Source organism: Hypanus sabinus, unplaced genomic scaffold (assembly GCF_030144855.1).
Source record: "Hypanus sabinus isolate sHypSab1 unplaced genomic scaffold, sHypSab1.hap1 scaffold_122, whole genome shotgun sequence".
In the NCBI taxonomy this organism is placed as follows: domain Eukaryota; kingdom Metazoa; phylum Chordata; class Chondrichthyes; order Myliobatiformes; family Dasyatidae; genus Hypanus; species Hypanus sabinus.
This window is the reverse complement of record NW_026779281.1, coordinates 10369-71316: the sequence shown is the minus strand read 5'-3', so window position 1 is coordinate 71316 and position 60948 is coordinate 10369. Positions and strand designations below refer to the sequence as shown.

The 60948-nt window shown below is 45.0% G+C and overlaps 1 protein-coding gene across 6 annotated transcripts; it reads left to right on the top strand.

Annotated features, from left to right (window-relative positions):
- Nucleotides 1-1400: 1400 nt before the first annotated feature.
- LOC132386592 (zinc finger protein 773-like) lies at nt 1401-34594 on the top strand. Of its 6 annotated transcripts, none has more exons than XM_059958890.1 (3): nt 1401-2283; nt 9703-9871; nt 19476-21308. In XM_059958890.1, the coding sequence occupies exon 3, from the start codon at nt 19883-19885 to the stop codon at nt 20432-20434; it is 552 nt and encodes a 183-aa protein (XP_059814873.1). In that variant the 5' UTR covers nt 1401-2283; nt 9703-9871; nt 19476-19882; the 3' UTR covers nt 20435-21308. The 6 variants fall into 6 exon arrangements, 3 of the variants coding, with proteins under 3 accessions (XP_059814873.1, XP_059814874.1, XP_059814872.1); XM_059958891.1 differs by lacking the exon at nt 1401-2283 and adding an exon at nt 6667-7269; XM_059958889.1 differs by lacking the exon at nt 1401-2283 and adding an exon at nt 7586-9616.
- Nucleotides 34595-60948: the final 26354 nt, after the last annotated feature.

Genomic DNA, 60948 nt, shown 5'->3' with positions numbered 1-60948 from the left:
GCCGAGGTCTCTGAGCTCCTTGTCGATACTTCATGCCTTTGTATGGCTACTGCTCTGCCCATGACTGCAAGGAACTGCAGAGAACATCAGAGAAACAAGCCTCCACTCCATGGACTCTCCCTACACTTCCCCTCCCTCGGAAAAGCAGGCCATGTACACAAAGAACCTCATAACCTGGACATTCTTGCTGCAAACCCGCTCCCACATTGGCGGAGAGATACAAAAGCCTTAAAGTGCGTAACACCAGGCTGAAGGATGGCTTCCTGTCTGCAGTTATAAGCCAAATGAATGATAAAATGGACTCGACCTCACAATGTAACTCGACGTGACCCTGCACTATATGTCTATCTGCACTGCACTTTCTCTGCAGCCATAATACTTTGTTACAGTTATTTTTTTGTTGTCTATGAGCTCAATGTACTGTTGTAATGTATCGATCTGTGTGGATGGTACATCAGGCAAGATTTTCACTGTAGCTCAGTACGTGATGATGATAAACAAATACACCACTTTAATTGTGTGGAAATATTAGACAGACTGAGCTTCTGCTCCGGAACCACAGAAGGAAACTGACCAGTTGTCATTTCTGTGGAAAGCAAATATATGGTAAATGCTTCAATCTCCCATTACGATCTGCAGTAACTGGGATCAGGTGACCGGCGGTGGGTCTCCCATATCAATATCAGAATCAAGTTTAATAGCACAAGCATATGCCATGAAATTCGTTGTCTCTGCGGTAGCAGTAGAACCTAATTAACAAAAGATCTTAACAATTGTGACTTAAAGTAAGTATATGTATAGAAAGTACAAAAATATAAAAAAAATGTAATAAGCTATTCTAATTGTGTAAATGTAATAATCTATTTTAATTGTGTGGAACTATTTGATCCGGATCTCACTGCGTTGTCTGAAGGGGACAAAGGTGAAGCTACATGTACACGTAGAGCAGTGACCCGCAAATGCTGCAGATCTGCAGAAAAACGTGAACAGGAAACGGGATCAGGTGACGGGTGGAGGGTCTCCCTCCTGAACTGGTGACTCTGCTCCTCGGCCCTCACACACTGCCCGACCCATCCGCCGCATTCCCCACATTATTTCATATTTACACCAGATACATGTCTACTTTTCCACACCATATCTACCCCGATCCCTTTCCCTCCACCCCCAGGTCACAGAGTCACGGGCTCGATTCCCATCCCCTTTTTCAGAGACTGGGATCACTGGTTCAACCGGTAATGATGTTCTGCATTTCAATGTGTTCACCTCTCAGTCCTCGATTCTCTAAATGACATTTAGAGTTACCACATTTGATCTTTCTTCAGGTTATGACCCCACCTCTCCAGGGATCGGTCAGGTGAATCTTCATTGCACTCTCTATAACGAATACTCTCTAACCTCATTGTTTATGGAATTAATTTCCATCTTCTGCAGCTCCGTGTTGCCCCAACCACTGAGCTCCCACCCCTGTCACTATTTTCACCTTCCACCTCCCCCCTCACCTGAATCCACCTCTCACTCCCCAGCTCATGCCCCATCCCTACCCCTCACCTCTTCTCTATTTCCCCTCCACTCTCAGTCCAGAGGGAGGGTCTCGGCCCGAAATGTTTACGGTCCATCTCCCTCCACAGATGCTGTCCGACCCACTGAGTTCCTCCGGCAGTTTGCTCTTTGGTCTGTATAACCCGTGTTAATATGGGGAGCGGGATTTTACACCATATTGCAGGGTTAGGGTTAATGGACTTTTCGGTGAGACGACAACATTAATCAGGGGTTTCATCACTGAATCCAGTGTTGTGGGATGTAAAGTCCCCTGTTATGTGTACGGCTGTGCCGTGTTGTTGGTGGAGTGGGCAGCGTGGTGTTTGTCTCGATTCGGGTCACAACACCAGAATTGCCAGCGGGGTCCACACACAGTGTATTAGTCAACAGAAAACCTCTCGTCCCTGCAGTCTTTGACTCCTGGTAAACTCAACACCCTGACAGTGTGGACCATAGATACTCCTTCCTCTCAGAGTCAGGGGATCATTCAGACAGCTGATCGCTGAGAGGAATTATATTTATTGGTCATTAAAGTTCGCCCAGATTCGTTTGGACGGATTTGATGTGGAGTTCGGGGTGTCACAGTGACAGGCCCGGACGGCCGAACTCTCTCCGTTGTCCAAACATCCTTCCAGGTGAGGCGACACTTCACCTGTGAATCTTCCGGGGTCGCCCGTTGTGTCCGCTGCTCCCGATGCGGCCGCCTCGACACTGGTGATACCGGCTCCTCCGCAGTTTTGTCGGGTAGGAGTGTTTTTTTAACGGGTTGTAGCGCCTCATTTCCTAGCGTATCCGAACCGACTCACAATTAGATAGCCTACGGGGGTTTGCGAGCACAGAGCTTTGGAGCCTCTTCGCCATGGGGGGCCGGTTGACAGAGGCTTAAAAGTGAGGCTGAAGTTTTCGAATAAAGTTTTTCCTTCGACTGCAGTTACCGACTCCGTGTCGTAATTTTAGCGCTGCTTGTAGCACACCGCTACAATTGGTGACCCCGACGGTCCAAACGATTTTTGGACCAGAAATGACCGACGCCGCCTCTGTTCATGCGGTTTCGTTGAAACTGCCGGGTTTCTGGACACAGCGCCCGGACCTATGGTTCCAGCAAGCCGAAGCCCAATTCCACGTTCGCCGGATCACCTCAGAAGACACCCGCTACTACTACGTGGTGGGCTCCCTCGACCAGGACACAGCTGCCCAGGTCGCGGAGTTCGTACAGTCGCCCCCGGCAGACGGCAAGTACACGGAATTCAAAGCTCTGCTCCTCAGGACTTTCGGACTCTCACGGCGCGAGCGGGCTGCCCGTTTACTGCACCTGGACGGCTTGGGCGACAGGCCTCCATCGGCTTTAATGAATGAGATGTTGTCTCTGGCCGAGGGACACACCGGCCTCATGTTTGAGCAGGCATTCCTGGAGCAGCTGCCCGAGGACATACGCCTGCTGCTGTCCGACGCGGATTTCAGTGACCCCCGGAAGGTGGCAGCCCGGGCGGACTTTCTGTGGAACGCCAAAAAGGTGAACGGGGCGTCCATCGCGCAGATCTCCCAGCCACGCTCCCGGCAGCAAACCAGTCCAGGCCCGGCCGCAGAGCCCACTAACCCCCGGCCCAATGACCACTGGTGCTTCTACCACCAGCGGTGGGGCGCAGAAGCCCGCCGTTGCCGCCCGCCCTGCAAGTTCCCGGGAAACGCCAGGGCCAGCCGCCGCTGATGGCTACGGCGGCTGGCCATCGGGATAGCCTCCTGTATGTGTGGGATAGCAGGTCGGGACGCCGGTTTTTGGTCGATACTGGGGCTGAGGTCAGCGTTTTACCTCCGACGAGTTACGACACCCGCAGCAGGGCACCGGGTCCCCCCCTGCGGGCCGTGAATGGCAGCACAGTAAGGACCTATGGCACCCGTCAGGTGCAGCTACAGTTCGGCCCCAGCCAGTTCACGTGGGACTTCACACTGGCCGCCGTAGCCCAACCGCTTCTGGGTGCGGATTTTTTGCGAGCTCACAGCCTGCTGGTTGACCTGCCCAGGAAGAGACTGGTACACGCCGAGACCTTTCAGACGTTCTCCCTGGGCGCGGCCCAGTTGCCAGCCCCTCACCTCGGCTCCATCACGCTGTCCGACAACGATTTCACCAGGGTCCTGGCGGAGTTCCCATCGGTTCTGGCACCGCAGTTCACAGCAGCCATGCCCAGGCACGGCGTACAGCACCACATCCCGACACAGGGACCACCCCTCCATGCCCGTGCTCGGCGGCTTCCCCCGGACAAGCTCCGACTGGCGAAGGAGGAGTTCCAGAGAATGGAGGAATTGGGGATCATCCGGCGGTCCGACAGCCCCTGGGCTTCCCCCCTGCACATGGTGCCCAAAGCGACGGGGGGCTGGAGACCGTGCGGCGACTACCGCAGGCTGAACGAGGCTACCACACCGGACCGCTACCCTGTGCCGCACATTCAGGACTTTGCGGCAAACCTGCACGGCGCCCGGATCTTCTCCAAGGTCGACCTTGTCCGAGGGTACCATCAAATCCCGATGCATCCTGACGACGTCCCCAAAACGGCTCTCATCACCCCGTTTGGCCTCTTCGAGTTCCTCCGCATGCCGTTCGGCCTGAAGAATGCCGCACAGACGTTCCAGCGGTTAATGGACGCGGTGGGACGAGACCTGGACTTCGCGTTCATCTATTTGGATGACATCCTCATAGCCAGCGGCAGTCGTCAGGAGCATCTGTCCCACCTCCGTCAACTCTGCGCCCGACTGAGTGAGTACGGTCTTACAATCAACCCTGCCAAATGCCAGTTCGGACTTGATACCATTGACTTCCTGGGCCACAGGATTACTAAAGACGGGGCAACCCCTCTGCCCGCTAAGGTAGATGCGGTCCGCCACTTCCCCCGACCCACCACGATCAAAGGCCTTCAGGAATTCGTAGGTATGGTGAATTTCTACCGCCGCTTCCTCCCTTCAGCTGCCCGGATCATGCGCCCCCTGTTCGCCCTGATGTCGGGTCCGAGCAAGAACATTACCTGGGACGAGGAGTCCGCCGCCGCTTTCGTTCAAACGAAGGAAGCTTTGGCTGACGCCGCAATGCTAGTACATCCCCGAATGGACACCCCTACCGCCCTCACAGTGGACGCATCAAACACGGCAGTCGGTGGGGTGCTGGAGCAGCTCATCGCAGGTCGCTGGCAACCCCTGGCGTTTTTCAGCAAACACCTGCGGCCACCCGAGCTCAAGTACAGTGCTTTTGACCGGGAACTGTTGGCGCTCTACCTGGCAATCCGGCATTTCAGGTACTTCCTAGAAGGCCGGCCCTTCACCGCGTTCACGGACCACAAACCGCTTACCTTTGCGTTTACGAAAGCATCCGACCCCTGGTCATCCCGCCAGCAACGCCACCTGTCCTACATCTCTGAATACACAACGGATGTCCGGCACGTCTCGGGTAAGGACAATGTCGTGGCGGATGCGCTCTCTCGCCCTACCGTTCATGCCCTTTCCCAAGGGGTAGACTTTGAGGCACTGGCAGAGGCACAGCAGGTAGATGAGGAGATTCCGAGTTACAGGACTGCAGTCTCTGGTTTGCGGCTCCAGGACTTCCCCGTGGGCCCAGGTGAGAGGACCCTACTCTGTGACGTCGCCACCGGCCGGCCCCGTCCGGTCGTCCCCGCAGCCTGGCGGCGACGTGTTTTCGACTCCATTCATAACTTGGCGCATCCCTCCATCCGGACAACTGTCCGGCTGGTTTCCAGCAGGTTCGTTTGGCACGGTCTCCGCAAACAGGTCAGTGAATGGGCCAGAACGTGCATGCACTGCCAGACGGCCAAGGTTCAGCGGCACACCAAAGCCCCACCGCAGCAGTTCCATCCCGCCCACCGGCGTTTCGACCACATTCATGTGGATATCGTGGGCCCCCTGCCAGTGTCGCGCGGAGCGCGTTACCTCCTGACTATCGTGGACCGGTTCACAAGATGGCCAGAGGCGGTCCTGCTCACCGACACCACCTCCGAATCTTGCGCCCGAGCCCTGCTCGCCACCTGGATATCCCGCTTTGGTGTACCAGCCCACATTACCTCCGACAGAGGCGCCCAGTTCACCTCCAGCCTGTGGTCAGCTATGGCCAGCCTTTTGGGGACTCAGCTGCACCACACCACTGCCTACCACCCACAGTCGAACGGGCTAGTGGAGCGTTTCCACCGTCACCTGAAGTCGGCCCTCATGGCCCGCCTGCGAGGAGCCAACTGGGCGGACGAGCTTCCCTGGGTCCTTCTCGGCATCCGCACAGCGCCCAAGGACGACCTGCACGCCTCGTCGGCCGAGTTGGTATACGGCGCGCCCCTGGCCGTCCCCGGGGAGTTCCTGCCAGCCCCGAGGGGGCAAGAGGAAGAACCCGCTGCAGTCCTGGGCAGACTTCGCGAGAAGCTCGGTAACCTGGCCCCCATACCCACGTCACAGCATGGGCGGCACCCGACCTGCGTACCCAAAGACCTACAGAACTGTAAGTTTGTGTTTGTACGAAGGGGCGGGCATCGGCCGCCGCTGCAGCGGCCATACGAGGGGCCGTTTACGGTGCTCCGGAACAACGGGTCCACGTTCGTGCTGGACGTTGGGGGGAAGGAGGAGGTTTTCACGGTGGACCGCCTCAAGCCGGCCCATGTGGACCTGGCGCAACCGGCCGAGTTTCCGGCGCCTCGGCGCAGAGGCCGACCTCCCAAGCAGGTTCTGGCCCAGGCTGTGGACATTGGGGGGTGTATCGCCGGTTCTGGGGGGGGGGGGGTTATGTAGCGCCTCATTTCCTAGCGTATCCGAACCGACTCACAATTAGATAGCCTACGGGGGTTTGCGAGCACAGAGCTTTGGAGCCTCTTCGCCATGGGGGGCCGGTTGACAGAGGCTTAAAAGTGAGGCTGAAGTTTTCGAATAAAGTTTTTCCTTCGACTGCAGTTACCGACTCCGTGTCGTAATTTTAGCGCTGCTTGTAGCACACCGCTACAGGGTGTCGATATTTTTCTTCCCTTTTGTGCGGGGGGGAGGGGTGGGTTTTGGGGGTTGATGATCGGGATGCCGTCCTTTTTGATGCGGGGGGTGGGGAGGGAGTTTCATTTTTTTCTCTCTCTGAACGACTTTCACGATTTCTTTGTTTCGTGGTTCTCTGGAGAAGGAAAAAAAAACTCAGCGTTATTTATGAATTCCTGCTTTGATAATAAATTAATCTTTCAACCATCCACTCCCAGCGGGACTTCCCGGTGTCCAAACATTTCAATTCCGATTCCCATTCCCGTTCCGACGTGTCATCCCATCCCTTGCCAAGATGAGGCCACCCTCAGGGTGCGGGATCAGCAACTTGTATTCCGTCTGGGTGCCCCCACCCACCCTGATGGCATGGATATCGATTTCCCCTTCCGGTGAACAAATTTACCTCACACCCCTCCGTCCCACTCCCTCTCATCCCCTCTGTCTTTGTACGTCCTCTCACCTGCTTATCACTTCACTCTGGGTCCACTGCTCCATCCCTTTCTCAATATATTGAAGTGTACCTGTGAGTGTCGATACTCAAAATATCCTCACACGTCTGGTGTTACATGGTTCGACCTTCATACATCCTGTTTAGTGTTTAAATATATAAAAAGTTAAAGAAGCTAGAATCTTTACATAAATTATTATCGCAACTAAACGAATAGAAAATATTGTATTTTGGAAGTGACAAATGTTAATGGGAGGAGAGCAACCATTTGGGAGGTTTGGAAATGCATTTCATCTCGTTCATTGTCTCACTAAGTTACTCTTTTTCCTATCAACACAAAGAGAAAAAGAGCCTCTTTTCAATCAACTACAGTTGGTGGAGCGAGGCCAAGGAGTTAATCAGCTACTAATGATATGAAATAACGTAAAACTAGCTTGTAGCCTAGAATTTTTTTTCCATTTGGCTTCCAAAACAAAACTAAATTTATCCAGGTGTAGAAGAGGATTTTGGATGATTAGCTTGTGTATTTTTCTTTCATTATTTTCGACTCTTAAACATGGGTTTCAATGTTCATTCCGTGCTTAATATAGCTCCTTCCTGGAATCCAATGGTATCCATTGGAAAGAGCGGAAAAATGCTTGCATTTGTGTACAGGTATTTCCCAACTTCATTGGACAACGGGACGAGCGAGAAGGAATTTCACAAATACCTAAATAAAAAACAGTCACAGCTCCAGGCTTTCACCAAAAACAATCAAATATCCTAATGTTATTAGTGGTATTTCTCCCCACCAGCCAACACCCCCGCTTCTGTAAAATTCGCTCTATTTAATATGCGGGGTTGTTAAATTCCGCACTTGTTTATATTGACTTTTTTACAGAGGTGTCAGAGCGGCGCTGCTGTGAGCTCTGGTAGCACTGCACCCCTGAATGTATGAGATAGTACAGTGTTAAATGCAAAACCCTGAGCAGTGTCGATGGTCAGAGGGATCTTAGACTCCAAGTTCATCGCTCCCTGAAAGAGACTGCACAGATTGATCGGGTGGTTAAGAAGGCAAATGGCATGGTTGTCTTTATTAGTTGAAGCACTGAGTTCAAAAGTCATGAAGTTGTGTTGCAGCTTTGTAAAACTTGTTAGCTCACATCTGGAGTGTTTCATACTGTTCTGGTCGCCCCCATTCTCGGAAGGATGTCCGGGCTTTGGAGAGGGCGCAGAAGAGGTTTACCAGGATACTCCCTGGATTAGAGGGCATGAGCTAATTCAAGAGGCTGGACAAACTTGTGTTGTTTTCTCCAGGCTGGGGTGAGACTGGATGGACGTTTACAAGATTACGAGAGGAATAGGTAGAGTGGACAGAGGGTATGTTTTTTCCTGGGGGTTTGAAATGTCTGACACATTTAAGGTGAGAGGAGATGTGAGGGGCAAGTTTGTTTATTTCCACAGAGTGCTAGGAAGCTGTAAACTATGCCTGGGATGTTAGACCCCACCAGTCACGTGATCCCATTTGCCCCTCCCATTTAACCATAGATGTAACAATCTCTTTGTGCATGTTCTCAATCTCCAGGTGGGTGGTCACGCATCCTCCATGTTGTGTTGGGGAAATCTGATGTTGGCCACTGAGTCCCGTTAACTTCCCCCCAACTGGCCTCGTTTCCTGAAGCTCCTCACATTTGACCTGGAGCTTTATGGGTGTTGTGTCTTCTCCCGGACTGGGGTGGGTGAGAAAGGAGAACGTCCCAGGTTGTGGGGATCTTTGATTTCACTGCCTGCTTTAGCGAGAGACTGGGAAGTCTCGGGGTGAGAATGTTTCCTGTGATGTGCTGATCTGGACACAAGGACACACATGCAACCTCTGCCAAGGCTCGAACTAGCAACCTTCAGATCTCTAGATGAACGCCTTAACCACTTGGCCACGCGCCAACACATGTGATAGTAGAACACAAAAGAAAGCACAATGTTTCCCTTTAAATTATCCTGGTACCAATTTGTTTGTTATTCCTGGAAATGTGTTCAGTACAGTTGTTGCTAACAAGGTGTACATAAGCAATCTCAGGAATGATCGGCTTTATGTATGAGGAGCATTTGATGGTTCTGGACCTGTGCTCAATGGAGTTCAGAGGGATGGTGGGGGTGGTGGAGGGATGTATGGTTAAGTAAACCTACTGAATGCTGAAAAGCCTGGATACAGTGGACATGGAGTGGATGTTTCCATTAGACAGCGAGTCTGTGATCTGACAGCACTGTCTCAGAGTAAAGATGCTTCTCTTTAAAACTGAGATGAGAAAAAAGAAATTGGCCTTAAGGTGTCTGATCTGTGGAATTTGTTGCCACAGAGGTTGGTTGAGGCTCCAATTTGGATATATTTGTGACAGATTAATATATTCATGATTGCTGAGTAGCTTCAGGTTTACAGGAGGAAGACAGGGATATGGTGTTGGAATAAAAATCAGCCGTGGTTGAATGATGGGCAGACCAGATGTATCGAATCACCTAATTCTGTCTTATGTCTTACCATGACTGAATGATGGCTCCTTCTTATCCCATATCGTTCTGTGAGATGTGAGGGACAATAAAAGATTGTTCACTGAGATCGTTAAATCTGCCTTCAGTGTTTAAATTTCAGTGAGTTTTGTTCTTAGTAACATTAAGCAGAAAAGTTTAGTTCTCCTTTTCATTATTAATGTGCTTCATTGTCTCTCTGGTTAAAGTTAGACCTGTGGTGAGAGATTTATTGGAAGAAAAACACCAACTGGAGGCAAACCACGACTGAAGACGAGGGAACAGCAACAAGTGTACCAGCCCGAGGACTGAGAGCACCGACTGGAGAGAAACCAATCTGACTCGGAGATTCCAGTGATTCAGTCAGGAGAATGTTTGGTGAGTCTCGTTTACTCAAACACTGGTCCTTTAGATATTACATACCTGTACAAAGGAAGGTAGGTAATAGTGGGGAGTGAGACTGAATGTGCCCAGAAGAACCAGTTATGCCTCTGTCAGACCCAGTTGCAATCAGTCCCGGTCTGGTAATGTGCTTCCAGCAGCCCAGCCCTTTGAAACCACTCCCATTCCCTCACAGTGGTCACTCAGTTCAAGATCTTACATCCTCTGATGCAGCTTTTGGTCAGTTCTGAGTGGGGAGAGGGAAAGAGAGGGGAGTGTTTATACTGACTGTCTTTCAAAAACATTAATTGTTTGAACTTGCTGCAGACTCTCTACCCATACCCAGTACTTTCTCAACCAAATTATTGACATAGATGACCAGTAGCAATGGGTGTAACCCCAGGGAACGTCACTAAGCATGGAACTCGAGTCCAAGAAACAGTCTCTCACCATCACCCTCTGATTCCTACCACCCAGCCATTCCCAGGCTCTGGGGCTCTGTAACAAACTCAATGTTAACAGGAAGATTAGTCAGTGATTAAGATGATGAGAGAATTGTGGCCTCCTGAAAGGACATGCGAGCTGAGCTGTCTGATTCATTGGACCAGTTCCACCCTCGTTGACAACGTAATTTACCCGTTGCCCATCCACCCATGTCATATCACCCACAGTACCCCAACCACTCTCTGTCCCGCCAGTGGCCCCACACCCTTCTGACCATTCATCCCACACCGACACATAGACAGGCCCCCTTCACCCACGTCCACCCTCCCAGCTTGGGGAACCACAACAAACTGATCCCGCGATCCTGACACAGTGCAAAACTAAAACCAGGGATGCAAGACTGGAGAGCCCGGAGCCTCCCGCTGTCCGGCTCGGTCCCACCCCTTTCCCACAGCAACCAGCCCTCGATTTACACAAACCCGAGATTAACCCCTTCCTCACCGCCACCTGAACAGGGGAAACACCCGCATCAGCTGGGGTTGAGCTGCAGTTGGTCCCCATATGAGTTAAAACTCCCCGCTGTCGGATATGGAGACCAGAATCGTACGCGGTAAAACCATATAACAATTACAGCACGGAAAAAGGCCATCTCGGCATTCCTAGTGCGTGCTGAACACTTACTCTCACCTAGTCCCCTGACCTGCACTCAGCCCATAACCCTCCATTCCTTTCCTGTCTATATACCTATACAATTTCTTTTTAAATGAAAAAATCGAACCTGCCTCTACCACTTCCACTGGAGGCTCGTTCCACACAGTTATCACTCTCTGAGTAAAGAAGTTACCCCTCATGTTACCCCTAACCTTTTGCCCCTTAACTCTCAACTCATGTCCTCTTGTTTGAATCTCCCCTACACTCAATGGAAAAAGCCTATCCACATCAACTCTATCAATCCCCGCATAATTTTAAATACCTCTATCAAGTCCCCCCTCAACCTTCTATGCTCCAAAGAATAAAGACCTAACTTGTTCAACCTTCCTCTGTAACTTAGGTGCTGAAACCCAGGTAACATTCTAGTAAATCTCTGTTCTCTGTTGACATCTTACGTATAATTTGGTGACCAGAACTGTATATAATGTTCCAAATCTGGCCTCACCAATGCCTTGTACAATTTTAACATTACATCCCAACTCCTATACTCAATGCTCTGATTTATAAAGGTCAGCATACCAAAAGCTTTCTTCACCACCACATGAGCTTCCACCTTCAGGGAAATATGCAACATTATTCCTAGATTTCCTCACAGTCTACAAGCTTTCTCTATTTGTGAACTAACCTCTTCTCTCCTAGACTCTTCAATTTGATTCCCACCACCCAACCATTCTAGTTTAAAGTCTCCCCAGTAGCCTTCACAGATCTCCCCACCAGGATATTGGTCCCCCTAGGTTTCAAGTGCAATCCGTCCTTTTTGTACAGGTCACTCCTGCCCCAAAAGAGGTCCGAATGATCCAGAATCTTGAATCCCTGCCCCCTGTTCCAATCCCTCAGCCACGCATTTATCCTCCACCTCATTCCATTACTACTGTCACTGTCGCGTGGCACAGGCAGTAATCCCGAGATTACTACCTTTGCAGACCTTCTTCTCAACTCTCTTCCAAGATCCCTATATTCTCCTTTCAGGACCTCTTCCCTTTTCCTACCTATGTCATTGCTACCTATATGTACCACGACCTACGGCTCCTCACCCTCCCACTTCAGGATATCATGGACGTGATCAGAAACATCCCGGACCCTGGCACCAGGGAGGCAAACTACCATCCGGGTCTCCTGACTGCTTACACAGAATAGCCTATCTGACCCCCCTAACTATTGAGTCCCCTATTGCTACTGCCTTCCTCTTCCTTTCCCTACCCTTCTCAGTTACAGGTCCGGACTCTGTGCCGGAGGCACAGCCCCTGTTGCTTCCCCCAGGTAGACTGTTCAACCCCCCCCCCCCCCCCCCCCAACAGTACTCAAACAGGAGTATTTATTGTCAAGGGGTACAGCCACTGGGGTACTCTCTAGTACCCGACTCTTCCCCTTCCCCATCCTAACCGTGACCCACCTGTTTGCCTCCCGTGGCCCCGGTGTGACCACCTGCCTGTAACTCCTCTCTATCAACTCATCACTCTCCCTGACCAGACGAAGGTCATCGAGCTGCAGCTCCAGTTCCCTGACACAGACCCTTAGGAACTGCAGCTTGGCGCAGATGTGAATGTCCGGGAGGCTAGGAGACTCCGGGACCTCCCACATCCGACACCGAGAACAGCAAGCTGCCCTCACACTCATAATTCCCAGCATGGAACCGTAATCCCACGGTGGATTTGTTCGGTGAGTTGTGAACATACGTGATTAATGACTCTGCAACTGGGGACTGGATAAATAGTTAATCTAACAATTCTAATCAGACACACAGTCTCCTTGCCTTTCTCCCTCACCCCTAGCTACTTACCCCACTTCCCTCACCACACCCTCCTCACAGTCTTCCTCATTGGGGCCCTCTACTCCAGCCCTCCCTTCTTGCTCCCTCTCTCCCACACTCTCAACTCTCCCTCACCCCTTCCTTATCATCGCCCCCTCAATCATCCTTGCTTCCTCACCGCCTCTCTCCCTCCCGCTTCTCTCTTCCCTATCCCTCTCAGTTGCACTGCTACTTGACCAGTCTCCCACTCTCTTTCACCCCTTTCCTCGCGCTTTCCTTTTTTGCTACTCTCTCTACCCCTCTAGTAATAAATCGTACTCCTCTCTCTTGTTTCTCTTCATCTCCTCACTCTGTCATGCCTCTCTTCATTTCTCTCTCCCTCTCTCCCCTTCTATCCATGTTTCTCTTACTCTTCCATTCTCTCTCCCATGCCACAATCCTTGTCCCTAACCCTATCACCCACCAACTCGATCTCAGTCACCCTCTGTCTTCCCCTCTCCATCTCCTCCTCTCTCATGCACCTCAATCAAACTCGTCTCTCTCACTCAGTCGCCTCCACCACTCTGTAACCTCTTCCATTTCCAGCTCTCTCCCTCTCTGTCTCTCTCCCTACATCCCACCCTCCCCCCTCTCTCAAACACTCTCCCTGCTGGCTCCCGTATCCCATAGTGTCTTCCCCTCTTTCTCACCCTCCAAATCTACCACTCACCCCACGCATTCTCCCTCTTCGCTCCTTGTCAGTCCTCCTTCTCCTCCCCCTCTCCCCCGTCACACCCCGCGCTCTCCACCCCAGTATGCAAATGCCTGGGCACCACTGATCAAACTTCCTGTTACTATGAATAGTTCAGTGAGTAGAAGGTGAACTGGTCTCCAAAAGTCATAAAATTCAAGATAAAACATTCAACATTTTAAGCAAGTTTAGTGTATTATTAAAAACACAAAAATGCTGGTAGAATTCAGCAGGCCAGACAGCAACTATGGGAGGAGGTAGTGACGACGTTTTGGGCTGAAATCCTTCTTCAGGAGTTTAGTGTATTATTTCTGTTTTGTACAATTTTAGAGTGGGGAAAAAAAGGAAAGGAGCATCATGGAAAAGTTTGGGCACCCCAAGAGATTTGAGCTCTCAGTTAAATTTTACCAAGGTCTCAGACCTGAATTAGCTTGTTAGGACAATGGCTTGTTCACAGTCATCGTTAGGACAGGCCAAGTTATGCAGATCACAAACCCAGACTCCTCAAACCTTGTCCCAACAATCAGCAGCCATGGGCTCCTCTAAGCAGCCGCCCAGCACTCTGAAAGTTAAAATAATTGATGCCCACAAAGCAGGAGAAGGCTATAAGAAGATAGCAAAGCGATTTCAGGTAGCCGTTTCCTCAGTTTGTAATGTAATTTAAGAAATGGCAGTTAACAGGAACGGTGGAGGTCAAGTTGATGTCTGGAAGACCAAGAAAACTTTCCGAAAGAACTACTCGTAGGATTGCTGGAAAGGCAAATCAAAGCCCCTGTTTGACTGTAAAAAGACCTTCAGGAAGATTTAGCAGACTCTGGAGTGGTGGTGCACTGTTCTACTGTGCAGTGACACCTGCACAAACATGACCTTCATGGAAGAGTCATCAGAAGAAAACCTTTCTTGCGTCCTCACCACAAAATTCAGCGTCAGAGGTTTTTCTGACATTGAGGGAGAGGTTGTTTTCTTGACACTAGACAGATGTTGTTCAGACCTCAGACAGAGTCAGCATCAAATGCTTGAGCCTGGTGCGATGGATGTGTTGAGCTGTGGAAATCACGATGCAAGAAGCATCGTAGGAAAGCTAGATGAGCCCAGGGAATGGAATTGTGATATCGTAGGCATTACTGGGAATTGGTTGCACCCAACAGTCTGATGGATCTAGAGGAACAAATTTGTAGACAGTTCACAGACTACACCAAGAAACAATAGTTGATATAGTAAGTGATTTTAACTTTCCATATATTGACTGGGACTCCCATACTGTAAAAGGACTAGATGGGGTAGAGTTTGTCAAATGAGCCTTAATCAGTACGTAACACATCCGGTGTAGAAGTGTGCAATAAGCTGTTGGGAAACGATCCAGGGCTGGTGACAGAAATTAGTGAATGGCAACACTTTGTGTATAGTGATCATAATGCCATGAGATTCCAAGTAAGTACAGAAAAAACAGAGGTCTGGACCTCTCGAGATTCTAAATTGGAGAAAGATCAATTTTTATGGTATTTGCAAGGATTTGACAAGTGTGGACTGGGACAGGCTGTTTTCTGGCAAAGGAGTTCTTGGTAAGTGGGGGTTCTTCAGAAGTGAAATTTTGAGGGTGTAGAGTTTGTATGTGTCTACCATAATAAAACTTGAAAGGTAACTGGTGCAGGGAACCTTTGTTTTTAAGAGATATCGAGGCCATGGATATTTTGTTCCTCTAAATTCCTCAGGCTGTTGGATGCTACCAAGACACATTAATGACTACAATATCATACTCCCACACCCTGAGCTCATCTGACTTGCTTTAGTTGACTTCCGTTGGTTTCTTAAAGCTTCCCAATGTTTTTTGCTCTATTATTTGCCCTCTCTTTGGCTTTTATGTTCGCTTAAGCTTCTCATTTCAGCCACAGTTGTGTCCTCCTGCCTTTCCAATGCTTCCACTTCTTTGGGATGTGTCTATCACTCAGCTCCCGAGTTGCTCCCAGAAACTCCAGCCATTGCTGCTCCATCGTCAATCCTACCAGATTCCCCTTCCAGTCAGGTTTGGCCAGCTTCTCTGTCACAGAAACATGGAGAAGGTCAGAACAGAAACAAGCCCACTCTGGACGATCGGAATGGTAATCTATACGGGAGAAAAAATAGATGGGGGAGGTTTTAAATAGTAGTTTTGCATCCGTATTTATTCAGGAGATGGACACAGAGTCGATAGAGGTGACACAAAGCAGCAACAACTTCAGAGACCCTGGACAGATTACAGAGGTGGAGGTTTTTGCTGCCTTAAGACAAATTAGCGTGGATTAATTCCCTGGGCTTGGCAAGTTCCCTGGGACCCTGCGGATGACAAGAGCAGAAATTGTCAGGGTTCAAGCAGAGATATTGAAATAATCCTTAGTGCCAGGTGAGGTACTGGAGGATTGGAGGACAGACAATGTTGTTCCACTGTTCGAGAGGGGCTCTAAGTAAAAACGAGAAAATGTTATGTTAGTGAACTTGACATCAGTTGTGGGAAAGTTATTAGAACATATGGGCAGGAACCCGATATATAAGTATTTGGATCGATGTGGACTGATTAAGGATAGACAGCATGGTAGATCATGTCTGACCAGTCTTATAGAGTCTCTCGAGGAAGTTATCAGGATAGTGGATGAAGACAAGGCAGTGGATGTTGTCTACATGGATGTTAGCAAGGCACTTGACAAAATCTCATATGGGAGGTTGGTCAAGAATGTTCAGTCATTCAGCATTCAAGATTAGACAGGAAATCGGATGAGACAATGTCTTTGGGAGAAGCCAGAGTGTGGTAGCAGATGGTTGCCTCTCTGTCTGGAGGCCTGTTACTAGTGGTTGCCACGGAGATCAGTGCTGGGTCTGTTGTTGTTTGTCATCTATATCAGTAATCTGGATGATAGTGTGGTTAACTGGATCAGCAGATTTGTGGATGACACCAAGACTGGTGGTGTAGTGGACAGCGAGGAAGACTATCAAGGCTTGCAGTGCGATCTGGACCCCCTGGGAAAATGGTTTGAGAAATGGAAAATAGGTGTTCCTCTTTGGTCTGACCTACCAAGGGAGGTCTTTCACAATGACTGATCGGGCACGGAGGAGTGTTGTGGAAGAAAGGGACCTGGGAATACAAGTCCTTATTTCACTGAAAGTGGTCTCACAGTCAGATAGAGACGGAAGGAAAGATTTTAGCCCACTGGCCTTCATGAACCAAATATTGACAATATATAGATGTTATGTTGACTTGTAGAAGACATAGGTGAGGCTTAATTTAGAGTATTGTGTGTAGTTTTGGTCACCTGCCTACAGGAAAGCTGTAAAAGAGGTTCAGAGATTTCAGAGAAAATTCACAATAAAGTTGCCATGTCTGGAGGACTTGGGTTATAAGGAAAGATTGAACAGGTCAGAACTTTATTCCTTCGAATGTAGCAGATTGAGGGGAGATTTGATTGTGATAGAGAGGAATAGATAGTGGAAATGCAAGCTGGCTTTCTCCACTGAGATTGGGTGGGACTACAACCAGAGGCCAGGGGTTAAGGGTGAAAGGTGAAATGTTAAGGAGAACATGAGGGGAAACTTCTTCGTACAGACGGTCATCCGGGTGTGGAATGAGCAGCCATCAGGAGTGGTGCATGCGAGCTCGATTTCAACATTTAAGAGTTTTGTGTTGGTACCTGGATGGTAGGGGTATGGGAGTGGGCAGTTTAAATAGTTCAGCACAAACTAGATGGCCCAAAGGACCTGTTTCTGTGTTCAACATGAGTGAATCTGCAGATGCTGGAAATAAATAAAAAAACACGAAATGCTGGCAAAACTCAGCAGGTCAGACAGCATCTATGGGAGGAGGTAATAATGACATTTTGGGCCGAAAAACTTCATCAGGAGTGGAGTAACATGGAATGGTCGATGGGGGATAAGAAGTGGGGGGAGGGTTAAAGTAGAGAGCTGGGAAGAGATAGGCTGGAGGGAAATGGGCTGGGGGAAGGTGGAGAATTATGGGAAATAAGGTAGGTCTTGGGGGAGAGATTATAGGGAGGGGGGACAAAGAGAGAGAAAGAGAACCAGACTAAAATAATCGATAGGGATGGGGGTAAGGGTGGGGGGCAGGGGTATCAATGGAGTTCAGTGAGTTGGATGTTCATGCCGGCAGGAAGGAGGCTACCTAGGCGGGAGATAAGGTATTGCTCCATCGACCTGTGTCTCCATCTTGATGGCAGAGGAGGCCAAGGACAGACATGTCGGAGTGGGAGTGGTCTGTGGAATTGAAGTGTGTGGCCACAGGGAGATCCCGCCACTGCTGGAGGAATGAGCGCCGGTGTTCGGTGAAACCGTCTCCCAGTATGAGGCGGGTCTCCCCAATGAATAAATGTCCACATCGGGAGCACCGGATACAGTATATCACCCCGGTTGACTCGCAGGTGAAGTGGTGCCTCACCTGAAAGGACTGCCTGGGGCCTAGGACTTCATTAACTTCGCCTCCAACTTTCATCTCAAATTCACCTGGTCTATTTCCAACACCTCCCTCCCCTTTCTAGATCTTTCTGTTTCTATCTCTGGAGACACCTGATCCACTGACATCTACTACAAACCTACTAACTCCCACAGCTACCTAGACTATTCCTCCTCCCACCCTGTCTCCTGCAAAAATGCTATCCCTTTCACTCAATTCCTCCGCCGCATCTGCTCTCAGCATGAGGCCTTTCATTCTCGGGCAAAAGAGATGTCTTCCTTTTTTAAAGAAAGTGGCTTCCGTTCGTCCACTATCAACTCTGCCCTCCATCGTTCCTCCCATATTTCGCGCACCTCTGCCCTCACCCATCCCCCGCCAGCCCACCAGGGATAGAGTCCCCCCTGGTCCTCACCTATCACCCTACCAGCGTACAGATCCAACGCATAATCCTCTGTAACTTCCGCCACCTCCTACATGATCCCACCACCAACCACATCTTCCTCTCCCCCCCCCTCGGCTTTCAGCAGGGAACACTCCCTAGGCGACTCCCTTGTCCATTCATTCCCCCCCAACCCTCCCCACCGACCTCCCTCCGGGCACTCTTCCCTGCAAACGGAATAAGTGCTACACATGCCCCCACACTTCTTCCGTCACCACTATCTCAGGCCCCAGTCAATCCTTTCAGGTGAGGCACCACTTCACCTGAAAGTCAACTGGGGTGATGTACTGTATCCGGTGCTCCCGATGTGGCCATTTATTCATTGGGGAGACCCGCCACAGACTGGAAGACCATTTCGCCGAACACCGGCGCTCAGTCCTCCAGCAGTGGCGGGATCTCCCTGTGGCCACACACTTCAATTCCACAGACCACTCCCACTCCGACATGTCTGTCCTTGGCCTCCTCTGCCATCAAGATGGAGACACAGGTCGATGGAGCCATACCTTATCTCCCGCCTAGGTAGCCTCCTTCCTGCCGGCCTACCCTTACCCCCATCCCTATCGATTATTTTAGTCTGTTTCTGTGTTGTACATTTCTAGAAGAACCTGAAATATTACAACAATTCACTCTGAGCCCTTTTAACAACTGTGCGAACCAACCATTCACCTCAGCAGGAATTTTTATATGGCGTTAAAACTGTGGCACTTTAAGTTAATAACACATAAAAGAAAATCCCAGCTGCACATCAAGAAAAACTATTTGTGTGAGAGTGTTTAAGTTACTGTGGGGCCAGGCACCCATGCAGCTCAGGAGGAACAGGGAATAATACCAATGGAGAGAGTCAGACTGAACCAAGTCACAAATATGAGACGGCAGAAATGCCCCATTCTTATAGAGACAGGAAGAGCATCAGGGAATTGATGCTCATTCCAGATACCAGCACTCTGCCCAGTCAGAAGATGATTTCTCTCTCCAACTTGGGATGTACCTCACTGTAACAGTGTGATACCAGATCAAACCTTGGCAACTCAAGTAATCTCAACTGAAATGTTGTCCTAAACCCACTGATGGATTTTGAAAATCTTTTTACAGGTTAAAAATGAGAAGGAATTTGTCTCCAGGAATCTCAAACTTGGCACACCAGTTTTGCTGTCTCTGTCTAGATACTTAAGAAGTGGAGCAAGAGATTCAATCGACCATCCTTCCAGCTCAGACTGTGGGGAGGGATTCACTCGTGCATTTGACGAACTTGCATGCCCGTCATTTTACACAGGAGAAAGGCCGTTCACCCGCTCAGACAGTGGGAATGGATTCACTTGCTTATCACAATTGAATGTACATCAGCAAGCTCACACTGGGCAAGGCCAATCACCTGTTCTGTGTGTGAGAAGGGATTCAGTCGGTCTTCCCACCAGTGGTCATACCAGTCAGTTCACACTGGGCAGAGGCTGGTCATCTGCTGAATTTGTGGGGAAAGGTTCACTCGGTCATCTGACCTAATGGCTCACCAGCGAGTTCACACGAGGGAGCAGCCGTTCACCTGCTCAGACTGTGAGAAGAGATTCACTCACTCTTCCACCTTGTGGAAACACCAGCGAGTTCACACTGGGGAGAAGCCGTACATCTGCTCAATCTGTGGGAAGAGATTCACTGAGTCATCCACCCTACTGGTACATCAGCGAGTTCACACTGGGGAGAAGCCATTCACCTGCTCAGTCTGTGGGAAGAGATTCACTCAGTTAACCCACCTACAGAGTCATCAGCGAGTTCACACTGGGGAGAAGCCGTTCACCTGCTCAGAATGTGGGAAGAGATTCACTCAGTCATCCACCCTACAGAATCACCAGCGAGTTCACACTGGGGAGAGGCCATTCACCTGCTCAGAATGTGGGAAAGGATTCACTGAGTTATCCAGCCTACAGAGTCACCAGCGAGTTCACACTGGGGAGAGGCCGTTCAACTGCTCAGAATGTGGGAAGAGATTCACTCGCTCTTCCAGCCTACAGAGACATCGGCAAGTTCACTCCGGGGAGAAGCCGTTCATCTGCTGAGAATGTGGGACAGGATTCAGTTAGTCATCCCAACTGCTGGTACACCAGTCGGATCACAATGAGGAGTGGCCATTGTTATGAATCTCTAGGTTTCATTTGCTGTGGACTATCATTTTAAGAGAGAGAAATGAAGAAGATGAATCAGTCTGACTTGCAGCTATTTTACATTGCTCGCAGCTTGTTTAGTTTAACCAAGGACATAGACACTCAGAGTCAGATGGGGATGAAGGAGGAAAAATGGAAGGATCGAACCCAGGGAACTAGTGGACAAGGGTCACTGTTTGGAATTTTTCTATGCCCACAATGGTGGGTTAATTATCAATTCAGCATACATCGAATGTGTGGTTGTTACCTTGTTTGATCCATAGGAGTGGATCTGTTTTGGGGTATCCTGTGAAGACCACTGATGTGTTAACCCTTGCCTAGATGTGGTGTGGTAATTCACTTGACGATACCTCTTGTGACAAGTCACTTTCGGTGATAATTCATATGTGGATTTGGAATGATGACAGATAAAATCTACAGCAACTATTCTCTCATTTTACAACCATGGAACCTGTGGAATTCAACATAATTGCCTTCTCTCGACATTTACCCTAGATTACAAATATCTCTCTCTCATCACCTATTCTGTGGATGAACTGAACATTCATACTTTACCATCTCAAGACTCCAAGCCTTGTTTCCCCCGAGAATAGTTTGGGAGCTATATTTACACACATGCCACTTAACTTTTGTTTATCTTCCTTAAGTTATTGTATAAGTAGATTCTATTAAAGATTGTTTTAACATCAAAAACAGACTCCAGGTGTAGTCCATTGCTGCTGGTTCATTTCTAAAGCATAACAATTCAGAGTAAAATTGGGGCCTGCAACCGGAATATGAACAGGTTTGGGGGTGTATTGATTAGTTATCGATTTCATTGGGGAAATTCCTTTTGATTTATTTGTGTGTGGAAAATCAGCAGCAATGGATGTTGATAGATGTCAGGAAGCACTAGCCTCTGAGGCATTAGAGGACGCCGGTAGGATTGAGTTGTTGAGTCTTGCTAGAAGGTTAAAACTTGCTAAGGTGAAATCGACAATGAGGAGGGCTCAGATGCAGAGGATAATAGCTGAACATTATGTATCTGAGGGAGTGTTTAAAGTGGAGGAGTTGGAGTTTTTTCCTGAAAGTAAACCTCGTGAGCTTGAGCTCCAGTAGAAGTGAGAAAAATTAAAGATGGAGGCTGCGGAAAGGCAGTGGGAGCTTGAGACTAGACAGACAGAGAAACAGGGAGGAAGCAGAAAGACCGGCTGTTTGAGTTGGAAAAGATGGAGAGATTGCAGCAAAGGGGTCTAGCGTTAGACTCTAGTGTTAAGTTGAGGCCAGTCAAGAAGTTAAATTGGTTCCTCCATTTGACGAGGTAGAGGCTGATAAATACTTTCGGCATTTTGAGAAGTTTGCTCAGAGTTTAAAATGGCCAAGAGAGGGTTGGCATATTCTCTTACAAAGTGCAATTCAGGAGAACGCTTAGCAAGCCGATTCTGCTTTGGCAGTTGATGAAGCAGCTGATTATAGAACATAGAATAGTACAGCACAATACAGGCCCTTCGGCCCACAATGTTGTGCCAACCCTTAAGCCCTGCCTCCCATATATCCCCCCACACCTTAAATTTCTCCATATACCTGTCTGGTAGCCTTTTGAATTTCACTATATCTGCTTCCACCACTGACTCAGGCAGTGCATTCCACACACCAACCACCCTCTGAGTGAAAAAAACCTTTCTCTAATATCCCCCTTGAACTTCCCACCCCTTACCTTAAAGCTACGTCCTCTTGTATTGAGCAGTGGTGCCCTGGGGAAGAGGTGCTGGCTGTCCACTTTATCTATGCCTCTTAATATCTTGTATACCTCTATTATGTCTCCTTTCATTCTCCTTCTTTCCAGAGAGTAAAGCCCTAGCTCCCTTAATTTCTGATCATAATGCATGCTGACTAAACCAGGCAGTATCCTGGTAAATCTCCTCTGTACCCTTTGCAATGCTTCCACATACTTCCTATAGTGAGGCGACCAGAACTGGACACAATACTCCAAATGTGGCCTAATCAGAGTTTTATAGAGCTGCATCATTACATCGCGTCTCTTAAACTCTATCCCTCGACATATGAAAGCTAACACCCTATAAGCTTTCTTAACTACCCTATCTACCTGTGAGGCAACTTTCAGATCTGTGGACATGTACTCCCAGACCCCTCTGCTCCTCCACACTACTAATTATCCTGCCATTTACTTTGTACTTTGCCTTGGAGATTTCAGCTTCCAAAGAGCACCACCTCACACTTCTGAAGGTAGAAGCAAAAAGTAGTAAGGTGAAAAGTAAAAGTGGCAGGCAGGCAAATCCGGGGCAAAAATCAAAAAGGGCCAGTTTTCAACATAATTGTATAAGGGCTAAGAGTGTTTAAAAACAAGGCTGAAGGCATTGTGGGTCAATGCATGGTGCATTTGTAACAAGGTGAATGATTGAATGTGCAGATAGTTATTAATGAATATGATATAGTTGGGATCCCAGAGTCATGGCTCCAGGGTGACCAAGGATGCGAGGTCAACATCCAGGGATATTCAATATTCAGGAGGGATAGACAAGAAAGAAAAGGAGGTGGGGTAGCGTTGCTGGTTAGAGAGGAGATTAATGCAATAGAAAGAAAGGAAATTGGCCTGGAGGATGTGGAATCAATATCAGTACAGCTGCATAACACTCAGGGGTAGAAAACGCTGGTGGGAGATGTGTACAGGCCACATAACAGTACTAGTGTGGTTTCGGATGGCATTAAACAGGAAATTAGAAATGCGTGCAATAAAGGTACAACAGTTGTAATGGGTGAGTTCATTCTACATATAGATTGGGTGGACCAAGTGGGTAAGGGTGCTGAGGAAGAAGATTTCTTGGAATGTATGCAAAATGGTTTTCTGAACCAAAATGTCGAGGAACCAACTAGACAGCAAGCCATTCTAGACTGGGTATTATTGTGTGATGAGAAAGGGTTAGTTAGCAATCTTGTCGTGCGAGGCCCTTTGGGTAAGAGTGACCATAATATGGTGGAATTCTTCATTAGGATGGAGAGTGACGTAGTTAATTCAGAAAAAAAAAGGTTCTGAACTTAAAGAAGGGTAACTTTGAAAGTATGAGATAGGAATTAGCTAAGATAGACTGGCAAATGATACTTAAAGGGATGATGGTGGATATGCAATGGCAAGCATTTAAAGATTGCGTGGATGAACTACAACAAGTGTTCATCCCAGTTTGGCAAAAGAATAAACCAGGGAAGGTAGTGCACCCATGGCTGACAAGAGAAATTAGGGATAGTATCAATTCCAAAGAAGAAACATACAAATTAGCCAGAAAAGGCAGCACACTTGAGGACTGGGAGAAATTCAGAGTCCAGCAGAGGAGGACAAAGGGATTAATTCAGAAAGGGACAAAAGATTATGAGAGAAAGCTGGCAGGGAACATAAAAACTGACTGTAAAATCTTTTATAGCCTTTTAAAGAAAACGATTGGTTGACAAATGTCAACCCTTGCAGTCAGAAACAGGTGAATTGATCATGGGGAATAAGGACATGGCAGACCATTTGAATAACAACTTTGGTTCTGTCTTCACTAAGGAGGACATAAATAATCTTCTGGAAATAGTAGGGGACCGAGGGTCTAGTTAGATGGAGGAACTGAGGGAAATGCATGTTCGTAGAGAAGTGGTGTTAGGTAAATTGAAGGGATTAAAAGCAGATAACTCCTCAGGGCCAGATGGCCTGCATCCCAGAGTGCTTAAGGAAGTAGCCTAAGAAACAGTGGATGCATTAGCGATAATTTTTCAAAACTCTTCAGATTCTGGATTAATTCCTGAGAATTGGAGGGTGGCTAATGTAACCCCACTTCTTACAAAAGGAGGGAGAGAGAAACTGGGGAATTGTAGATTGGTTAGCCTGACATCAGTGGTGGGGACAATGCTAGACAGTTATCGAAGATGTGAAAGATTTGGAAAGAGGTGAAATCATCGGAAAAAGTCAGCATGGATTTGTGAAAGGTAAATCATGTCTGACAAATCTTATAGAAGTTTTTGAGGATGTAACTAATAGAGTGGATGGGGAGATCCAGTGGATCTGGTATATTTGGATTTTCAAAAGGCTTTTGACAAGGTCCCACACAGTAGATTAGTGTGCAAACTTAAAGCACACGGTATTGGGGGTATGGTACAGATGTGGATAGAGAATTGTTTGCCAGACAGGAAGCAAAGAGTGGGAATAAATGGGACCATTTCATAATGGCAAGCAGTGACTAGTGGGGTATTGCAAGGCTCATTGCTGGGACCCCAGCTGTTTACAATATTTATTAATGATTTAGACCAGGGAATTAAATGCAGTATCTCCAAGTTTGTGGAAGACATGAAGCTGGGAGGCAGTGTTAGCTATGAGGAGGATGCAAAGTGGATGCAGGCTGACTTGGATAGGTTAGATGAGTGGGCAGATTCATGGCAGATGCAAATTAATGTGGATAAATGTGAGGTTCTCCACCTTGGTGGCAAGAGCAGGAAAACATGGTGGCCAATTAGGAAAAGGGGAGGTACAACAATACCTGGGTGTAATTGTACACCAGTCATTGAAAGTTGGTATGCAGGTACAGCAGGTGGTGAAAAAGGCAAATGGTATGTTGGCATTCATAGCACGAGGATTCCAGTATAGGAGCAGGAAGGTTCTACTGCAGTTGTACAAGGCCTTGGTGAGACCACACCTGGAGTATTGTGTTCAGTTTTGGTCCCCTAATCTGAGGACAGACACTCTTGCCGTTGAGGGAGTACAAAGAACGTTCATCAGATTGATTCCTGGGATGGCAGGACTTTCATATGAGGAAAGACTAGGCTTATACTCGCTGGAATTTAGAAGATTGAGGGGGATCTTATTGAAATGTATAAAATTCTAAAGGGATTGGACCGGCTAGATGCAGGAAGATTGTTCCCGATGTTGGAGAAGTCTGGAAAGAGGGGTCACAGTTTAAAGAGATAGGGGAAGCATTTTGGGACCGAGATGAGGAAAAAGTTCTTCACACAGAGAGTGGAGAATCTGTGGAATTCTCCGCCACAGGAAACAGTTGAGGCCAGTTCATTGGCTATATTTAAGAGGGAGTTAGATATGGCCCTTGTGGCTAAAGCGACCGGGAGTATGGAGAGAAAGTAGGTACAGGGTTCTGAGTTGGATGATTCGCCATGACCATGCTGAATAGCGGTGCAGGCTCAAAGGGCTGAATGACCTACCCCTGAACCTATTTTCTATGCTTCTATCATCCGAACATCAACTCCCTAATCATTCTGCATCACTTATTAATTCTTTTTTTAATTGATTATGGCTTAATTGAAATTTGGAGGCATATGCATCCTAGTGATAGAGAATACTCTTTTTTTTTCCCTCACATGTTCATAATAAATATTCGAGAATCGACTATTTTATAGTCAACCCTCGATTTATATTTAATGTTCAGAAATGTGAATATGATGCAATTGTTGTCTCTGATCATACTCCTTTAAACCTAATAATTGAACTGAAAGATGATGCTTCTACTGGACCACTTTGTTTTCCAGAACATTGTCAATGAAGTTCTGAATTTGTTGAGTTTATTGAAACTCAGAGTTTTTTTATCTTTAATAATACAGGAAACGTCTCAAAGTTAGTAATTTCGGATATATTAAAAGACTATTTAGGTGGTCAGATTATTTCATATATAGCTAAGCTGAAGAAACAGACAAGAATGGAATTAGATAAAATCTCTAAACAAAGAATTAGATAACATCAGTGCTACCTCTCCAAATGTTGCTTTGTTTAAAAGAAGAGTTAAATTACAATCACAGTATAATTTATTACTAACATATCCTATTGAAGGATATTTGCTTAAATTGTAAAGTCAGTTTTATATTTTTGGGGATAAAAATACTATGCACTTAGCTTCCCAATTAATGGCAGCTGTAGCTAAGACAAATTTTAAAGATTCGTAAAAATATTGGAGATATATCATGTAACGATAAAGACATCAATAATATTTTTCAGGATATTTATTCTTTTCTTTATAGATCTCAACTTTCTGCAGATTCCTCCAAAGTGAAGGCTTTTTTTTACATAAGATTAAATTTCCTCAAATTACTGTTGAAGATCAACAGATGCCTGATGCACCAGTTATTGAGCATTTAATTCAGAAAACTATGTTGTTAATGCAGTCAGGTCAAGCTCCTGGACTTGATGTGTATTTGGTAGGATTTTACATAAAAATTGAAAGGTTACTTTCTCGTTACCTGTTGGAAATATTTCATGAATCCTTTGAGAAGGGTAGTTTACCTTTTTATGAAGCTTCTATTTCTTTAATCCTTAAGAAAGATAAAAATCCTACTGAACGTTCATCATATAGACCTATTTCGTTATTAAATGTGGATTTGAAAACTCTCTCTAAGATAATGGCTAACCACTTGGAAAATATTTCAACTAAAATTATCTCGATGGAGCCAACAGGCTTTATTAAAGGTCGTTACTGTTTCTCCAGTGTTCGGAGATTGATGAACATTATATATTCATCACTATCTAAGGAACCCCAATGTGTTATCTCTTTCGATGCAGGACAGGCATTTGATAGAGTTGAGTGGTCATATTTGTTTAAAATTTTAGGAAAAAATTGGTTTTGGTAATAATTTCAACAGGTGGATTCAAATGATTTATGAGAATCCTATTGCCACAGTTATTACTAATAATTTCAGGTCCTTTTTTCCCCACTTTCAGTGGCACAAGACAGGGTTTTCCATTAAGCCCTTCATTATTTAATCTTGTACTGGAGCCTTTGGCCATAAAACTCCGTGAAGCTAAAAATATTCATGGTATTTCTATGAATTGAACCATACATAAGATTTCTCTTTACACAGATGATCTTTTGGTAAAAGATTTTGGTAAATTTTCAGGATATAAACTTAACTTCAATAAAAAGGGGATTGTTTCCATGAAATGCCACTGTGTTTAAATATAATGATATTCCATTTAGAATTGTTCATTCTTTTAAATCTTTAGGTATTATAATTACTAAATATATATCTTTATAAAGATAATGTAGTTCCTTTAATGGACTCCATGAAACAACTATTTTCTGGATGGAATCCACTTACTCTTGCTTTAATAGGTCGTATCCATGCCGTGAAAATGATGATTTTACTTAGATTTTTATATATTTTTCAAAATATTCCTATCTTTTTAAATAAAAAAATTGATCAAATTGACTCACTTATTTTGTACTTTATTTAGAACAATAATTTAGAACAATGGTTTTTTATATTGAAATTTTTTATTTAAACCTTCAATAACTCATCCGATTTTTCTCCTGTGGAGAAATAAGGGGATCCGGTCTTGTGCAGATTTACTTTGTGATGGCCGATTGATGACTTTTGAAGAGTTAATTAGCAAATATTCTCTCTCATACACACTTACTGCAATATTTTCAGGTTTGACATTTTTTTACAACAATACTTATCTAAGTTTCTATATATGGCAGAATCTGATTTGTTGGATACAATTTTGAATTTGAATCCATTAGTAAGAGGTTCCATTGGTAGAATTTATAATTTATGTTTACTATAAAAAGATATCCTCTCACTAAAGATTAAACAAGATTGTGAGAGAGAACTTAATATGACCTTTGTTAATGAAGATTGGTTGCGAGTTCTGAAAATAGTAAATTCTTCTTTGATATGTGCCAATCACGGTTTAATTAAGTTTAAAATTGTTCACCGTTATAATTTAACAAAGGTGAGATATTCAAGATATTTCCTGACATAGACAATTACTGTGATAGGTGTAAAACTAAAATAGCCACTTTGTCACATATATTCTGGTCATGTTCTTCTTTAAAATCTTTTTGGAAATCTTTGTTTTCTACAATTTCTAAAGCTCTGAAAATTAATTTACAACCTATTACATTGACTGTACTAATTGGAATAGTTCCACATCATATTCAGGGTATTGCATCTTCACATCAATGTGTAATTGCATTTGTTACATTGTTTGCAAGAAGGGCTATTTTATTAAAGTGGAAAGATACCTCTGTCCCTACATTAATTCAATGGTTTTCTCAAGTAATGTTATATGTCGGTTTTGGAAAAAAAAATGGAAGTAGAACTTTTGATCCTTGATTGGACTTTGAGAGAAGATGGGGCTGTTTTGCCAAATTATTTAATTTGTATTATTTTATATGGTTTCCTTCCAATTTTATTTTATACAAGGATGAATTAGCAGTTAATGATTCTTTTTCTTTTTTTGTGAGAGAGAGAGAGAGAGAAAATATGAATATATGATGGTAAGATGTATTGTTGTGGGAGTTGATTCCTAATGTTTGTTTTCCTTTTTTCCTTTTTTGGTAGTTAGTGGGGTTCCTTTTTTTTAGTTAGTTGGGGTACTCCTTTTTTCCTTCATATATTTTGATGAGCTTTTTTTCTTCAGCTTTATTAATTGTATATATATGAACTTGTTGAAGTTTTGTATCATTTTATAGCTGTAGAAGATTATGCATCAATAAAAAGTTTCTGAAAATGAAGATTCATTATTTTTGTTAAAGGATTTATGATTTAATCATGATGGCATGAAGTCGATCTGGTATTGAATTGAGAAGCGGCAAGACCTTTCCTGAAATGGAACAGCAGAACAAATAAATCGGAGAAATCTGTTACTTTCGCAAAAATACATGATATGAAACTTGAATTTGGTTCGCTTACAGATGACGGATGCTAACAGAAAGCTTGACATATCTATCTCTACTGTTCAAGAATCTCTGAAGAATTTGGACTTTCAATTTCATTATTTTTGTTAAAGGATTTAAGATTTAATCATGATGGCAGGAAGTCGATCTGGTTTTGAATTGAGAAGCGGCAAGACCTTTCCTGAAACACCTTTCAGATGCTCAAACAGACTACCCATCGAATTGAGAAGGAACAATAACAGTTAACAAACAAGAATTGAAGATGTCATCTATGGAAAAGAAACTTAATGAAGTCACATTGGAATTATCAAGAACAAAGAGAAATAAATGATTGATTTAGACAGCAAAGCGCGCCGGAAGAATTTTCGGGTTTGCCTGAAAATACTGAAACTGGTGACCTGTTAAATTTCTTCTGAGATATGCTGCATTCACTTTTTAGTGAGATCCTTGAAGTGAACCCTTTACTCGACAGAGCACATAGAATTCCAAGATTTCAGCGTTTATCTGAATTACGTCCACGACCACTCATACTTTTCTTGCATTGTTATACAAGCAAAAAAGCTATAATCCGAGAGGCTAGAAAAGAGGACAACTAATCTACAATTCAACTGAAATTGGTATAGTGGAAGATTTTGCTCCTGAGATTTTTGCCGAAAGAAGGAAATACTGGGAAATGATGCTTTTTTCTTTCTCAATAATAATAATAATGAATTGTTAAGAGGAGTCGTGGTTCCTTTTTTATATTAGCTGAGTGGTATACTCTACACGATTTTGACAGTGCATATTCCTTTCTTTGTACTTTTATTGAAATATACATTTGATAGATCTTCTCTGACTCTCAAGTGATCTCATCTGAAATGTTGTCCTTCACCCACTGATGGATTTTGTATATCTTTTTACAGTTTAAATCTGACCAGGAATTTTTCTGTGGGAATTAAAACACAACAAACCAATTGTGCTGCCTCTGTCTGGATATTTAAGAAGTGGAGCAAGGGATCCAATCAACCATCCTTCCTGCTCAGGCTATGGGGAGAGATTCACTAGGTCATCTGACTGACTGGCACGCACATCATTCTACATAGAGGAGAGGCCATTAACCTGCTCAGACAATAGGAATTAATTCACTCGGTCATCTCATCTGAAGGTACATCAGCGAGTTCACACTGGGGCAAACCCATTCACCTGTGCTGTGTGTGGGAAGGGATTCAGTCTGTCCTCCCACCTGTGGACACACCAGTCAGTTACACTGCACGGAGGCTGGTCATCTGCTGAACTTGTGGAGAAAGATTTATTCGGTCATCTAACGTAATGGCTCACCAGCAAGTTCAAACTGGGGAGCGGCCGTTCACCTGCTCGGTCTGTGAGAAGAGATTCACTCACTGTTCCACCCTATGGAGTCACCAGCCAGTTCACACTGGGGAGAAGCCGTTCACCTGCTCAGTCTGTGGGAAGGGATTCACTCTGTCATCCTCCCTATTACGCACCAGACAGTTCAAACTGGGGAGCGGCCGTTCACCTGCTCAGACTGTGGGAAGGAATTCAGTCAATCATCCAATCTACAGAGTCATCAGAGAGTTCACACTGGGGAGAAGCTGTTCACTTGCTCTGAATGTGAGGAGGCATTCACATGGTCATCTCACCTACTGAAACACCAGCGATTTCACACTGGTTCGAGGCCGATCACCTGCTCAGACTTTGGGAAGAGTTTCTCTCAGTCATCTCCACCAAATGTGCATCACTGAGTTCACACTGGGGAGTGATTGTTCACCTGCTGTGAGTGTGAAAGGGATTCTCTCAGTAATTAACCTTATGGCACCATTAACCTTGTGGTTCACAATAGGAAGAAGTTTCAGTAAGCTGTATACTGGATATTTGTCCATCCCCTTTGCTGAATGCAACTTTGAGACTGACTGTCGGTGCTGAACTCCGCAATTATTGCTGCTGCTCACCACACCCAGTTCTGCACCCTGGTCACTGGGCATGGGAGGAGTTTCTTCTGCTGCACATTCACCTTTAATGGAACTGGAGATTAATATTCTGGCTCTGAGACAAATAAATCAGTTCTATTTTGAACTCTATGTCTTCGGATTCTGTTGAATTTATAACACTGCTAATGTACAGTAGATGGTCAAGTCAGGCCAGCTGGACCCTGCCAGTGATTCTGTTCCAGGTGAGTCCTTTTAAATCCTCCCCTGTTGTTCACCTCTCGCTCTGCCTGTGGTGATGGTTTCCAAGCAGTCACCACTCTGTGGGTGAAGTGGTTTCCTTTGAAGTTCCTGCAGACTGAAGAAGTCGAGCTGACTGCAGTTCTGTCTGAGATGTTCTTCGCCCCTCAAATCTCTGGGTTGAGGAGGAATAACATTGGTAGTTAACCTCCTTATTCATGGCTCATTTCCACATTATGGGTCATTTTTCCTGCTTCTAAAGGGTTGTTGAAAGCGCACTTTCCTCTAAAGACTGAAAGCGGAATGGGGAACCATCTGTCGGATTTTCAACGGAGCAGGGTCAGAAACCAGAGGCAATTCTGCACAGGGAAGAGTTTGGGGCTCGGCGATAATCAGGGTAAAAACGTATGATGAGGAGAAGGGAATCAGCAGCAGGCGTGGCACCGAATGACAGATTAGTAACATTTGGAAGCTGATTGACAGAGAAAATAATTTGGTTGTCTGACTGATGACACAAACAGTACCTGTGGTGAGGTGCTCCAGTGGTCGAGTAACACGTGTGTGTTGGGAACGGTTTTATCTATTGGGGGAGTTGTTCCTGCTTGTTTATCCTGTAATGTTATATCTGGATGGTTATTATGGGTTGTCCTGTCTGAAATAATGTATTGATTATCATGTAATTTGTAAGATTTTGACTCTAAAACTGGTTCACGCTTGAATTTATGATGGCTTTTTGAAGTGATGGAGGTCATTCATCAGTACTTTAAAGCAATATTTTGGTGAATGATATTTGCCACTTGATTGTACTTTTGTAAGTAATCCGATTGAGTTACTGCTGCAGGATCCTGGTTTGTGTTGGATTGTGTCTGGTTTCTCTTGGCATTTTGTGCACTTACTGCCTTGTTTGTTTGTATTTCATGTATTTTTTTGATTTTTTTTTACATTTTAACCACCTTGTCCTGTATTTCTGCAAGGAATGTCTCTCTTTCTGGGAACAGTTTTCCAACTCTCAGTCAGGTGCACGATGCTTCCTTGTCACCATCCAGTCTGCTCAGATCGTTGGGATGTCTCCCATGGAGGGTCATACTCATTCCACTGGTTAATGTTTTCTTCGATAGTGATGATTCATTTTTCTGAGTTGGCTTCTTATGTACGTTTTCTGGTCTATATTTCTTATAACGATTGCATATACACACATGGAGTGCTGAATCCAGTTCATGTTTGTTGTCAGTTCACGTTGTTGGAAGTTTCATCTGACGGTTGTGTGATTGTTTTCATATGTATGATTTCTCTTCCTCCTTCTGTCCAAAGTCTAAGTGGGTTTGTGTGTAAATAGTCTTTTCTAAAGTTGCTATTTATCTTTTAACTTTGCTGATTGAAATGGGTCCAGGATATTTTTATTAAAGAAAAATCAATGTCGGTATTGATGAAGGTGTTTATTGCATTTGTTGTATTTGATAACTATTGTGCTCTGTTTGACAGGGTTTTTTTTAAGCCTTGAACTAAATTTTGCCAAAGTTTTCCCAGATACATGGGAATCAAGAGTCCCGATAAAGGGTCTTGGCCCGAAATGTTGATTCCCATCCTCAGATGCTGTCTGATATGCTGAGACCCTCCAGCACTTTGTGTGTAGTTCTCTAGCGTTTGCAGGTCCTCTTGTTTCCCAGATACTTATATATTTCTTGAAAGAATAAGCCAAAAACAAGCTGCTATCGGGGCTGTGTGGCTCTGTTGGTAAAATATTAAATAAATCATTGGAAGGAGTTGGCATGGGGTTGGAAGGTGTAGAATCTCCTTGGGTTGAATTAACGAGCAGCAAATATAAATAAACTCCCTGATGGGAATTCTACAGAGACCTCCAAACAACAGTAAGTATGTGGTCCACAAATTACATTGGGAGATAGAAAATGCGTGCCAAAAGGGCAATGTTACAATGGTCATGGAGGATTGTCATGCAGGTGACTAGGAAAATTAGGATGGTGTTCAAGATGTTTTTTTAGAGCAGCTCGTGGTTGAGCCCACTTGGGGATCAGCTGTTCTGGATTGTGTGTTGTAATGAACCTAAATTAATTCGGTCACTTAAGTTCAAGGAACTCTTAAAGACAAGTGATCTTAATATGATCATATTCATCCTGATATTAGAGAAGGAGAAACTAAAGTCAGATGTGGAATAAAGAGAATTAGAGATGCACGAGAGAAAAATTGGTCAAAATTGATTTGAAAAGAACACTTGCAGGGTAAAAACGGAACAGCAATGGCTGGAATTTCTGGAAGAAATTGGGAAGGCACAGGATGTATACATCCGAAGGAGGAAGTGGAATTCTGAAGGTAAGGTGACCAAACTCTGGCTGATAAGAGTAATCAAACACAACATGAAAACCAAAGAGAGGGCATAGAGCAATAATTACTCGGAAGTTAGATGATTGGGAAGCATTTAAAAACCAACAGAATGCAGCTAAAATAATTAAGAAGGAAATGATGGAATACATAGGTGAGCTAGCTAGTAATATTCAAGAGGATGCCATATTTTTCTTCAGGTACATATAGTGTTAAAGAGAGGCGGAAGTGGATATCAGACCACTGAAAAATGATGCTGGAGAGGTAGTAATGTGGTGGGGGTGCATGGGAATGGCAGATGAACTGAATAAGTATTGTACATCACTCTTATCACTCTGCCAGGAATACCGAAGTCCCAGATGTCAGTGGTCAGAATGTGTAAAGTAACGTTACTCAGGGGAAGGTTTTTGGGAAGCACAAAGGTCTGAAGTTAAATAGTTCATCTGGAACGGATAGCGTACACTCCAGAGATCTGAAAGAGGTGGCTGAGGAGATGTGGAGGTATTATCAATGAACTTTTGAGAATCGTTAAGGAAATTATATCCTGAGAAGATTCTTCCTTCATTACTCCCATTCTCCCAGTTTCACCTGTCATCTACCGCTTCTTTCATCCCTCTCAGCCCCACACTTCTTCCACTGACGGCTCATCTTTTTTTTTCCCAGTCCTGATGAAGGGTCTCGGCCTGAAACGTCGACCGTTTACTATTTCCCATATATGCTGCCTGGCCACCCAGGTTCCTCCAGCATTTTGTGTTTGTGTTGCTTGGATTTCCAGCATCCACAGATTTTCTCCTGTTTTTGATAAAATAAAGGCGGGATCACGTAATATAGCAAGAAAACAGTCGGAAGTGAGAGGATTGGAAATTACGTAACCAACAGGAGACAACGAAAAAAAGACACACATGAGAGACAAAATGAAAAATTAAAGTAAGTGAGCCAATAATATCAGTTATCAAGAGCTGTTCATACATATAAATAGTAAAAGAGGGCGAGTTGATATTGTACCGCTGGAAGATGATGCTGCCGATCGAGCAAAGAAATAGCAGCTGAACGTAACAAGTATTTTGTGTCATTCTTCACTGTATAAGACAATAAGACATAGGAGCAGAATTAGGCCATTCAGCCCATCAAGTCTGCTCTGTCGTTCTATCATGGATGATCCCGGTTCTCACTCAATCCTATGCACCTACCTCCTCGGCATATCCTGTAATGCCCTGACTGATCAGCAAGCTTCTGGATTCTGCCTTAAATGTACACACAGACATGGCCCTCACCGCCGTCAGAGAATTCCACAGATTCACTGCTCTCTGACTGAATAAGATTCTTTTTAACGAAACTGAAAGGTCGCTCCTCAGTGTTGAGGCTGTGTCCTCTGTTATCGCAACCCCCACCATAAGAAAAGTCCCGTCCTCATCCACCCTTTCTAGACTTTTCCCACATTCAGTGAGTTTCATTGCGATTTGCCACCCCACCACCCGCATTCATTAAACTTAGGTCAGTGCAGGAGTACAGGCCCAAGGATGGCAAACGGTCCTCATATATTAACCCCTTCATTCCCGGAATCATCATCTTGAACATCCTCTGGATTCTCTCCAACGACAGCACACGTTTTCAGAGATATGGGTCCCAAATGCTCTGTGCGGCCTACAAGGGTCTTAAAAATACTAGCATTATCTCCTTGCTTATATAGACAATAGACAATAGGTGCAGAAGTAGACTATTCGGCCCTTCGAGTCTGCACAGCCATTTTGAGATCATGGCTGATTATCTACTATCAATACCCTGTTCCTGCCTTGTCCCCATATCCCTTGATTCCCCTATCCATAAGATACCTATCTAGCTCCTTCTTGAAAGCCTCCACTATCTTCCGAGGCAGTGCATTCCAGACCCCTACAACGCTCTGGGAGAAGTTTTTCCTTAACTCTGTCCTAAATAGCCTACCCCTAATTCTCAAACCATGCCCTCTGGTACTGGACTCTCCCAGCATCTGGAACATATTTCCTGCCTCTATCTTGTCCAATCCCTTAATAATCTTATATGTTTCAATTAGATCCTCTCTCAATCTCCTTAATTCCAGCGTGTACAAGCCATCTTCCACTTTACTGTAAATAATTGCCAAATTTGCATTTGCCTTCTTTACACAGGCTCGTCCCGTAAATTAACCTTCTGTGAGTTTTGCCCGATGATTCATATTTCCTTCTGTACTTATGTTGTTTGAACCTTCTTCCCCATCAGATAATAGTTCAGAATTGTTCCTTTTGCTAAAAAGCACTGTCGTCCAATTACCAATATTGTATTCCATCTGCCACATTTTTGCTCATTCTTCAAATTTGCCTGTGTCCTGCTGCAATCACATTGCTTCCTCAGCCCTACCGACGCCTCCACCTATCTTTCACAAATCTGTCCCGTAGCCCGAGTTTCGGACGGGGTCCACGTCCGGATTACCTCGGTTGTGTCGATCATAATATTTCAACAGTGCAAACCAGGATCTAATTCTGACTTCGCTTGTTGTTTGTTTTTCCGATTCGTCTAACCACACAAGTTACTGGTAAAAGGAATCACATATCTAGCATATCCACTTTCCAAACAGACCTGATCATCCGGTGAGACTGACGGCACCAGCGGATCCCCCAAGAGTTTATTTACTCATTCAATCTTCTGATTTTTAATGGACAGATCTTCTGGAAAATTTTGAAGAAGTTACACGTAGGTTAGATTCAGGAGAATCGTTGGATGTTGTGTACTTGGATTTTCAGAAGGCCTTTGAGAAGGTGCTGCTCATGAGGCTGTTTAACCAGTTAATATTCAATGGCATAAGACCATGAGACCATAATATGTAGGAGTGGAATTAAACCATTTGTTACATCGAGTGTGCTTCGCCATTCCATCGTGGCTGATCCAATTTTCCTTTCAGCTCCAGTCTTCTGTCTTCCACCCACATCTACTCATGTCCTGAACAATCAGGAATCTGTCACACTGTGTATTAAATATACAGAAACATATTTGTCTGCACTGATGACTCCACTCTTTGGCTGAAGGAACTATTCCTCATCTCTATTTTAAAAGGATTGCCTTCCGTAAAATCCTCTGCACATCCACTCTATCAAGGCCTTTCACTATTGGTTAGTTTTCAATGAGGCCACTCCTAATTTTTCTGAATTCCAGTGAATACAGACCCAAAGTGATCAAACATTCTTCAGATGGCACGTCATCCAATCCTGGAATCACTTTCGTGAAACTGATTTGAGCCATCTCCAGTCAAACAAGGGGCCGGAAACAGCACATAACACTCCAGGTGTGGCCCCACCAGTTATATAACCATATAACAATCACAGCACGGAAACAGGCCATCTCGGCCCTCCTGGTCCGTGCCGAACCCTTAATCTCACCTAGTCCCACCTACCCGCACTCAGCCCATAACCCTCCTTTATAAAGTTCTTTATAAAGTGTCCGCATTATCTTCTTGCTTTTATATTCTGGTTCTCTGGAAATCCACGCTGACATTGCACGCCTTCTTCACCCAGACTCAACCTGTAAATTCCCCTTTATGGACTGTCACACAGGACCTCCCGGGTCTCTTTCCCCCTGAGATTTGTGTTTGCATTTTCCCTCCGTTTAGAAAAGAATCAATGATTTCATTTCCCCTACCAATGTGCATGACCAGAGACGGTGCTACCTTCCACCTGCCATTTCCTTACCCATTTTCCTAATCTATGTAGGTGCTTCTGTAGCCTCTCTACTTACACAAAGCTCCCTGCCCATCCACCTCTCTTCATATCGTCTGCAAACATTGCAAATAAAAGCGATAAATTCCATCATTGAAATCATTGGCACAAAACGTAAGAAGAATCGGTTCCAACATGGAGCCCTGTGGAACCCCACTCTTCACCGGCAATCATCGTTTCGATTATTTGACAGTTTACCCAGGTTCATGGAAACTTCGTCGGCTGTGTACGTTCACGTGCTCATTTAGTTCAGACAATAAAGGCACTTATCAATAAATACAAACTCCTTCTGTACCTAACTGATCATTATTGTTGATGGGAAATCCTCGTAACACATTGTCTCAATTGTTACAGCTACATCTGCATCATCCGAAAGTCAGCACACAGTAGCATTAAACAATTAGGCTTACACAACAATACTGATGTCAGTCTCCAGAACGCCATGATAGTTCACACGACCAGAGTGGCTGGAAAGTTCACACGAATTGAGAAGTAGGTGTGTGCGGTTTGCTCGTGCCTCAGGATTTAGCGGCTGGAGCTGAGAGCAAGAGGAAAAAAAAAACGTGCGGCTGCAATAATACCATTGATAATAATTTACCTGTTTACAAACGGTATAAAATTGTAGCATCATGCATCCCATAGCTATTCGACACTCACTTAGGTAATCACAATATAATTACAGAAGAGCAGAAAGTATGCCTTGAGGGTGTGAAAATATGTAAAGGTAACTGATAATAGATTCTGTAATTCTGAATCAAGCCCGAATGAATATCTGAAAGCTTTCATGTTGTTATGTTGACTACCAAAGGTTATTTAGTTCTGCCCCACCCTAGAGAAACATGTCATTTGGACTGGATAACCGCAGAACATTAAACATAATGAAAGGTGCAATAGAGCGAGTAGAGCAGCAAGTTCCGATACTCCCCATGGATGGATATGAAAGATATAAACACCTGGGATATCAAAATGCAAGCAAATTAGATCATGGCGTAATAAATGGAAATAAACCACTTCAGGTCTTAAGAAAATGCACCAGAAAGAGCTCAATAGTGAAAATATTACAAAGGCAACACACAGCTTTGCTGCAAATACATTATATTTGTTTATCAAAGCCTATCTGGAAAAATAATAACTGAAATGAAAATTAATAACTGAAATGAAAATTTTAGAAAACACTACATGCACTTGAAAGCAGGTACCTCGGACAGAGGCGGAAGAGAAATAACAGACGCAATAAGTTTACACACTACCCAGATGAAACTTAGAAAGTTAACTTTTCAGCAAGGAAGACAAGCTTTAGTAATCAACGCGAACATGTGGAATTCTGATATGGAGGCAACACCATTAAACTTAAATGAAAGTACAATATAGAAAACATTGTCACTTCAGAACAGAAAGTTATCCGATGGAAGAACATGACCCTCTGTGGAGAACATCCCGATGATCTGAACAGTTGATGTCGACAAGGAAACGTTGAAAGTTTGGCTCAGAGTTGGAGTCCTTTTCCCAGGAACGGTGCAACTCAAGGTGGTGAACTCTGAACCAATATAAAATACAGAAGAACAACAAATTCAAGCCGACAATGTCACGAGAAAGCAGAAACAATCGACCGCAGCACAGGATCCTGCAGCAGATTAACTCAGTTTCATTACTGATACAGGTAAAATCAGGTGGCAAGTGTCATTCACCAAGTTCTTGCTTTAAAATGCTAACCCATAAAAGGCAGTAACGTTACTATAGATAGAACCTGATCCAGTTTTCAGCGTCGGAGTCCTACAATTACATTAAGGCCGGTTCATTATTACAAATAGGGCCAATACATGGCGCCCGTCCGTCAATCACCCCTCGTACCTCATCCTCAGCACGAACGACCCGGGTCCCACCCACGGCAAATTAGTTTAAACCCTCCCGAACAGCTCTAGCATACATTGTCTAGTATACATTGTCCCAATAGGAATATTCACAACTGGTCTTATCCCAAACACACTATACAGTATTTTGAAACAGTTAGGCCTTCACAGTAATATTTATGTAAGTCTCCAGAAAACCACAATAATAAACAACTCTAGAATGCTCCTAAAACTCCCCGCAATTAAGAAAATAAGTGCCCTCGGCTGTGCACATGCCGCAAGTTTGACCAGCTTGAGCTGAGAAAAAAAAAACTTAAATAGTAATCAGAATGAAAAGCTTCATTAGGCGTGTGATAGACGGGGTTGGTAATGCTGATTAACTCCCACTACACAAAACATCTCTCAATGGCGTGTTTTTCACACAACCTCTGGGTTGTCTACCCCGTCTGAACAAGCCCAGCTCCTGACCTTCACATGAGGTTTAACTACTAAGCCCGGCGGAACCATTTCTATTGACAGGATGAGGAGCAAAGGCGACTCACCATGGCTTCGGACAGATGGGGCTTGTCAGCCGGGGTTGGCACTCATCACGTGATGGAAAATTCTATTCTCAAACCTACGACAATACCCAGTCCTGGGGAAAGCCGCGGTAGCAAACCACGAGGAAGTGTTGTGAACAACAACTACGTGGCAACAACGTGCTCTGTGTATACTGTTGCAATAGCTTTACATATTGGCTTGTGTACCAGGGAGACAATCCGGTCGCACCGTCCATGGTCAACACTGGCCAACGGAGGGAGTGAATAATAATGCAAAAGAGTAAATAAATAAATAAACAAACAGATAGATAGATAGATAGATAGATAGATAAATAGGTAAATAGATAGGTAAATAGAGGTCGATAGGACAGAAAAATAGATAACTTGATCAATGAATACATCACATCAATATTAGGAGAACATGACTTTCGGAGCCATTCAAACTGTGTCCATGGTTGGGGAATCTGTTCAGTTTTGCGGTGAGTGAAGTAATCCGCGTTGTTTCAGGTGCCTGAAGGTAGGAGTGAAGAACTGTTCCTAAACCTGGTCTTGCGTCTCCTTCCGAGGGCAGCCGGGATAAAAGGGAATCAACTGGAAGGTGGACGCTCTTGTTTGTGCCTTCTGCTTCCTTGTGACGTCACACGTTGTAGCTGTGTCGCTAGTTTCCTGTGTTTTCACCTGACGGGTCTGTGGGGCTTTTCCTGTGATGGGATGGGATGCATCCACTACCTTGTGCAGGTGTTTCCGTTCTGCGGTATTGGTGTTCCCACACCGGGCCGCCATGCACCCGGTTCAATACTGCACTCCGTGCTGAGGTTTATAGAGCACTCCAAACCCAGATTAGCAAACCAGAATCAGAATCAGGTTTATTAATGCCTTTGTTAATGTCGGGCCTGAGAGGTTGTGCCGGAGTGTCCCGTCTTTTGTCACTGTGAATGCGGTAGTAAATTGGATGCAACGCTGGCTTACTGCAAGTGTTCCCTTCCTTGTATCCACGGACCCCTCGGTTAACCGTAGGGCTCCATGCAATAAAAATATTGGAACCCCTGTCCTAGAGGCAGAATCCTGAGGGTGGTAGTAGGTAGTGGCCTCTCTATCTGGAGGCCTGTAGTTACCCGTGTACCGCAGGGGTTGCACTGGGTCCATTGTTGTGTGTTATATAGATCAACGATCTGACCGACAGTCTGATAGGCTGAATCTGCAGAGTTGCGTGTGATCCCGATATTGGATGAGTGGTAGACAGCGAGAGTGGCTGATGGTCTTGAATACAGGTCAGTGTGTGGTGTATCACTTTGGGAGGACAAACCGTGGTAGGATTTATTCTGTAAAAGGGAGCGCGTTGAGTACTGCGGTATTACAGAGGGACCTGGGAAGATTGATCCATAATCCGTTGCAACTGGCGTCGCAGGCAGATAGGATTGTAAAGAGAACTATAGGCACATCGGCCTTCAGACATCGAAGCAACGAGTACAGGGGTTGCGATGCTATGCTGAAGTTGTATAGTTGGTGATGCCTAATGTCGACTATTGTATGTGTTCTGGTCACCAACCTGCATGAACAATATCAATATCTTGACTGAGTACATAGAAAAATTAGAAGGATGATGCGGGGACATGAGGAGGGGAGTTGGAGGGAAGGATTGAGTAGGTTAGGAATAGGTTCGCATTCCCCCAAGCTTTGGAGTGAGAGGGAAGGTTTTTACGAGATGTTCCAGTTGATGAAGGGTATAGGTAGCGTAAATACAATCAGGCATTTTCCACTGAGGTTTGACTAGAGTGGTGAGCTGCGGGTGAACGGTGAAATATATCTGGGCAATATGCGGCGGAACATCTTCTTGAGGCAGCGAGAGTGTGGAACGGGCTTCCAAAGGAAATGGCGGAAGCAGGACCGATTTCAACATTGAAGAGGAGATTGGATCCGACACGAATGGGAGGGTTATGGACGACATGGTCCAGGTGCAGTGTCCACGGGACTAGGGGGAGGATCAGTTCGGCGCTGGAGGATGAGCAGAAGAGCCTGTTTCAGTGCCGGACTGCTCGATGACTCTGTGACCAGATGCCACTGCGGGATGTTCCCCAGCGGGGTAAGGGTACTCCCGTCAGGCCGGGTGTGGCGAGGCATCAATATGGGACCACTGACCATTCCTCTCATAGTCTGCTGTAGGCTGAAATAATTACCGCACTTTTGTGCAATTCTAGTCGGTCTTAAGCAATGATTTGGCAAAACAACATATTATATTCCAAAAAGCAACATGGATTTAACCTCTGAATTTGGCGGCTCTTGATTTGGCCTTGGGTAAGCTCAGAAACTCCGGTGACTGAGTCTCTGAGCGACCGGCACGATGGTGAAAGACCTCCACGCAATAAAAAAATAAAAACAATAAAAATAATGGGAACCCCTGTCTTGGACGCAGAATCCAAAGAGTGGTTGTCGACGGTGGCTTCTCTAACTGGTCCTGTAGTTACCGGTGTACCGCAGGTGTTGCACTGGGTCCATTGTTGTGTGTTATATAGATCAACCATCTGACCGACAGTCTGATAGGCTGAATCTGCAGATTTAAAAATGATATTTGAAAATTGGATGAGCAGTAAACAACAAGATTAGCTAATGGTCTTGAATACAGGTAAATGTGTGGTGTATCAGTTTGGGGGGAGGGGGTGGAGAGACAAACGGTGGTAGGACTTACGCAGTAAAATGTAGGGCATTGAGTAGTGTGGTATAACAGAGAGACCTGGGAAGACCGATTCATAATTCCCTGAAATTCGCTTCACAGGCAGATCGGGTCGTAAAGAGTACGACTGACACATTTGATTTCAAACATCAAAGTAAGGTGTATAGGAGTTGTGATGCTACGTTGAAGTTGTATAAGGCGTTGGCAATGTCCTATATCGAGTATTGAATGTGTGTTCTAGACACGTACTTGCATGGACGACTTCAATGTACATAGAGAAGTTAGAAGGATGATGCCGGGACTGGAGGGCGGGGGTTAGAGCCAAAGATTAAGTAGGTTAGGAATAGGTTCGGGTTCCCTCAAGCGTTGAAGGAAGAGGGAACGTTTTGTAAGAGAAGTTCCAGTTGATGAAGTGTATGGATAGCGTAAATATAAGCAGGCGTATTTCACTGAAGTTTGACGAGAGTAGTGAGCAATCGTTGTAAGGTGAAGTACATCAGGGCAATATGCGGCGGGACATCTTCTTGAGGCAGCGAGAGTGTGGAACGGGCTTCCAACGGAAATGGCGGATGCAGGACCGATTGCAACATTGAAGAGGAAATTGACTCCTACATGAATGGACGGCATGGTCCAGGTGCAATGTCCACGGGACTAGGGAGAGTATCAGTTCCGCACTGGCGGATGAGCATAGGAGCCTGTTTCAGTGCCGGACTTCTCCATGATTCTGTGCTTTGTGACTCTGTTTCCGAATACAACTGCGGGATGTTCTCCAGCGAGGTAAGGGTACTTCCATCAGTCTGGGTGTGGCGTGGTATCAGTGTGGGACACTAACCATTTCTCTCATAGTCTGCTGTAGGCAGAAATAATTACCTCATTTTTTTCTGCAATTCTTGTCAGTGAATTAAGCAATGAATGAGCAAAATAACATTTTATTCCACAAAGCTACTTGGAATTAACATTTGAATTCCGCGGCTCCTGTCTTGGCCTTGAACAAGCTGAGAAACTCCTGTAAAAGAATCTATGAGGAGCCTGCACGATGCTGGAGGAACAAGTCATGTAGGCAGCGTCAGTGGAGGAAAATGGACAGATGACCTTTTGGGTGGAGGCACCTTATCTTCGCTTTCATAGAATCCATAGTATGCGTGTCCTCGAGGAGGAGAGCGCTGCACACAATTAACCATTTCATTCTCATGCACACACAAAGAGGTTCGACCGTTAGTGCCAGAATGCTCCCTGACATACCATTAATCCCCTTTCCCCGGCACTCAGATATAGAAACAGCTGTAATTCCAAGCCACTGTACGGCCAAAATCTCAGTTATTGATGCTGGTTTCAGAATGTTGCTTTCTTTCGAAAGCGTCTCCCTGGATGTTCCTAATGTCCACTGGCTGAATTGACGCAGAATTTTATTCTCATAGAAAGGGGTTCGACAATTAGTGCCAGGATCCTCCCTGATTTACCATCAATCCGCTTTCCCCGGCACTCAGATATTTGCGCGGCTCTAATCTGAAGCCAGTGCACGCCCGGAAGCTCAGTTACTGATGCTGGTTCATAATGCTGCGTTATTTCCAATGCGTCTCTCCTTGGACCGTCATTCTGTTCCTGATGTGCTGTGGCTGAAGTGACGCAACTGGCCTGTTATGTTTCATGAAATGTCAAAGAACCCCTGTCCCCTGGTTCTCCATATTTCTCTGTCTAAACACGAGAACAGCGTGTTTCAGGAACAGCTCTCTTTCTATATCCTGATACCTCGCTGTGCACGCGTATTGATGTTCCACTGCGCTGTTCACCTCTGGTTAGCACCTTAATATGTACTTTTTCTGAAATCTAACTTCGAAAATCATCTGGTGCCTCTGTAATATCGTTACTGCTACATTTGCATTAAGACCGGTGTTGACACAATGTTTTCTGTTTTACTCTGTCTGGTACAGCAGCGGACAATGTCTGTAATGCTGGGGTCATTGGTTTGCATTTCGCGCCGCATACCTGCCAACATCTGTGTTTGCGACTGACTCCGGTAACAGTGCAAACAATGAGGGTTTGCGCCAGAAATCATTCATGTTAATGACCAGTAAAAAATAAATCACCGCAAGCAAAGTGACAGTGAATCACATGAAAGGTGCGTCATCACGGGGAAGTAACAAGACAGAGACTCCACTCGCAATGTGAGAATGGAATCAGCGCTGATGTGGTGGACTCACCCACAGGATTACAGACTACTGTAGTCCCCAGCGATGCGCAGATAATGTCCTGTCATTACACGGAGTAGTTTGACAACATCGTATTCGGTGTTGCGAGCCCAGCATCGGCCGTCTCTTGTTGCTTCAAGACAGGTGTTGCGTTCAGTTCAATGAAGTAAGGCGTGTTATTTCCCCACTGGCATTACGGTTCGTTAGAGCAGAGATATTTTTGCTATCTACCGTTAATTAGCACCAGTCACTGTACAAGTTGTTTTCATTATTGGTGACCGATTTTTCTATAAAAGTACGTCATTCTGTGCTTCAGCTACATAGAGGACAGAAACATCCAGACGCGGTGGACTCTCAACAACGTGTGATCCGTGAAGAGTTTTACCCAGTAGCCGCAAAGGAAATTTGCTCTCCGGGCTTTGTTATAACTGTTTGAGTTCATTTACTAGCTATTTACAATTTCTAAGACAATTAGAAATTGGGAACATTCGAAACGGAACAGCCTTGGATCAACAATGTTTCGAGACAGGGCTATTTGTTACACAGTCATTGTAATTGTCGGTATCCCGGGTAAGTACCTTTCGAATATTTATACGAAAGCAGAGAACTCACGCCGCTCTCAGCTACTGCTGATGTGATTTTAATCGGTGATTATTAAAAATCCCTAAAATGCTGTTCCGTTCATCTCAACCTCCTGCCCTGTTGTCATTTTAACCTGGGTCGTGCAGACTTGTCACTGGACTGCTTCGCCAATCCCACCCCCCAAAAACAAATTCTCTTCCCTCCTTCAGAAAAGTAAACTCATATTTCCCCCTTCTCTTTCTCCAGGCACTGTTCAATTAACGGCCAATCTGTTTTCTATTCTTTGACAATTACCATTTTTTTCCCGTCACCAAATTCTGAGCTATGTTCCTTGGTGTCAGCACAGTTCCCTCTAAAATGCGGGGGTGCGCAGCCTCGCCATACTCCCCCGCGAACATGGCATTTGCGGACAAGCAGCTGGAATTTCTTTTACACGATGCTAACATGATTTTGAAATTATGCGAAAATCTTTCGAAATCGTTGGTAATATAATGATGAATTTAACTGTATTCATGAATATAATCCATAAATGTGCTAAACACTAAACGTACCACATTTACAGCGAAGCATTTTAGCTTCAGCGTACGTGCATTGTCATTGTTTGAAGTTACAACACTGTCACAAATGGTCAACATGAAGACAGAATGGAAGTCGGTCGCTCACTGTTCAGAAACCACCATCGCCGTTCCGTCAGAACATTTCACTGTTGCATCCTCCCTGTCAATTGTGACTGCCTGACAGTGTTTACGTGATGTGTGTTATGTTTTGTCATTGTTTGACTTGCATATTACAGATTTAAAAAACATTACAAGTGCCGAGCACTTTTAAGACCGGGTAACATTGTTCTGCTCAGAGCAATGGTTTGTCCCCGAAGCAGTAAAATAAAACAGAGGGAAGGTTGCTGCGGTGCAAGATCTTGGTTTCAGAATCTGACCTTGCAATCGAATAGTAACTCAGACTTTCGGAAAGAAGCGTAGATGCGCACTTCAATTACACTACCCCTCTCCTTGGAGATACCGCGCTTGGAGTTCTGTGAACAGTCTTGGTCGCCCTGTTATAGGAAAGGCAGAAGTCCGCTGAAAATGGTGCAGACAGTATTCACAAAGATGCTGCAGGGACTCTCGGGGTTGAGTTACAGGCAGAGGTTCGGCCGAGTGGAATTTTATTGAGGGCAGAAATGTAGCTGGATTACGAGCGACGTTTCCTCACATAGAAGTTGCTCTGTGTATTGAACAGCCTGACAAAGGAAATGGGAGCAACAGAGTCGTTAACAATATTTAAAGTGCACATGGACAGTTTGACTGATCTGATCCAGTCACGAACAACTTTATCAGCTGGCCAGGTTGGTCGGCATGGAGATATTGGGCAGAAGGACCCGTTTCTGTGCTCTATCATTCTTGGACTCTGCTCATCGCTGCTGCATCCGTGAACGTGAAGAGATTAATGTGAGCATGCGCTCCTGTAAAACGCTTTATGCTGCGGTCACACATTCAAACAAAGAAAGTATCTTTTTACTTCCACTGATAGTGTCCACCAGAGATGAACGATGGATTTTATTTCAAGAGAACAATTGACGGCTGTATTTCTACAAAAAAAAAACGATTGGATTTCTTTATTCTTATTTTTGATCATTTTTGCTTCACTGCAGTTAACCTTGTGGCGATCATCATTCTCAGCCGAGGAAACTGCGGTCTCTCCAAATGCGTCACGCGTTACCTGGTGGCGATGGCTGCGGCGGATCTAATGGTGGTGATTATCGAAGTCCTGTTCTACCAGATGGGTCGAGCATACGGATTTCATTCCGGAATCCTGGACAACGCTCCGTTCTGCCTTGTCCACTACGCCCTGTGTCACGTGGCCGTTGACTGTTCCGTGTGGTTTACTGTCGCTTTCACTTTCGATCGCTTTGTGGCCATTTGCTCGCCTACTTTTAAAGCAAAATACTGCACCCCCAGAATTGCGGGTACGGTGATGGGCGCACTATCTCTCGGCTTCTTTTTTAAAAACATACCATTTTATTTCATGTATATGGAAAGAATAGCGTTGTTGGTGAGGGGTAATTGGATTTGTTTCAGTAGACCTGTAGTGCCTTTCTCGCCATCGTTTGAGGGGTATTATTGGGTGGACCGTCTGTTGAATCCGCTACTTCCTTTCGTCCACATTTTGACCCTCAATGCTCTGACCGTCAGACAGATACTGGCGGCGAGCAGGGTTCGCCGGGGGTTGAAGGGACGGGGAAATTGCGGGAAACAGCGAGATCCGGAGATGGAGAGTCGGAGACAATCCATCATTCTGCTCTTCAGCCTGTCGGCGAGTTTCCTTCTCTGTTGGGCGACAACCACTCTGGTCTTCATTCTCATGCGATGCCTCTACACAGACCTGGAAACGTCAATCCGGCTTTATCAGGGACAGTTTTGGGGCTCTACTATTCAGAATTTCAGCAGCTGCACAAATACATTTATCTACGGTGTCACCCAGACAAAATTCAGAGAGCAGGTGAAAGTTCTTCTGCTTTCCCCAGCTGTGTTAGTTTTGACATGTTTTAGAAGCCTGTACCGCTCAGTTGAAAGGGTCAAATAATTAAGGAATTCCGAAATATAATCAGACCTGCTCTACAAGCATATTGATGAATTGAACTCCCTGAAAACTTTACTTCTCCCAGCAGTTCTGTCTTTCCGTTATTTCAGAAGAAAAACATTCATTTTTCTATTATAGATTAGATTGCTCGGGTAATTTCTCTTCTGTAAAATGTATTTTACCTTGCACATTTAAATCCCCCTAATATCCGGTCTTACAAACACACAGATCCATTATGGAAGTGCCCATTATCTAAACCTGTGGAGTGAACTGGCCGAGTCTGCCAGTCCCTACATCCATTCTCTTTCTGTCATGTTTGGAGATTTCCCTTCAGTTAAATTTCTGCTTTGCCGACTGTATCAGCACGTTGCTGGGAGACTTATTGTCTCTATTTTTCTGTCTGGCTGAAGCTATCTAGTTTCAGCAAACACCGAAGCCCCAGTGTACGGATCAGATATGATTTTGCTCGGCCCTACTTGTCTATGATTTGACACCACGTCGGTACACATTTCATTTTGGCCTGACGGTATTTTATGCAATAAATAAAAGTTGTCCTTTCTATAGCACGTTCACAACTCTGGCCCTTTACAGTAATGATCTCCAACATCAGAATATTAGAAGCAAGTTAAAGGACTTTACGTTTTATGCATTCCACATATATCTTCACCATTCCCACACTGAGTTCGAGCCATTATTGCGGCGGTCACTCCATGTAATCTCCATGTTGCTGGTGTCACGGCATGATAATGCAGCAGTTTGCGAAATGCTTCACAGCGCCAGTGACTTCCTGTTTCCTACATTCCGGTTGTTCACTCATTTTCGCGGAATGCTGTGCGGTGATGGCACTGAACTGTGAGCTGTTTGCTGCGTCCGGTGCGGCAAGGTGCCGGGTTGTAAGCAATCACTGGGAATTGATATCTCTGGGTATCAGCAGAACGAGCGGGGATTTAATTGAAACCTTTGGAGTGCTGCAATGCCCTGACAGAATAGGTATGGAGAGGAGTTTTCCAACAGTGGTGACCCTACGACCGGTCCTCACGGCTTCAGATTGAGGGACCTTCATTTGGAAGACGGATGAGGATTTAATGTTTCATTTCGCCAGGGGGCGGAATTCATTGGCACAGCCGGCTCTCCAGGTCATGTCATTAGGTACATTTAAGCCGGAGATTTGTAGCTTCTTGGTTAATCAGGGCGTCAAATGTTTTCGGGAGAAGGCAGGAGAATATATTTGAAAAGGATAATAAATCACTCTTAATGGAATAGTGGAGCGGAATGGCAAGGGTTTGAATGGTGTGTTCTGTTTCAACGACACACCACATGTTTGGTAAATCATCCAGACTTGTTTTTTAGAGTTTAAACTGTAAATCTAAATTCAAAACACATGATTTCTATCTGACGTTACTGCGGGAGTGAATATATAATTAATAATTCTCCATTTTTTAACCAAGATTCCGTTAACAAGTTAATTAAATATTCCTGTGTGATTCTGTGTGACGTGAATTTCATCATTCATTTTTCAAAGCTCGATGTCTCCCTGTCGATAATTAGATTGCAATAACCAATTGAATCCGGGAATTCACAGGAACTGAGGCGCCACAGAAACAAAGTCAAACCACAAGATGTCGCTGTTTCTCCGGACTGGTGAAAGATTTACACTGAACTTCCTCAGATGTCAGTAGCAAGAGCGCTTTGTTTTTCATAAACATGAACGAGGAGCGGAAGGACTTTGGGGTATCATAACCGTGATATAGAGGAAGGTTAAAATAATATCGGAAAATATGGCAGATTAAATTAAATACTGAAGATTGTGACTCCCAATAATAAAACACGCCTCGTGCGCAACATTCTTGCACTTACTCCACGTGTCTCCCAGTACCAACTGGGACCGAGTTTCAGCATCTCCTAGTTTCCACAGACACCACAACTCCGCCTTTAGTCGCCCAGCGTCTTCCGTACGAGCTGTACCAATTGATCCCCATCAGTCCACCACTGGCCATTCCCCCTCACCTTGTCCCAACAATTAGCAGCCAGGGGCTCCTATAAGCAGCTGGCTAGCACGCTGAAAATTCAAATAAATGATGCCCACAAAGTAGGAGAAGGCTATAAGAAAATAGCAAAGCCTTTCCAGGTAGCCGTTTCCTCTGTTAGTAATGTAATTAAGAAATGGCAGTTACACGAACGGTGGAGGTCAAGTTGTGGTCTGGAAGACCAAGAAAATTTTCCGAGAGAACTGCTTGTAGGACAGATAGAAAAGCAAGTCAAAACCTCCGTTTGACTGCAAAAGACCTTCAGGAAGATCCAGCAGACTCTGGCGTGGTGGTGCACTGTTCTACTGAGCAATATATGCAAGACGGCCCAAGAATTTTACAGAACTAGGAACCTTTTGCAAGGAAGAATGGGCGACATCCCCCACACAAGGATTGAAAGACTCTTAGGCGACACGAGTGAATCTGCAGATGCTGGAAATAAAGAAAGACTCTCAGCTGGCTACAGAAAGCGTTTACAAGCTGTGATACTTGCCAAAGGGGTATGACGAAGTAGTGGCCATGCAGGGTGCCCAAACTTTTGCATCGGGCCCTTTTCGTTTAAAAAAAGAATTGAACTCTAAGAATGGAAATAAAACAGTAATCCTGCTTAAAATATTAAAGAAATGTGTCAATTTTAACTTTATGTTTCTTTTTTTTTGGAAATCAAGTCATCCTTTCCTCTCTTAGCTTTTCACAGTAACAGAGACTTTGACCAGGGCTGCCCAAAATTCTGCATGCCCCTGTAGGTTGTTGCTCCTCTACCCTGACGGTGGTCTCATCAGGGAAGAAGAGGAAACTGCGGAACAGGAATAGGAATCGGAATTAATATATTTGGACTGGGGGAAGATCTGTTTTTGGCGGATGGAGCTGTGCTGCTAAACGAAATGGTTCCCAATCAACGATGAGTCTCGCCAATGAAGAGAAAGCCGTTTCGGGAAGGTTGGACACATCGACTTCCACAGTGGATTCGTAGGTAAATTGTTGTCTCACCTGGAAGGGCTGTTTGGGGAAAGGACTGGTGGTGAGGTTGGAGGTGGACGGGCAGGTGTAGCACTGCGGCCGCTTGCAGGGATGTGCCAGGAGGGAGATCAATGGAGAGGGACGGAAGAGAAACGGAATAACGGAGGAAGCGATCTCTGTGGAAAACGGTGTGTGGTTTGGGGACGCTGATGGGGTGGTTACAATAAATTTGTTTGTACGATCTCTTTGAAGAAGGCGGAAGCTGCAAATTGTGATTTTTTTGGGTGCAGAACGTCGTGGGGTGGTAGGTTAGAGCAAGAGGAACTCCATCACCGATAAACTGATGGAAGACTTGGTGAGGGCTGATCGGCTGATCCCACTTTTAAAGCGATGCTACCAACAAAGATATCACTACCTCCCGTCCCCATCTCTCCGCTTTCCGCTGTTTCATTCAGCCCTCCGCAGCTTTCTCCCTCGCGGTGCATATCCCTGCAAGCACCCAAAGCGTTATACCCGCACATTCATCTCCTCCCTCACCACCAGTCCAGGCTCAAACAGTCTGCCCGGTAAGGCAACACTTCACCTGCGAATCTGCTGTGGTCGTCTACTCTGTCTGGAGTTTCTGGTGGGCACTCGTCTATATTAGAGAGTCCCGGGATAAAATAGGCTCATTCTGTCGATCGCCACCGCTCCATCCATGAAAGGCGGAGCTTCCCGGCGTCCAAACATTTCCTTTCTGATTCCCATTCCCGATCCGACATGTTCGGCCCATCGCTTCCTCTTGTGCCACAGTGAGGCTGACCTCAAGAGGGAGGAGCAACAACTTACTTTCCGTCTAGGTAACCTCTAACCTGGTGTCATGAATGTCGAAATAAAGATACCTCCCCCTCCCCTCTTCTTCCATTCACCACTCTGGTTCATACTTATTCTCACCCGCCTATCACCTCACACGGCGTCCCTTAATACCTCCGGTTTTCCTGTACACGGTTCTCTCTTATCAGATCCCTTCCGCTCCAGCCCTTCGTCGTTCGCCTGGTTTAACCTCTCACCTTTCCCCGCTCACGCCATTTTATTCTGGCGTCTTCCCCCTTCCTCTCCAGATATGAAGAAAGATTTCTACCCGATACATCGAGCGCTTATTCATTTCCATAAATGCATCCCGCCCTACTGCATTCATCCCGCAATTGTGTGTCTGTGTCTGTGTGTGTATGACACTTTGTGTGTGTGTGTGTGTGTGTGTGTGTGTGTGTGTGTGTGTGTGTGTGTGTATGTGTGTGTGTGTGTGTGTGTGCGTGTGTGTGTGTATGACACTTTGTGTGTGTGTGTGTGTGTGTGTGTGTGTGCGTGTGTGCGTGTGTGTGTGTGTGTGAGTATCTGTGTGTGTGAGTGTGTGTATGTATGTGTCAGTGTGTTTGTGTGTGTGTGTATGTGTGAGTGTGTGAGTGTGTGTAGATGAGTGTCTCTGTGTGTGTGTGTGTGTGTATGTTGCCTTGGATTTTCAGCATCTGCTGAATTACTTGTATAATAAAATTTGAAAAGGATGGAGACGCACACGAGCGAATTATTCAGAAATAATTCACGCGGTTCGTGTTTTCGGAGAAAATGTTAAAAGAAGAAAATCATCTCTACTCACAATCTCAGCAGGAATAAAATTCAGCACAAACATAATCAGAAATGTGTTACGTGTTCTGCTCCTAATAGTGATGTTCTTTACACGAACGACAAAATACCCTGTAATAACGCAATACCTCACAACGGTGGTGCACCTCAAAATAAAACAAAAGCTGTCACGCTATACCAGTCCAGGTTATTTCAGCTTCCGGAGTGGTAAAGGAATATCGTAAGTGGCGTGCTAGGAAGCGGAGGCGAGGCGAGAGGGCCGGAGTCCATGCCAGGAATAAAAACAAGCCCTAGCATTCCGGCTCTCCCGTCCATTCCGCTCTCAAATAGACATTAAATTAACTACACCCGTGACTCCGCGGGAGTACAGAAGCGGACCGATTCTGGGCGCCACCATTCAACTGATTTTTTTCTGTAACAGATTTGCCCCCAAGCCATCCGACTACCAACCTACTGACCTCTGCTCTGCCTATTGTCTTGTTTATATTTATTGCAATGTCTACAATGTTCTGAGTACTTTATGCAGTCCTGGGTAAGTCTGTAGTCTAGTGTAGTTTTCGTGTCGGTTTCCGTATTTCAGTGTAGTTTTTGTATTGTTCATGTAGCACCATGGTCCCAAAAAACGTTGTCTCGTTTTTACTCTGTACTGTACCTGCAGTTATGGTCGAAACGACAATAGAAAGCAACTTGAACTTGAACTTGAAATCGACAAATTTATAATCACAGAGCATGGTAATCGGATCCGAATGCAAACAGCTGGAAACAAGATCAAAGGCGAATCAGCAACACATCCCAGCAAAGAAGCAGCGCCCAGAGAGAGCAATGCGGAACATGCTTTTGGCATCATGTGCTCCAGCACCGCGGGCCGATAAAGCGTCTGCGGTTATGGAGCATTTGAGTCTGGATTGGCCACGACAATAATAAAGCATCATGGAACCGGAAACAGGAATGTGTTGTGTTGAAGTGCCAACGCATCTGAATGTTCCTCATTCATCCCCGTGCCGCTGAGAACCTGGATCAGATTCCCACATGGCGGATGGTTCTCTCCCGGCCACTGGCGAGAGTAGCACTGCGCTCAATTCGGATGGCCCATTTAGAAAATAAATCATTTCGAAAGTGATACCTGGAGTATGCGGGAGTGTTTTCCGCAACTAGAAATTTCAGCCAATTTTCCAGAGTGCGGGGAAATATTTTGCAACAGTAAATGTAAATTATGAGTAAATCTCCCTGAGGTTCGCATGTACAAGTTAAAATAATTTGCATTCGAGGTTAAAATTTGCAAATCACTGGACTAGTAACTTGGGCAAACAACCAATCTGGATTGTAATCCAGATTAAACCGTGTCACGAATACAGTTAATTTAACCACTTCCGCTGTAACGACGAGAGATACATGAAACAGGGAGCAAATGAAGGGGTTGCATTGGAACCAGTTGGACACGAATATAATACCTCAATGTCCAGACCAAGGGGGCAGTATTTTCATTATACTAAATAGTCAATCAGTTATAGGTTTGAGTGGGAATCTCTTCACTGTGTTGCACTAACGGGAGCACCATATTTCATACAGTATTCCTCACAAGGGGTCCAGAGATTTCTGTTTTACCCGATTAGTTGCGAGGGTGGAATTGTCCGCCCTCCGAACACCAATCACACTAGTTTCATCACGTGATGCCCGAACTCAGGCGCCCGATTCAATCACTGAGCCACTCTCCATGCGCAAAAGCACGGAAAGAGCTGTTCGAAAGGAAATTCGGTGCATCATACCGACTTCCCCCATGTCTACATTTCAGAAGGTCGGTTGTTCCTCTGTGGCTTTACTGTACTTTCACATTCCGCAAGGGACAGGATCCTGTCTCCGAAAGGGACAGGATTTCCTGAACCACTGGATCTGCCGGTCGATTCCTTGTTTTCCCGGTCACAGCCTGTAATTCAGACAGTATCCTGGTAAAACCCTCTTTCAAAAGCTGCCGCATACTCATTTGCCATAGGAGTCGAACCAGACGACTGCAGGTTGGCAAATGTGATTCCTCTGTTCAGGGAATGGGGAGAAGATAGTACTGAGAATTACAGACCACAATCTTACTTCACCGGTGGCTGAATTATTGGTCAGAAAGGGTTTACTAGTATTTGGGGAAACTTAGTCTGATTAAGGATAGTCAACTTGGCTTTCTGAGGATCAGGAGCCTAACAAATTCTGTGACGATGTGACCAAGCACTCTGATGAAGGTAGAACAGTGGTTGTGTTGCAGATGGACTTTAGTAAGGCGTTTGAAAAGATTCCCCATTGTAGGATCATCCATAAATTCTGGGGGCATACGAGCTGAAAATGTAGCTGTGTGAATACAGAATTAGCTTTCGCAGAGAAGACAGAGGATGGTAGTATTTGGCGGTTGGAGCATCAACGGATATGGGGAGGAGTCAGGCGAATGGGGTTGAGTGGGATCTGGGATCAGCCATGATGGAATGGCAGGGTTCACGCAATGAGTTGAATGACTTGATTCTGCTCCCATGTCTTATGGTCTGATGGTCTATACGGGTTTGTTGGAGGCACGTTCGTTGTACTCTTATTTAGGCACATTGGTGATATAAATAGCAGGCTGTGCTGTAGCAGCTGGTTAGATTTATCTTAGAGCAGAATGAAATGTCAGTACAACGTCGTCGGCCAATGCGCCTGTATTGTGCTGTAATATTCAATGTCCTATCCTCCCGGTAACTCATTGAATACAAAACTGTAACTGAAATCCTACCGAGGGTTTATATGAATTCCTGACTATTCCACTCACTCACCTTCCCACTGAAGGCAAACATGCCACATGCGCTATAACTTCCTGCCAGCTTGCGTACACACTGTCAGTGAGCTCGGTATTTCGGCGGACAGATTACTCTGTAAAGCAATAGTGGACAATTCTGTTAACCGTCTGTCATTGATCGCATACCTTCACTTACAGTAGAACTCCAAGGACAGCCCCCGCACTTCCTTGGACTCAACTCCATCAGACACGTCCATAAATGAGCTTTATTGTCTAAATACCAAGCAATTGGTTTAGCATTTTGTTACCCCTGTTCTCCCTCACACAACATTTATTAACCAAGTTTGTCTTTCATTTCAGAAATTCTGCTGACCTTTATGTTTCAATCCATTTGTCGTCATTCACATATTCTGTGTGCTCTCCAATATATCAGCTCCCCGCTTTCATCAGTGATTACGAATGGAAGGGAGAGGCAGGCAGAGCAAAAGAAGACTGCACGAGCAGTGTGTCCAAAGGCGTCACACGCCTACGTTGGCATTCGTTTCAGTAATGACTGATCTTTGCCGGCATGCACAGTCTTTCGATGCCAGTTCCGAAAAGCTCGCTATAGCTCTAACTTCAGGGTTTTGTTTTTCAATGTGCACGGGCTGTTTCTAACGATCTGCCTATCAGAGAAAGCGGTGTCAATGCAATTCAATTAAAAGCAGGTTTTAGTCAAAATATCCGTTGTTCACGAGTGGCAGACAATTGAAAACATTCAACATGTGTTCTGCTCAATTCAAAGCTCCGTTTCAAAGCTGCAAAGCCATGTGCTTGAAGTGGCCACTCTCAATGATAAATGATTCATTCTGATTATTGCTAACAAAATTATACAAATTATAATGCCGATTATGCCTTAAATATAAGAGATTACAAATATAACTGAAATCTAGCGAAATTCACTCGAAATTTGGGAGTTGAATAAACAGTCAATGTTTCTGATCGAGCCCCTACTTTAGGATTCGTCCGGGGTCTTTATCGCCGGAGTACTTGGTTCGGATATGGAAGGACAGTTTGCCGTCGGGTGATGCTACACAATACTGGCACCAGTTTCAATTATAAAAAGAGATCGGGGAAATACGCATCATGTTCTCTCCTGGTGCTCAGTTATACGACCATATGTGGGAAAGCTACAGCGGTCACACAGGCAATGAAATGATGCGTCCGTCCCTTGCTCACGAAAATGTATAAGGGGACATGCTCTGCTTTGAAGTCTAGTGAACATAATGCAAGATTCAACAGGAATATTTTCTGTTGCAATATAGGTTCCATTCTGGTGATAACGGCATCGAGTACATGACATTAAAAAGTTTCAGAAAGCCGTGGACTATAACATTGTTAAACCTGATTTAATGGAATGGAACTAAATTACACAGTATTATATTCAAAATGAGTTTGTATAAACGCGGGGAAAAGACGTATTATAGCTCACGGGTAACGAAAGGCATTAGGTAGAGATCCTGCGGGTGCCTGAAACCATGACATGGTCATGAATTCCTGCCATCCTTATTACCTGTTTGTGAAGGGAATGGGATGTTCCCAATCACACCCCTCTCCCCCAACGTGAATAGGTGTTGATGTCACAATACAGAGGATTAGCACGAGACAAAGACATCATTGATATCTGCACATGCTTAAAGGTCCCTGACGTACAGCACGCATTTTGGATTCAGCCGGGTTTTATACATGCAACAAAAAGATAAGCGAGCCAGGTAGCATCTATTAAGGGAAATTTCCTTTTGTGACTCCCGACCTCATTCGGAGTAGAAAAGTTAAGGTCAGGGTAACGTAATGTGGTTGGAATCGAGACCACATATTGCAAGGTTGTATTGCAAGTATATTCATAAAGGTTTCCCCACATTCGGCATTTAAACGTTTACAGATGTCTACAGACTTACGGTGGTTTGCACATTTTGTCTGATTTTGCACGTTCATTGTCGCATCTCGTGTCATCGGCGCACTTATTTTATAAAACTACTTTGATATTGAACTTCGCCAATCTTAGTTCTGCGTTTCAGCTCTTCAACTACCACAGAGGAATTTAATCTGACGTTATACGTATGAATAGTCACGTGGTGCACAGAAAGAATAATCACGCCATTGCTGCTTAATCTGATGGTCACGTTTCCATGCAAAACAGAGAGTTACAGTGTGAGAACTGAAACAACCGCTGAACAGCGGTACAAAAAAAAATCTACATATTTATGGCTAAACACAATTAGGGATAATTACATTTACATTTTATTTAGCGAGCTTACCATTCAGTGTAAACAGATACTTCGCCCCGTTCTTCAGCTCCTCCCTGAATTTCCTCTGTGTCAGTCCATAGATACACGTGTTGGTGCAGGAACTGAGCAGCGTCAGCATATCCCCGGACACTTGTAGGATAAATGTAGGCGTGTTGTAATATTTGTCTGTGAACACCACGTTTACGGCTGTCCAGGTCATGGAGTGTACAATACTGGTTATCCACAATAATATGAAATTGGCGGATAGAGCGAACAACAAAACCATTGACTTTCTCCGGGTCTTAACCTCTGGATCACTTTTGTTGTCAGTATTGATCCGGAGTCCACGGCGAACCATATTCGCTGCTATAATAGATCTGCTGGTTAAAACATTGAACAGAAGAATTAAACCAATCGGTAATAATGGGGTCATGATGGTGTCAAATAACTCGTAACCTCTCCACAGGGATGATGTATAGTACTCGGGTTTGGGAATGCACGTCCCTGGTTCTCCTGCAAAGTAAAATGGAAATATCTGAACACAGCTGCCTACGGCCACCGCCACGATCACCACGGTCGCTGTTCTCTCCGTACAATATCGGGGCCGCAGCTTCTGAAGGCAGAACGCGACGTAGCGATCGAAAGTGAAAGCGACCGTCAGCCAGACGGAACAATCCAATGTTGCAATCGTCAAAATACCTCCCACACCACACAGCGGGGGGTTCACCCAAAAATCAGCATACGAATAGAGAGCATTGATTTTCTCGAATACAACACCAAGGACAACGACCATCAGATCTGCTGTCGCCATGGCCACGAGGTAGCGAGTGATACATTTGGAGAGCCCACAATTTCTGCGAGACAGGATCACAATCGCCGCTAAATTCACTGAGAAAAGAGTGAAAAAAACAGACAGTCATTTCCCAGTGTGCCTCGATTGCTCAGTGTGACTTTGCTTGCATGATAAAACTGGTAGTCCATATCGCGCCGTTCAGGTAACAGTCCGCACTAGTGTTCGTTTTACCAAAATGCATTCCCGTACATTTCCCAATACTGTATTCCATCTGTCACTTTTGTGCCCATTCTTCCAATATGCCTAAGCAATGCTGCAATCGCATTGCTTCCTCAGCAATACCCAACTATCCACCCATCATTCGTATCATCCGCAAACTTTGCCACAAAGCCGTCAGTCCCACCATGGTAATCCTGGGTGTTAGGGAGAAGAAATCCATGGTGGAAATGTGTTTCAGGGAGCGCAGGTCAGCGAATAGTGATTTGTTCAACGATCGTTGCCGGGCCAATTGTCATGTGTCATCTATATCGAAGATTTGGATAACAATGTGCAAAACCCGGTAAATAAATTTACAGACGACAATAAAATAGATTGTCTGGTGGAGAGCGGGGTCAACTATCAAACTTCAGTTAACTTCAGTTCAGTAAGTTGGTCAGAGAATGGAATGGTGGAGCTTAACAGGAACACATGGAGCGTTTTATTTTTGGAAAGATAAGCAAAGTAGGAGCTTCTCAGTGAACATTAGGGCTCCGTGGAGTCGTGAGAATAGAGGTGTGTATATTTCAAGAACATGATTCACTGAAAGTGGAACATAAGGTGGACAGGGTGGTTATGAAGCTCATCGATAGGCTTCATCAGTGAAGGAAATGAGCAGACAAATTTGGATGGGAATGGAAATGCGCACGTCTGTGTTACGCCTGTGCACAAACAACTGTGAACATTGTGGTCATCTTGTAGTTGGAAAGGCTCACACTGAATTAGTCCAGAAACAATTTACCAGAATGTTTCCAGGGTTTTAGAAACTGCTTTGCAGAGAGAGATTGATCAGAACCGGACATTATTCGCTGCAGCGCAGGTAGATGGGAGCTAATCACACAGAAGCACAGAAAACCACAAGGGACAGAGACAGTGTAAATTCACCCAGTCTATTCTTACAGGGTTGCGGAATCCTGATCCTGACGGCGTGGTTATAAATTGTGTGGGGAAGGTTCAATAGATATTTGAGGGCAACGTTTATACAAATGGGGCAATCATGTGAAATATATTGCGCGATGACGTGGCTGCAGGAGATCCAATAATAAAAGGCAGTTGTACGGGTAAATGGTTATGAAGTGTTTGAAATGTTGTGAGGCGAACGCTGAAACATCGCGTGGCATCCTATTTGACATTGGATCAAATATCTCTTTTTAGTGCTGCATAGCTCTACCCCTCCAGAATAAATTGGCATTCTCGTTTATCCTAAATTCAGGGTATTTCCGTAGAACATTTTTCCCTCTGGATTAACTTTACTTTCCTCCTGTATCCCTTATGCACTTCCGTTGATCCTTCAGATATCAGATTCCAATGGATTGACAACCAGGACAGCACATACCCTTTGCCTGAATTAGCAGGACCGTCACTATAACTATTCCAGATAGAGGATATCATGAATCAAACATAATCACTTTGTATTAGAATCTGAATCAGACTCGGGTTTAATATCAGAGGAAAATTCATTTCATTAAAAAAATAAGTGTGTAAGTTTATGATAGAGTACATTAGAACAAACAAGACGAAAACCAATAAAGGCATAAAAGTGACGCACATCATATTTGTAAACAAATCGATGAAAAGAGTTTATTTATTTATTATTTCCTGAGTGATTTTATATGGAAAGACTTGCACAGCAAAACACTTCTGCTCTAAATTGCAGAGTATAATTTTAAAACCACAGTATGTCGCACATCTCGGCATTTCCGTGACCTTACCTGCAATACCAACGGCTGCCAGTACGGGATAGTAAATTGAGACGATATAATAAATTGCTGGGTATCCCATTTTCTGCCAGAAGCGTCGATCAGTTGTACGGAAAGTGCCAACTTGCCCAGATGCGGTGGTTCAGTGAGCCCTTATACACCAGGAGGAATGTCCCTTAAGCCAATTAATGCCCCCTTAGTTACATTAGCTACAGGACAGTGAACAAACAACCCGTGTTTGTTTCAGTCTATTTTTACTCATTGTGACATCGGGTAGCACACTGAACTCTTGGCGGTGCATGACAAACAATGGATTCGATGTTCATTCAATGTATTTCAGAGGAGCCAGTGAAATAGTGTACCACAGCACAAAAAACTGGACCCTTCCAGTCCGTGTCAAATTCTGCCTCGACTTCCGTACCGTCACATTCATGTACTTACCCAAATTTGTCTTAAATGTTACATCAAGCCCACGTCCACCACTTTCACTGACAGCTAGTTGCACACTCTCCTCAATCATTGAATTGAATTCCACCATTAGTTTTCCCTTAAATATTTCAGTTTTCATCCTAAGCCTATGAAGGATAGTTCCAGACTCACCCGAAGAGTGACAAAAGCCTGATCCCATTTACAGCATCAATCCGTACGTCTCTATGAAACCTCCCCACATTCAAAACAAGGGGGGTGGGGAAGGCGATATCCTAACCTATTCAAACATTCTCTATAGATCAGGTCTACAAGTCTGAACA

Bases quoted from the DNA above. Each gene is read 5' to 3' on its own strand.
- LOC132386592 (XM_059958890.1), top strand. From the start codon at position 19,883: ATGGCTCACCAGCGAGTTCACACGAGGGAGCAGCCGTTCACCTGCTCA.